General features: G+C 50.7%; 2 protein-coding genes across 4 annotated transcripts; one reads left to right on the top strand and one right to left on the bottom strand.

Moving 5' to 3' along the window:
• Positions 1-16,188: 16,188 nt before the first annotated feature.
• On the bottom strand, positions 16,189-53,804 carry KIF20B (kinesin family member 20B). 3 transcript variants are annotated; one of them, XM_078592949.1, is made up of 30 exons: positions 53,734-53,804; positions 50,839-50,989; positions 50,483-50,581; positions 50,182-50,298; positions 49,671-49,809; positions 48,545-48,729; positions 47,932-48,022; positions 47,383-47,607; positions 46,554-46,665; positions 45,824-45,895; positions 45,085-45,234; positions 44,266-44,431; positions 42,685-42,969; positions 41,380-41,516; positions 40,815-40,995; positions 39,831-39,974; positions 39,546-39,698; positions 39,219-39,327; positions 33,472-35,587; positions 32,372-32,468; positions 31,557-31,679; positions 30,528-30,611; positions 25,238-25,390; positions 24,886-25,044; positions 24,269-24,448; positions 23,482-23,625; positions 21,744-21,845; positions 19,428-19,569; positions 18,434-18,591; positions 16,189-18,106 (listed from the first exon to the last, which is right to left on the bottom strand). In XM_078592949.1, the coding sequence occupies exons 2-30, from the start codon at positions 50,974-50,976 to the stop codon at positions 18,023-18,025; spliced, it is 6,045 nt and encodes a 2,014-aa protein (XP_078449075.1). In that variant the 5' UTR covers positions 50,977-50,989; positions 53,734-53,804; the 3' UTR covers positions 16,189-18,022. The 3 variants fall into 3 exon arrangements, with proteins under 3 accessions (XP_078449075.1, XP_078449074.1, XP_078449076.1); XM_078592948.1 differs by lacking the exon at positions 53,734-53,804 and adding an exon at positions 52,560-52,733; XM_078592950.1 differs by lacking the exon at positions 53,734-53,804 and adding an exon at positions 52,560-52,733 and having other exon boundaries at positions 31,620-31,679.
• Positions 53,805-54,566: 762 nt separating this feature from the next.
• Positions 54,567-64,940, top strand: RPP30 (ribonuclease P/MRP subunit p30). Its single transcript, XM_078592947.1, has 11 exons — positions 54,567-54,776; positions 56,030-56,085; positions 56,430-56,486; positions 56,980-57,054; positions 57,451-57,513; positions 57,752-57,841; positions 59,506-59,622; positions 59,841-59,870; positions 60,870-60,907; positions 62,385-62,464; positions 63,927-64,940. Exons 1-11 carry the CDS (start codon positions 54,695-54,697, stop codon positions 64,115-64,117), a joined length of 879 nt encoding a protein of 292 aa, XP_078449073.1. The 5' UTR covers positions 54,567-54,694; the 3' UTR covers positions 64,118-64,940.
• Positions 64,941-71,313: the final 6,373 nt, after the last annotated feature.

Genomic DNA, 71,313 nt, shown 5'->3' with positions numbered 1-71,313 from the left:
ACTAACGCGGCCCCGTGCCTCGCGCGCTCCGAAAGACATCGTACGGAGGGAATGACACCCAGAGTCGGGACGCGAGGGATCTATCGCCAGATGATTGTGTCGCCGTGGCCAGCACATCGAAGCCCGCCGTCTCGATGCGTACGCGGCCGTGCGTGAACGTGTGCGCGCGTCTGTACGCGTGGTGAACTTCTTTCGCGCCGCGCGTAGCCAGCCGTGCCCATCGGAGGTGCGACATATCGTTGACGGCGATGATTCCGAATGACAAAGAAGATTTCCCTACCGATGATGTCGACGATGATGAACGGCGAATGCCTCTACCCCAGGTGCCCCCCTCCCCGCCCCGTGTTCATCATCCTGACAGAGCCGAGCGAGGAGATGGATGAGGTGGTGCTGCACTGTCCACCCTCTCTCTCCATGTGCTCTTTCTCTCTCCCTTCTCTCTCCACTATCATCTCGCTATCACCTGCGCCCCCCCCCGTCCCACTCCGCGCTCCCATGACCAACCAACGTCTCCACGCGTGGCGACTCCACCACGTGGTCCGTCTCGCGCTGGGCCGGGTCGCCCCGCCAGAGGTCACGTGGTGGAACGCGCCCGCCAGAGGTCACGCGGAGATCGAGAAACCTTTGGCCCATTGGCCTCTGAGGTGGGGGCTATAGGTTCAAGCCAGTGGTGGCGGGGAGAGGGCGGAGTGGTATTAAGCCACTGAGGTTAGGCCAATGGGTTCAAGCCCTGAGTCTGGGTGTCTATCAGAAGATGATGCAAGTGGGTGATTGAGCGTTTACCTGCGAGATTGCTTCTCATCGCACCTCCGATTGCATGCCGTCTATAATGGTGTTGCACAATGTAACCGTGCCTTGTGACAGAAGAAAACCTTTGAGATAATAGTCATGGGTTCAAGCCCTGGGTCTGGGTGTCTGCCAAAGGTGAATAATGCGCGCTGGGATACTGAGCCAGTGACATAATGGTTATGCATTCACTCCCTCGGTGTTGGCGTGACTCTCGTATGCGTGTTGGGGTATTGAGCCTGTGCCTCTGAGATAATATTGATGGGTTCAAGCACCGGGTCTGGGTGTATATCAGACGCAGATGCCACGTATTTGAGAAATTCAGCCACAAAGATAATATTGATGGGTTCAAAGCCTGCGACTCGATACATGTGTTCCTCGGAGATAATATTGATGGGTTCAGGCATTGGGAACTGTGACCCACGGAGGCTCGTAACAAGTGTTGGGATAATCACACGATGCGATTATGGTTGTTGGGTTGAAGCTCTGTCTGCAGGTGCATCCGTGAGGCTGATAACGGGCATTGGGTCGCTCACTCGGCTCCTCTCTGCCTTGGGGTGAACGCGTTCTGCGTGTGCTCGCGTGTGCATCGATGCACGTGTGCGCAAGCGTGTGAGTGCTCCTGTGTGTGTGCGTGTCTCTCGATATATATCCGTCCGTGTGGTGTGACTTTGCATGAATCTGTGTGTTTGTAGGTCTCTCTGTGCACGTGTGTTTGCACGAGTGTCATGTAGTTGTGTCATGTACGCGTGTCTCAGTGTCCGTGTGTGTTTGCACACGTGTGAGTGTGTGCTGTGCCTGTGTGGGGCAGTGGTTAGCGCACAGTGCTACGAACCCGGCGACCCGAATTCGATTCCCGCTCACGACCTGGCCTCCCCCTAGGTAGACTCAGCCTTATAAATGAGTACCTGGTGTGGTGTCTAAACATCGTCACTTGAGAGACAAAGGCGGCCGGGCCGTGGTGCTTGGCCACCCCCACCACTTCGTGTGCCGGCCTTGACACCACGTGCCCCAAACGATCAGCTGAAGGCTCAATCACAGAGGCTACTTCAATGTTCAGGAATGATTCTCCCGAGAGCTGGGAGCTGCTGCTGGGTAACGAGCACCGTGGGGGGCGGGGGGAGGGGGAGAGAGCCGGGGGGGGGGGGCAGAACGAGGGGTGGGGGGAGCGGGGGGTGGGGGGGGTCTCTTTACCATCGGTCGTGCAGCAGACGGCGCTTGTTTGGATGGTTAACACGCCCGCAGGCACTTTGACACGTCAGGCTTTCGCGACCAATGGTTATCCGTAATAGAGGTTTTGTGATTAGATCACCCGCAGTATTAACCAGGGCGGCCTGCCGGCATCGCACCGCGAAACCTCTACAACAAGCGGCCGCTGGGCCACGTGGCCGCCCCCAAAAGGAGAGACACGTGTAACGAGTTGAAGACCTCAACGCAGGCGACGGTGCTGTGTGAGACTGCATCAAATGGTCCTTGAAGTATGAATTGACCTCGTGTGGAACCACGTGAGGTTTATACACCGGAGGAGAGAGATTGCAAGAGGGGCCAGAGCCGTCTCGTTTGCAAGAGTGACCTGGTGGGTAGCGGTGGTGGTGGTGGTGGCGGCGGTGGTTACGATACGACGGTAGAAAGATGAGCGGTCCTCGGAGACCGGGTGTCGTAATGTGGCCCATCTGTTGCATCTGGCAGAAGGAAGGGAGCGATGGCCCTGAGCCATGCGTGGTCATGAGGGCCGGGAGATGTGATGCGGTGAGAAGGGAGAGAGGGCTTTGGGGGGGGGGGGGGATTCCTGCAGGTCGGATCAGATCTTCTTCAATATAGAAATAATAAATCGTGCACTTAAATAACCGGAGGCACAGCCACATGCTCTTAAGTAAATAAATAAATAGAGTGGATACATTATTAATGACTGTATGGAGGAATACTAAATATATATTTTATGTGGTTACACGTAAGCGGCCAACTTAAATGGAACCGCATTTCTTAAACACTGTCTTGGTGGATTATGAGTTGTAAAGCATCTATAGAAATGAAATGGGTAAAAACTAAAAACGCATAAACGTTAAGATGATGATGATTATCATTATCATGAGGAGGAACACGCGGATTAGAGGACAGAGACGGCGCATTGAGCGTCGAGGAAGAGCCAGCGGCCTCGGGCACGATGCGCCCACATCTGTGAAAAAGAGCTTCATAGCTCATCGGATTCCTCCAGGATAAATCAACATTCTGCTTCTGATTCTGCCGCTGGGAGAGGTGATGGGCACGGTGGTGGTGGTGGTGCTTAGCGATGGAGCGACAGCCCCAAAACAAACGATAGAACTCAACTTGACCAGGTAAGGCTCACTGAGTTATTTGGCGATTTCTTTTTCAGAAGTGACCCCGGCCACAAATGACAGCTCAGCGAAGCGGCTTATCGTCGCGTGGAAGTGTATAGCAGCCAAACACTCGAACACGCGCGTTTCTCGTTGTGGAGGGGGAAACCCTGGAGGCTCTGGAGACAAAAATCCGCGCGACCACGAGGAGAGAGACACGCAGACTCCAAATATACAGCAGCAGCAGGCGTCAAATCGGGATCGAACCCACGACCTCCTGCATACCAGGCGAGGTAGTTAGCATCTCCTAGCCACCGTGATGATGATGAGAGAGACACGCAGACTCCAAATATACAGTAGCAGCAGGCGTCAAGTCGGGATCGAACCCACGAACCTCCTGCACACCAGGCGAGGTAGTTAACATCTCCTAGCCACCGTGATGATGATGAGAGAGACACGCAGACTCCAAATATACAGCAGCAACAGGCGTCAAGTCGGGATCGAACCCACGACCTCCTGCGCACCAGGCGAGGGAGTTAACATCTCATAGCTACCGTGATGATGATGGGAGACACACGCAGACTCCAAATATACAACAGCAGCAGGCGTCAGGGTCGGGATCGAACCCACGCCCTCATGTGTACCAGGCGAGGGAGTTAACATCTCCTAGCCACCTTGATGATGATGAGAGAGACACGCAGACTCCAAATATACAGCAGCAGCAGGCGGCAAGTCGGGATCGAACCCACGACCTCCTGCGCTCCAGGCGAGGGAGTTAACATCTCATCACCTGGTGGCACCGAGGTCGGCAGAGATGGAGCGATGAAAGTCGTCCCGTGTGTTGGTGGTGATCGATGGACCCGTGACATCATCGCGGGACCGAGAGAAATGGTGACAGCTTGCTTGCAGAGCCTTTTCTATGCAGGGACAGCTGCCGTCTGGGGAGGGAGGGGAGGGGGTCCCACGATGCGCAAACTCCACCACCAGCCGGGCATTGGAATGACTGACACGAGATGGATGTGAGGCGCCTGGAGTTGCTCAAGTATGTCAGCGTCCCATTATGGGAATGCAAATCCTGACCCTCCATCATCATCATCGTCATCACCCAGCCATGGGTTGACCCTGGCTGGGCCAGCGAGTCACTGTATCCTCTTGGCCCATCGGACATCATTCCCTTGTGGCCGCGGCGCGGCCTGCACAAGCCCCATCTCACTTCACTTCGGAGTGTGGATGGTGCCATTAATTCATAATTAATTGGCCTGCATGTGCATGATCTCTAATCCACGTGCTCCTCTCTTTGCCTCGCGGTGTTCAAACATGTGTTGTGTTTAGTTTTGCTGTCCTTCCCCCACACCTCCGAATAGCGCGGTCGGCTACGTACGGTGCGAAAGAAGTTCAACATACGCGCACAATCCCAAGCATGCATCTTTCCTCCACGCTTCCGGCAATTTAACGTGTCTGTTATTCACGTGTGGGAGAAAACCTTGCGCGAGGGGGAAACGCTCTATCCCCGTCCAGAGTGAAGCAATCGGGAGATTACTCCACACGTTTGTGTATCCGCCTTCTCCCGGCGAGCCCCAGGGCACCTCCACGCCCCACACGGGAAGAGATTTGGCAACATCTGTCGTGCGGTGATCCACCATCCCTCGCCGCCTTCACAGGGCCGGGCTACAGGCCACGTGCCTAGCCAGTGCCGCACGGCCATCCAGAACGAGTGGTGGAAATTCCCCATTCCTATGGCGGGGCTGAGTCTGGCTATTGGACAACCCACCGTAGGCGTCCGTACGAGGTGGTACTTATTTTAATCAACCTCGGACCGAATTTATTTTTATTTTAAAAAATTTAAAGAGTTCGTGGGGGGGAGGGGGGGTTGGTAGCCATTCATCATCCAGCAGTGGATAGAGGAAGTGTTTCACGCGATGAGTAATGAATGTGAGTACGCGCTTTATGATGATTGTGATCGCGTGCGGCTAATATTTTAAAGCGCGCACTACATCAAAGCGGTCTTGACACGGCAATCCCCTCGGGAGAGACATTTATTTTAAAGGGAATCTAAATACTTTTTTTTTCAATTCTTTCCCTTCCCTCTCAGCTTGAATATTTCATCGGCAAAGCTGCCTCTGGGATGACACACGGCTCCCGAGTGGTCGGTTCCACTAAGCGCGACCCGGGCACTCACGCACACAAAGACCCCCCCCCCCTACCGTATAGCCTTTGCAAGCTGCTGGGGCAAGTGCCTTTACCCAGCACCTGTTAAGGAGGTCGCAACGGAACGCGAGAGAGGGAGGTGATTGGCCAACACCACGCGCCGGCCGCCTTTGTCTCCCCAAGTGTTGACGTGCTACACAACCGCACCTTGTACTCATTTTAAGGCTGAATCGACCTAGGGGAGGACTGGTTCAGATGTTGGCCGTGAACGGGAATCGGACTCGGGTTCACCGGGTGCGCAGTGCAGCGCGAACATACAAACACGCGCACGCGCACTCATCACGCACGCGCACTCATCACGCACGCGCACTCATCACGCACGCGCACTCATCACGCACGCGCACTCATCACGCACGCGCACTCATCACGCACGCGCACTCATCACGCACGCGCACTCATCACGCACGCGCACTCATCACGCACGCGCACTCATCACGCACGCGCACTCATCACGCACGCGCACTCATCACGCACGCGCACTCATCACGCACGCGCACTCATCACGCACGCGCACTCATCACGCACGCGCACTCATCACGCACGCGCACTCATCACGCACGCGCACTCATCACGCACGCGCACTCATCACGCACGCGCACTCATCACGCACGCGCACTCATCACGCACGCGCACTCATCACGCACGCGCACTCATCACGCACGCGCACTCATCACGCACACGCGCACTCATTACGCACAAAGACAAAGATCCCCCACATAGCCTGAACAGACTGTAGGGGCAAGTGCCGTTAGCGAGCACCTATGAAGGCCGGTACGGCAGACGAGGGAGTGGGTGGCCAGCACCACGCCCGACCGCCTTTGTCTCATCAGTGGCGATGTTTACACACCGTACCAGGTACTCATATACGGCTGAGTCGACCTACGAGACGCCCAGGACAGGTTCAGATAATCGTCATCGGTGAGCGGGAATCGAACTCGGGCCGCCCGGTTCGTAGCGCAGCGCGCTCACCGCCACACACTCACTCACACACACTCATCACGCACCCGTGCATACACGCACGCACACGCACGCACCTGAGTAAATTACGCATCTCTGAACCCGGCATGAACGGCTCAATGACCCGAATCAGGTGCCGATTGCACACAACGCTCATCACTCCTCATCACCCCCCTCCCACGCGCACCACCCCCCTCCTCTCCCCATCCCCTCGCTCTCTTCACCCTCCCTTAGGCTTAGCGACCCCCCCCCCCCCGTCACCTCGGCTTCTCTCCGCGCCCCCACCACGCGTTGGTTATGAATGACCTTGGCTCTAGTCCAGTGCTGCCCGCTGTGTGCACAGAGCTCACTCACTTCCAGGCCGCCGCCGCTCCGCGCGATAAGAAGCCACTTTAGTTCGCGGCTCGCAGTGCTGGTCCGGCCGGGCTTGGAGCGTGCGGGCAATCAGTGAGTCGGCGAATCTGTGAGTCGGTCAATACCGTCGGTCAATCGCGTGATCAGTGAATCAAGCCACCGGTCAGTGAGGCGGGCTTTTATAATCAGTAAATATATCAGTCAATCAGTCAATATTGTATCAGAACCTACAGCCGTACTTCTATGAGTTGGATGTTGAATAATGATGATAATGACACACCGCTTATTCAATGAAGACGACGACGAAGATGATGATGATGGTTATTCAGATGCTATTGTTAAGATATATGACAACGGCAACATTTAATACTGTCGGCCCAACGGGGAAATATGCGGCGATTGGCGTAAGGAGCGGTGATTGACAAAGAGGGTTTCTGAAATCGTTGTGCGACTTCTCGCCACAACAACAACAATCACAACAACGCCGCGAGATGGGATCGGACGCGCGGATTTGTTAGGTAAACAAGACGAGCCCCCTATCATCGGCTCCACCATTCTCATTGAGATTCATGGGGAAAGGAGAGATACCCGGAGAGGAGGCGGCGGTGGTAGTGGAGGTGGTGGAGGGGGAGAGGGGAGAGAGGTCCGCGGGGAGAGAGGAGACGGGAGATGAATGGAGGCAGTGGCGAGGAGGGCGATGCGAAAGAGATTTTGTGAGAATGCGCTCCATCGCTTTGAAAACTTTTACGATAAAAGAAGAATAACTCCGTGTGTGTTTGTTGACTGTGTGGGGAGCGGCAGCGGGTTCGTAGCGGTACGCTGCGCTACGAACCAGGCGACCCGAGTTCCATTCCCGTTCACTGCCAATATCGGTGACGAAAATATAATTTCCTGAAGTGCGTTTCTGAGAATTTCTGGAGGTGGTGGCGACGCTGCTGCTGCACGTGGCTGCTGCCTGAGATCCAGCACTGTGAAGGCAGCAGCGAGGGGTTGGTGGGTCACCGCACGAATGTTGTGGAACTCCCTTCTACCCGTGGGTGGGGCGTCCATGGGGTGTCATGCCCTGGCTCGCCAGGAGAAGGCAGTGCAGGAATAACGTGGACTCCAACCGCTCCGTCTGTTGTTTGGGTTATCAAATGTTGCCACCGCAGTGTATATGTGTTGGCCCAAAACATCTTCACATATGTAGAGGACCGCAGAGCCTGGGCAACTGTTGGTGCCAGCTCACCGCGTGGCTGCCGCTGCTGCTGCTGCCACCCCCTATCCCGTCCGTTCGTCTGTGGTTCCTCCTCGCGCCTCCGAGTCGTCCTCTCTCTCTCTTTGTTTGAGAGAGTGAGTCATGCCCTGGCTCGCCAGGAGAAGGCAGTGCAGGAATAACGTGGACTCCAACCGCTCCGTCTGTTGTTTGGGTTATCAAATGTTGCCACCGCAGTGTATATGTGTTGGCCCAAAACATCTTCACATATGTAGAGGACCGCAGAGCCTGGGCAACTGTTGGTGCCAGCTCACCGCGTGGCTGCCGCTGCTGCTGCTGCCACCCCCTATCCCGTCCGTTCGTCTGTGGTTCCTCCTCGCGCCTCCGAGTCGTCCTCTCTCTCTCTCTCTCTCTTGTTTGAGAGAGTGAGCGGTTGCCGTGCGGTGCGTTACGAGTTGAGATTATTATTATGATTATTATGCATTGTTCATGCATCAATGCATCCGGTTATTCACTCATCCCTCTAACCACGCATTCAGAGCAACATATAACTCGTGCAACCATAATTTAATTAATCCATACACGTGTCCATTCCATATTTCATCCGCCTAGAAATTAATGTGTCCATTCATCCATCCATTCATTAATGTACGTACGTACGCATTATGCCACCCAACAATCTATGCATATACACACACATAAATCAACCATCCAGCCTACGCATTCACTCATTCGTTATTTTATCCAACTATGTCCACGCAGTGTTCTACCAAAAATCTCTTGTTGTACCAACTACCTACATAACCTACCTGCGTGCCTACTTAAATATCCATTATCCATTTACAAAGGCCGGAACCCTCGCTGCATCCCACACATCACCACAATGAGCATCCCGCCTCGTCGCTTCGACGAAAGTTGCGAGAGACGAGTTGCCATCAACTATTCATGGTGACTCTCCTCCTGACCCCAAGGCGGCGTCCGCTAGCATCAGTCACCTGGGCTAAACGGAGCGTGCGGCGTGTAGAAATCCGCGGAAACTCTCTCGCGGCAGTGGCAGAAATCTGTGAAAAAAATCCTTGGTATCTGTGGAGGTAAAGAATAATAATAGTAACCTTGCCCTTTCGTATGGCGGCAATATGTTCAGGAACCAGATGCTAATGTCGAGGACTGCTAGCCACGACGAGAGAGCTTCATGAGAGAGAGTCCGCGTGGTTTTGCTGTTCCCCCTGCTCCGTTGCAGGAGCGCACACCACGATGGGTGTTCACGATATGGTCCATGGCTTGGGTTGCGTGGCCACACTCGCACGACTGTGGCTGTGTCTCTGACAACCGTGGGCGGCTGTGGACGTGGCCGGAAAACCATTGAGCTCAGAGGCGACCCGAACTGTGGAAGTTCGCCGCGCGCGTCTCTCTCCCACCGCCAACACCACCACCATCACTTCGGTGCTTGCTCCACCGCGCTCGAACGCAGCGAGGGAGAACGTGCGCTGCCCCTTCCACACGTGGACGACGATCAAAGCCATCTCGCACCTGCGAACCGCGACGGCGGTGAAAGTCCGAGCCGCCGAACAAACAAACGACGACGCATCGCCGACGCACGAACGCGCCATCCGTGCGACATCCTCGCTGCGAGCCACGCAGCGTCTCCTGCCCGCCTCCCACTCGCATTCGACTACCACACAGCCCAACGCTGTCGTTCTTCCATCCTGCCATAGGAGATGAGAACACGTGTCGTCATCATCATCATCATGATAATACTATAACCCTGGATCTGGACAAACGCCGGATCTGAAAAAAAACCACCCAACGTCGCCACGACGTCAACCGAGGGGTGGCGGGGGGGCGGTGGCGGGGGGGGGGGCTGTGGATTTGTGAGACTGACGGAGGGACGAGCGTCCCGAAGTATCGAACGGAATCGGCGAACGAATAAATGCACGAATTGGCCATCGATCCGTGGGCTGGAAGCAATAAAAGCAAGGGGCGACTCCAATATCACCCCGAGTGTCTTTATGGCTTTTAAACCGTGACGAGATTGCGCGGGCGTTCTTTGCGTGGGCGATTTGTCTTGCGAGCGCCAAGCACGTGGAGTGGCATCGCGTTGGACGGAATTCCACGCATCCAAGTTGGGTGACCGATGCTCCTCCAGTCACTCGAGTCACTCCCCTCTCCCTCGTACAGTCGCTTGCCTCTTACTCCTTCCTTGACTGCGCCTTGGCGTTTTCGGGCGTCTCATTCATGTTGTTAGTTTCTTTGTTTAAACGACGGCGACTTAGCTCGGAAGCGAAGCAAGCCTCGTTTCGAACTCTGACGAGTGACCAACTTTGGCTTGCCAGGTGCTGTAGGCGTGGGGGGCTGTGCGGTGGCTTTGCTGAGCGGTCATCCCCTCGTGTATTCGGGATTTGCTCCGGGCCCTCCCGATAGATCATCGCACGCAGGAAGCCAGTCTCTCGCGAGTGGAATTGACCAAAGATTCGAATGTTACAGGACCGTCCAGACGTAGAGGCTTGAGACTCGCGAGGCTTTACAAAGGAGTGGGGGGGGCATTATTCTACGAACGAGGAGATTGGCATGAGACGGATCACCACCGAATGTTATCTCTCGCATAGAGCTGCGCTACTCCCTCGCCGTTGTCAGAGGACGGCCCGTAGAAGGTGACATCAAGTCGGTGAATGACGAGAAGAGGCCATCACAACGGAGTAATGGTTTAAACAACGCACAGACACGTGGTGTAACACAAAGCACTCGGCCTTGATGCATGATGCAAACACCATCAGCATGTTCCCGAAGAAGTGCTCCATCCTGCCTCAGGTCGCCATCAAATTTAATTTGAGCAAATGTGGACCGATTGACAGAGGCAGCTGGGATGCAGTGAGAGACAACTGTGGACCTTTTTCACCCTTTTCAGGACTCATCAGCACTGTAGAGTCACCAAAATCTGCCTCTTTGCGTGATCCACCAACTCTCGTTGCCGCCTATAACTCAGCGCTTTGGGTTTCGGCAGCCGCGTGCAAATTCCTCGCTATGGGACCCATTCGTGTTCGCTAATTCCAATAAAATTTAATGATTTTTCTTGGAACTGCTGATGGGTTGTGTTTTGCTAAATTTCACACAGCGGCCGCGTGCTTATTACCCGTGTCTGGGGCTTGTTTGAAACGTGGCTGCCTGTTCCCCAGCGCTGAGTTATAGACAGACACGATGGTTGATGGATCACCCGCACACAGGTGTGGTGAGACTCGACGATGTGCCGGCGGTAAAGCTAAATGTGAACTTCGCCCTTCTCCGTCTTATGGGATAGAGGGTTGCCCCCTCGCGCGCGTGAGGTCCCTCCGGGTGCTTCCTCCTCTGAGTCGTTCTCTACAACTCTCTGCGAGAGCGAGCGAATTAATAAATACCCAGAGTTGGAACTTAACCAAATCAAGTTAAACCCGTACGAATTACGATAATTTCCTGTGCAGGCTATCGGTGGCAGGGCCTTGAGAAACCAATCATCAATTCGCTCTCGCTTTGAGAATCCGGTTTAACTCAGCTTGGGGCGCGAGACCCCAACACACGGATTCGAACCCAGGCTTCTCGGCTCTAGCCGGCTCCAGCCGGCTCCTCCTCGCCGGATGAATTTAAAAGTCAGCCGACGTTCCAAGTCGTACGGTAAAACGTGACAAGCCCCGTGGTGTTTTAAGCACGAATCACGAACGCGTTGGGACATTTTTCTCCCGCACAGCGTTGGGAGATTTCAGATCACTTGGCATGCACCCCGCGTGGCCCTGGTGGATTTACGAGCTGCTCCGAGCAGTTGTTTGTTTGTTGTTGTTGTTGCTGCTGCTGCCTCTGTTTTTGTCACCGCTGTTTCCCCCCCCCCCTCCCCGATTTCTCAGAGCAGAGATTTGCAACTTTTATCTCAACGAGATCCGAGTTTAATCAGCTCGCCTGGCCGCGTGATCAATCCCCCGCGTGACCACTTCATTCCAGATTGTGCAACAACAACAACAAAACAACCACCATTGTGCGTCTGAGCCGTGCCGCGAAGCCCTCTTGACAATGTCTCAAGGAGCCAATTCGAGACGTCCTCGGGTGCGGGATTATCAGGCGACTGCATCGCGAGAAAGTTAATTTGCGTGTCGGCGAGCGGGGAGGGGGCCCTTTTGTCACAGCGCTCACAGAGCGGAGCAAAACACACCCAAATATATCCCGGGGAAAGGGGGTGGGGAATGATGGCTTTAAAGCTTTGGCAGGCGAGCCTAATATTCTCGATAAGGAGGCGAGACTTAGATGATGTGTTGGCCTCGTGTTGAGAGGAAACAAAGACGTTGCAAGTACAAAGACTGTGGAGTTTAGAGACGCGAAAACTCGCACAGAGACCTGTCGACTCACACTGAAACACAGAGACTCACAAAGAGACCCATAGACTCAGGCAGAGACCCATAGACTCACATGGAGACCCACAGATTAGAGAGGCCATGGAGATGCCGACGGTGCAGGGCAGGAGTAGAGGGAGGCCGAGGGGGGCAGCGCGACCCTTCGTGTTAGAGAACGGTCCACGGAAGTGGATATCACAGAACTGCTTCTTGCGAAACCCCATGGTCTACACACATGACCCATGGTCTACACACAGTGGCGGGCAGCGCCGTCCCACGTGCTCTGCCACATGAGAGAGACGATCGTGGTGGCGTGACGGTCACACCGATACTCTGGGGACGGGAATTTTAGCGCAACAAAAACATGCGGAACCAAATGTAATGTGGTGGGGGTTTTTGTTTTGTTGAAGGGTCATTGGTCAGCGAGCTGACGACCGTCAACTTTACACGCGACCACCCGGCTTAGTCACGGGGCAGCTGATGCAAGGAGCCGAACCCAGACACTCAGCGGTGCCAGACTCCGGGGCTATGAATTATTTGACGTCCTATGCTCCGGCCCGGCCATGCGTTATTTATTGGCGAGGTTTTATTTTATTTTAACCGTGAGTGCAGCTCGCGATGCCTGGAGGGGGGCGCGCTGAAATGATAAGACGAGGGGGGGGGGGCAGCATTCGCGTCTCGCTGCCTCGCACGGCGCCCGGGATTTCGACCGCGAGTGGCCGATGGCGAGATGCGAGCCCTTGAAAGATGACGCCGTCAGGGAGCGCGCGGGCTTTGCGACGAAGGCATGGGGTGGGGGGCATGGGGCGGGGGGCGGGGGCACGGGGCGGTGGGCACGGGGCGGGGGGCACGGGGTGGGGGGCACGGAGTGGGGGGCACGGGGTGGGGGGGCACGGGGTGGGGGGCACGGGGCGGGGGGCATGGGGTGGGGGGCACGGGGTGGGGGGCACGGAGTGGGGGGCACGGGGTGGGGGGCACGGGGTGGGGAGCGGCGGCGCAGCGTTCAGCGCACTGCGCTACGAACCCGGCGACGCGCGTTCGATTCCCGCTCACGACCGACGACAGTGGCGAATATATTTGAGCCGGAACTGTGCATCCCCTATGTCGACTCGGCCGTAAATTACTAACTTGGTGCGGTGTGCGTTAAACATCAGCACTGGGGGGAGACCAACGAGTGGTGTTGCCCCCCCCCCCCCCCGTGCCGGCCTTCAAAGACACTCACAGCAATCTAGATCTGAAGTTTTCGTGACTGCAGGGATCCATATACTCTTTGGTTCTTTCGGTAAAGTCACGTAGCCACAGCAATTTGTTTCTTGCTGTGGCTGTTCCACCTGATGACGGACGCTTGTATTGCTTCCGAAACTTCGTGATTTAATTTATTTTATACCTACGTGACTCTACCGAAAGAACCAAAGAGTACACTCACAGCAGTTGCCCCAACAGTTTTTTAAAGGCTACACAAAGGGGATGGGACTTTATCTTTGGAGGCGGTGGGTGGAGAGAGGAGGGTGGAGGCTGGGCGGGTGACTGGGGAAAGGAAGATATGAAATATGTACAATGTTTTATTGGATTGGGCAGCGGGGGTGATGCACGAAGACACCCATGTCAGCCCCTCGCCTCGCGCCAACTCGCTCCGAGAAGGGTTCACAGCGCGGGACGTGACGCACGGGGGATCGTGTCAGAAAAGGAGGGAGGGGCGGGGGGGGGTAAAAGAAATCTGCGGAAGCTCCGAAGCTTTTAAACAACAGAAAACTTCCACACGCGATCAAAAAACCCATCCTCCCTGCTCTAATACACACCTCCCGCACACCGTGCGTCTCTCGAGTTCAGACATCCGTTAGGACGCGCGCTCTACCCAATTCACCATACGCGGAGTCATCGCTTCGAAATGATTAATCAGTCGTTGCGTAGAAGGCACGAGAGGGGATTCTCGTTGTGAATCCGTGGCCCCACGGGCAAGGCGGCGGCGGCTGCGGACGCGTGGAGTCCATCCAGCGCTGGTGGAGGCAACATCTATTCAAATATTCGGCACTGGTCTATTAGTTCTTACGGTAAAGTCACGTAGAAGGGAAATAATAAAAAAAATATCTGCATTTTCCATAAATATGCTAAATTCCTGTTGATATGCATATTCCTTTGTCAAGGCGCCCTCCTCCTCTAACCCAGCTTAAATATACGATGCCGAGCTTGGTGGTGTTCATTCAGACGCTGTCTTTCCGACAGCCCTGTTCTTCGCCTGAGGACGGCTGCCTGCGTTGTGGCCTAAACGTCGTGACAATTGTATTTTATTATGTTTAATTTGTTTTACTATTTCCCTTCTACGTGACTTTACCGTAAGGACCAAGAAGATGAATCCCTGCAGTCACGAAAGCTTTAAATCGAAATTTATTCGGCACTGGTTTATTGGTCCGTGAGCAGGAATCGAAGTCAGGTCGCAGGGTTCATAGCGCAGTGCGCCGACCACTACGCCACCGCTCCCCCACGCAAACTCAAGGCAGTAGCGGCTGAACGGGCGCTGTGAGCGAGCACTTAGCACGGCACAAGGGGAGATGGGTGAGCGACACCGCACCCATCCTCCTCCTTCGACTCCCCAATGTGCACACGTTTACACACCGCTCCAGGAAGTCATTTACGGCTGCATAGACCTCGGGAAAGCCCAGGACCGGTTCAGATATTGAACGAGGATCGCTGGGTTCGTAGCGCAATGTGCTAACCACTTCACTCCCGCTCACCACAACGCGTGTTCACATACACAAGGGACAGTTTTTTTTAAAGTGTTTATTAAGTGTGAAAAATACTGCTGTTGCTAATAAAAGCGGAATCATTATTTCCATTTAAACAAAAGCATACGTTCTTATTCGTCGAAATTTTGCTGAAGGTCAGACGAACCAAGCGACACAACAGCTCCCGGTGTAAAACTAACCGCGTGTTTTGCCATTCACACAAATTATTTTTCCCTGTAAAATTCCGGTCGCGAACGCCGAGTCCAAGGATACAAAACCAAAATATATATAACCACAGCATCAAGGAACGAGATAAGTAGGATCACCGAGACAAAAAGACGATCGCATACCTCCCCTCTCAGCCTGCTCTAAATCACCATCCAACACCAGTGATGATTATCCGAACCGGTCCTGGGCCTCCTTCCCGAGGTTGACTCGGTCTCAATTGAGTACCTGGTGCAGTGACAAAATAAAAACATTGCCACTAAGAAGACAAAGGCGGCTGGGCGTGGTGCTGGCCACCTACCCCCTCGTATGCCGTTCCGGCCTTCATAGGTGCTCGCTAAAAGCACTTACCAAGTCTGTTAAGGCTAAACGGGGGATTTTTGTCTTTGTGCGTGCGGCAGCGTCGCCAAATGGCTGTCCGCTTGTCAAATGTGAAACCGTGCGAAAATAAAATTAAAACTCAAAAGTGGATTTCCCCTGTGAACTCGCGTCACCGCGCGGACGGCAATTCCAGTGCGAAAACCGGTTTAGTGTTGAATGCACACACACTTGTGGACATGTATTCATGTGTGCACAGGTCTCCCGTTCGTTTCCACATCGCTACCACGTGTTGCACGCTCCCCAGCGAGCTGGAGAGCACGCGGATGACACGTCCGGGAAAACAAAACCCACATCGAAGAGCTGAACAGCACGAAGGAAAAAAAAGTCCCTACGCAGTGGTACAGATACATAAATATATATTTCTGGCAAAGTGATCGAAATGAAAGTATTAAGGCGGTTATGAGTCTTGTGGCTCACTCGGCTCGGGGACAGCTGCCAAAAAGAAAAATTAATCTGGCGCCATCTACCTTGAACGTTCACAGCGTGCAGTCGCAGGTGGGGCACGCAGGCCGCATTAGCAGACTCAAGGTCAAAGGTTTGCTGCGTGGAACCGTGACCAATCTGCCCCCTCCCAGCCTGGTGGTCCCCCATTTGTGGTTCACGATTCGGCTCTTCGACAATCGCATTACAAATGTTGGCGAATGCGGAGGCCTCCAGCAGCTGCAGCGAATCAGGTGACGCAATCACATAAAACATATCCACATTTTTTTTTTATATAATCGATTCTCACACACACATACACGAGATTCGATACATGCATCATCATCAATCCACCTGTCACAATGCTGCCACGTAGAAACCCACACGACACCTGCACACCAACCGATTTCATCACTCTCCTCGATGGACATCCCCACGAGCACAGCAATGGAAATGTAATTGATGAATAGAGGTATATTGTTACCCGCCTACATTCCACCGCCAGGCTCTTCCTGCTAAATCAAACTTCAAAAGGCCAACACCTCCTGCACGCGATGAAGCCACGCTGTCAGCTGCGTACCCCCCCCCCCCCCGTCTCCTCATACTCACGGCCGTCAGGAAACAGCGACAAGCAATATCGCTGCTGCCCTGACACCAGAATCACGACAAACTCGGCAATAAACACCCTCCCGTGCGCTTCAAACATGCCATCGCCGGCGATTCTCTGTGCTTCCCTCCCATCAGAAAGCGACATCGATGACCGCGCGTGGGGGTGGATGCAGCGTCTGTGCTCCAGCCGAGCAAAGTGACAGCAGGAAAGAAGCGACGATGATGATGATGATGTGTGGCGGCTGCTTTGAGTGGCATCGGGCCCCAATGACCTCTTTGCTTTGACGTAAAAAAGGTTGTACACGTTACGAATCATAAGGGCGACGGAGCAAGTGCAACGCCGGCATAGCTATTGGCAGCACGCCGCGCCACAAAGCCAGCAACCCACCATCCTCCCCCCTATTTCACCAACCTGCACTGACCAGAATGGTGAAGTATGTTTAAAAATAAAAACCCCAGGGCATGGAAAGGCCTTCGTCCATTGGTGACTTGAGAATGGCTGAATGTTTGTTGTTGTATGCAGACTGTAACGATGACAAACGTCAGCGGCCGAGGCTCCAGCTCTCTACTCGGACAGCCGGAGCGTTAAGCAAATCTCACAATCTAACCCAAACCACTAACCCGGGCGGCCGCTAACATTGACCCTGGGCTTCGAAACTTATCTCGAAGCCCTGTCAGAAAGTAATGCACGGTTGGCAAGACAACGCATGCACCAGAGTGCGGGCAATAAGTCAAACTGAAAGAGGCCCAGCGCCATAAACTCTCCGCATGTCACACACTCAGGAAGGAGGAGGATAAGAGCCGGTTGTAAATTCGACACGCTCGTAACGTTCCAAGTTCACCTTTTTTGTTCGTGGAAAATGAAAACAACTTTGCCTTCATTCGGCTCGCGCTTTAAAACTTTCCCCATCGGCGTTCGCTCAAATTGTTCCCCGCCGCTCGCTAAAAGTCATGCGCGCTTTTTTTCTTAAACTCACGCACGTGCTGCTCATTCACAAAAGTGGCATGTGCTGCCATTTCCGCTGAATCACCTAAAACAACTATTCTGCTCCCCAGCGAGAGGTCCCTGGCTGGGTCTGTCGTTCGTTAAGGAACTAAATCAAGTCGGTGCTTAATCACGTCAGAGCTCAAATCTCCTCTCGTCAATAAGGACGCAACGACTCGCCCCTCTCCACGATTAGATTAACCATCTCCTATTCAATTTGCCAATAGATTTTCTTCTCTTTCGCGGCTGCAGGGGGTTTCCGTGAGCCGATCGTGTACACAAATCAGAAACAATCGATTCTTGACATGATGCAAGCGGGCTCACGTCATCGTGAGCCCGAGGAGCCATTAGGCTCGTCGAACAGTTCCATCGCCACCCCGCTCAGCAATTACAAACCCGCTCGCATCGTTCCCTGGTGGATGCGACTCGTGAGGTTGAGACCGGGATACATTTCTCTTCGCTGCCGACTCCAGACTCTCGAGCGCGAGAAGTGCCAGCGACGCGTCTCCCCGTCACTGCTTGCGCCTACGCAGCTGCCGCATGATGGTGCTGTGGTCGCTCTCCTTCTCCACGTTCTGCTGCTTGTTGTCCACAAACTGCGCACGCACACAAAGATCCCCCGCGTAGCCTTTAACGTACTGTTGGGCCGAGTGCTGTTAGTGAGCACCTATTAAGGCCGTCACGGTGCGCTCGGCCGACTTTGTATCCCCAGTGCCGATGTGTGCACACCACGCCAGGTGCTCTGAAGCATCCCAGGGGAGGCCAGGGAACTCGTTCATATATTCGCCACGAGTGTTGGCCGTGAGCGGAAATCGTACTCGGGTTGCCAGATTTGTAGCGCAGTGCGCCAACCCCGCTCCACCACCGCCCCCCACCAACGCGGCATACACGCGCACGCGCGGGGCAAGGGTGGCCCGTCTCACCGTGTGCGACGAGAAGTCCATGGGAGAGGAGATCTCCAGCTTCAGCAGCTTGCGCTTGCACTTCCTCTTGCCGAGCGGCGGCGGCGTCTTGGCAGCAGCATCGGCGGCGGCGGCGTTCACCGCCTCCGCGGACTTGAAGGTGCTCGCGATCTGCTTGGCTGCGCAGACAAAAAAGAGGCACGGCGTGGGTGCAGGCGCCGGGCGTCAGCACCGACGGCGCCCTGCGCTCTCCTCTGGCAGCAGTGACGTCACCGGAAAGGCCCCGAGCACGGCAGGGGCCAAGCGTACGCAGTTGCCGGCGAACGTCACCGGAAACTCGCCGTCCTTGTTGTTGTTAGCAGTTTAACACGTAGGCTTTCGCGACCAATATTATTCATCATGAAGGTTTGTTTTCAGTAAGATCGTTTGTTCACGTGACAAACCTGTTGGGTGGTGGTGAGTTAACGAAAAATTTATATTTACGCGACCCAACCCAAAACGAACTTTGTTGTGAGTTGTTGGTAGCAGTCCACGTGACTGTCGGTCATCACGGTCACTGCTTTTTGTTGTTCGACACAATTATAAGGAAATATGGGTTTGCATAGCATCACAAAACAACATCCTTCATCTGACAAAGCCGTTGTCAGCAGTCATTGCCGCCAAGTCATCTGCGAGTGATAATTGTTAATTACTGTAGTTGTTCCAAGGCGTTGTCAGTAAGTCACGGCCGCTGCAGTACAATGATGTGTAGTGTCTTAATGATACTGCTGTTAGCAGACGCAGCTGTTTGAGCAGCCCTTGTTAGCAGTCACTGCTGTTGTTCACGGTCAATGCCAGAATACATTCTCATTGTTAGTCATCACTTGTGAGGTTAGTTGTTATGAGCACTCATTGCAACGTTAGTATTGGCACTGTTCGGAGTCACAGTTAGTTCCCACTGCTGCCTACGGCCCTTGTTAGCGTCCACTGTCATTGCCCGTCGTCTAGAGCAGCCGCAGCGGCCGCGATCAGTTACCGCAGCTCTTGAGGCGCGTGGGGGAGCTCTGCAGGAAGTCTCCGATGCGCTGCATGGGTCCCGTCGCACCGGTGTCCCCGCCACCCTTCCCCGCTCCGAGCCTCATGCCGGCGCTCGCCGTCTCCCCCGACGCGCCGCCATCCTGGTTCGGGGGGATGGGGCGGGAATCACGTGGGTAAAACTAAACAAATTTATTTTACCAGGTAAGGCCCACTGAGCTATGTACAGCTCTTTTTCAGAAGCGATCTGGCCATCACAAATGATAGCTCAACGAAGCGGCTTATCATGTGGACATCGATCAATAAAAATTTTTAATTCGTAATTGGGATTTGCGTTCGGACCACGTAATGCATGCCCGTACATTTTAGTGTTTGTCGTGTAACCCTCCACCACCCGACACAGCCAAACTAATTTCACCGTCACGTGGTGGGCAAATCGTCTTAACAACACGCCAATTTCGATTGTTTCATCTCACATCACCGGTAAAGTGACGAACGATTCTCAGAACCAAAACTTAAGCAGGACAGAAAACAGGAATTCATTCTGACTTAACGAAACATAATATTGGCTGCGAAAAAAAAACCCTGCGCTTTCAGTGAACAACATTTTTATTTATAACGAGGCGGAGAGCACGTTATGGCTTAAGGTCTCTTCTTTTATTTTTCTAAAGGGAGATCACGAACACACGAGATTCTGTGCGTGCGATCGCCGTGGTTGAGAGGAGACGCAGGTGCGCGTGCGTTATTGCACAGCCGCACGGAAGAAATCGCGTGAGCGAGCTTGTGCAGGGGAGCACGCAACAGGGATAGAGCGCCTGCGTGATGCAACGTGATGGTTCAGTCCCAACGGGTGACATTGGATTAATCATTAACGAATGCGGAGTCATCTTAGAATGAGCGCGCTTAATAAATTTATGAAGTATAATTACAGAATGAGGGCTTCGCTAACTGCTAAATCAGCAGGGCTATGATGTTTAAAGTAGGTAGCAGTACAGCAAGTGTTTTTTTTTTACTCCTTCTCTAGAGGTTTGAGTGCATGCATGGCAGTGTTTTTCCAGGTTTTCCAGCCTCCTTCCACGTGACACCAAACATGCCTACAACACGACATCGATGAAAACATCCCAACGTTAGCAAGAACCCCCCCAAAAACGAGCCTCCTGGGTCAATAAAGGGCATTGTTATTATTTTACAGCAAGGACTTAATGTATGTGCTTCAAACTAGGCACGTAATGATTTCGCGCCACCCCGGCCGTGTGATAAATTGCCGTGATGCACGGCCGCAAATCCATTCGAGAATCAATCCTGTATCGGCCGGGGCTTGCCGCCTTGTTTGCATTGTCTCCCGTTTATACCCGCCTTGTTTGTGCACTCGTGTCGAGTCAATTACCCTAAACGTAACATTAGCATATCGATAATTCAACGCACGCCGTAAACGGACACATCCTCCACGTTCAATTCCACGCACGACCCAAGGGTTGCCTACATTCAGTCTCATCTGCATGACTTGTTCTGCCCCTTCGTTCCATTCAGTCGAAAGTGTAACGCTCCATTCTGAACGCGCGACATTCAACGCACGCGTCGCGAGCCTAAGAGTTGATCTTAATTGTTGCTCGCCTAATCATGACACCGCAGAAGCCGGATTTGAGCACTCCCCTTGGGAGCAAGGGCAGCTGCGCTCACGTACAAAGTCACATGCTCGTATCAGCAATTTACCTTTGACTTCCCCCCCCACCAGTGTAACGTACGAATGTGTTTCTTACGTCAGAATTGTGCTTATATAGGGTGCGCTTATACACAGCATTCTGAGACTTAAGCCGCGACCCTGTGATTTGCTTCCCATCGCTTATCGTTAATAGCGGAGTGGAGGCCGACAGTGGGCAGAGGAAGACAGCCGAAGAGATGGCAGCGGCGAGAAGGCGTCTCGAGGTACAGAGGCCATGACTGGAGAGGAGCAACTGAGGAAAGGAAGGATATGGAAAGAAACGGGAGGGAAAGGCATTTGCGCAGAGCAGTGGGATGTTCCAGGCCGACTCGCACAGAGACCCATAGATCCATATAGACCCAATTATCAATATAGACCCGTAGATTCGCACAGAGACCCATAGACATATCACAGAGGAAAACAGCGGAAGAGCTGGCAAAGAGGGTTGGGAGGCTATGGATGAACCGGAACGACTACAGACAGGAAGGAGCGGAAAAAATGTGGGAGGCCTTTTCTTTTCTGCAGTCGGAAGGTAGAGGCTGACAGCAGCACAAGCAGCAACTTGTCGTTAGACCTGCAAGGTTGGCCGCTTCGTTCTCGCCGCGTGTCACTCACCTGCTCACAGCTGCCCTTCAGCTGAGCTTTGCTCCTCAGCTTCATCAACCGGCTGCCGCTCCGGCCCTCATCGCTGGCTTTCTGGCGAGAGGGAACCTTGGCCTGCGACAAGAAGATGTGCACATGGCTGTTTGGGATGGTGTTCCCCCTTTGCCCCACCACAGTGCTCCACCGATTGTCACAATTCGAGGCCAAGGACTCGATTCGACAAGAGTTTTGTGTTGCGTCTCTTCTGCGCTGTCCGTCTCGTCTGTACTCTCCATGTGGTTCGTAACGTCTATCGTTGTTTTATTGAACAGTCGGTTGTCAAAACCATAATCACGAGGCTTTGTACTTGCGTGATCTAACCAAGAGAGCAGTTGTGAATGACCGACTAACGTGTTTGTATTGTCCATCGCATGTCCTGTTTATATTGAGTCTTGTTAATTCCAGTATCGTGAAGGTAAGACTAACATTTTATATGCATGTATTGCAAATAATTGATATGAACGTCATTCATTGCACGTGCTGTGTTAGGCTTATACCGATTCGGCCACCCGGCAATTAATTAAATGGTCATAATCCCGGGTCGCGATTGGATTCGAAAATCGATTCTTTTCACCTCATATTCAATTTCCTGTTTAAATTTGTTCCTCGTGTTTCCATCTTGGAAGTTTTGCTCGCCTCAAACGTAAGAGCGGCAGAAATCACGATTCTAAAAGGCACTACGTTCTACGCAGCTCAGGCTCGGTGTCTCCGACACGGCCATTACAAACCCCCCGGGACACCCACCCCAACTTGCAAACCCGGTTTTATTAACGGGCGGCTGAAACCCAGACTCGAATCCCAGGACCTCAGCGGTGGCACCTTTGACCTCTGAGCCAGCCGGCCGCCTCCAAATGTAAGAATCGATGTCGGTCGATCAATCTACACGCCCGGCAAGTTACGCACAAAAGGGGAGCACGGCAGGCGGAAATATGACAAGGCTCGCAGTGCTATTTCACATTCCTTCATGGCCATTGATCAGCCCGGGGTCTGCAGGTCTCCGCCACTGCCAGGACCCCCTCCACAAAATGAGACGCGACATCTCATTTCCGTTCTAATATTAAAACGTCCACGTGCAGCGGGGACTGTATTATATAAAATTATAAATTCCGCTTTGGGGACGGAGAGAGTGCGGAGTGGCGGGGGCTGCGTCGCGCGAGCACGTTTGACAGTGAGCGAAGTTGACAGCGAAAGCCACTATGCCGTCGTCTGCCCCCACTCATCTGCATGCACACCAAAGTAGCCCTGCGCCACGGAGGCTTCCGCGAGCCCGCTTACGGAAAGCTCGCCCGAGCACTTAGCTGAAACGCGTGGCAGGACATCGGGAGGAGGACTGGGGACTGCCAGCGTCGTCTTGCACTGAAGCACGGTGGGGGTGTGCGATTCGCAAGGTGGCAGATGGGGAATTTTCAGCCCCGGTATAAATGTCCTCCGTGCGCATTTCCGAATTATCCGGCAGGTTTTCTGTGAGATGGCCTTGGCTAACGTGTACTCGATATCTTTGTGCTGGTGAAAACAAGCATCGCTGACTGATGACGGCATCCCGATCATCTCCTCCCGCGATACGACTCAACAGTCACGTTCTTTCAAGTCTCGTTTTGTATCGTTCGTCTCGTCTGTACCGGCCGTTTTGTTTGTAGCATCGGGGGAAGAAACGATTGCGTGCATGGTTCTCGCGCAAACAAACACGGGCGGCCGGAGCACCGGCGCTCACCGACGACTTCAGCAGCTGGTGCTGTTTGAGCGGGGTGAGGTGGATGGCGAGCTGAGAGGGTGGGAAGCGTGGAACGTGGCCTCCTCCGTCCACCGACACGTCCGAGCGGTCGAGCACCACGGTGTCGAAGTCACCGGGACACGCCTGCAGGGGGGGGGGGGGTGGTGGAGACGGCGCAGTGAAGACGGCGCGATGGAGATGGGGGCGAGCTCGTTAGCGCCCGTTACTGCCCGTTAGCGCTCGTTAACTCGATGCTTGTCATCGGGACGTGAAAATTATGTTTGGACTAAAATCGTCACCATTATCATCATCTGCTGTATTAAGGGCTCCCCAGTCCCCACCCCCCCACCATCGCCATCGTTCACCGTCCTGCAATACCACAATCCACTCGCGTTTATTTGGCTGCCATTCCATCATCAATCTCGTCCATTGGCCATGCCAAACAAGGTGGTGACCATAATGCTGCGAGACCGGCTGATCCTGCTCCTAATGCTGCACCCGCTGATCTTGATAATCATATGTCCAGTGGCCTGTATTTGCATTTTAACAGCCATTAAACGGTGAAAATATAACTGATAATTATTATGATATATGATGACAAATGTTGACGGTCATGTCGATGCTGACTGATGGATGAGGATAGCGATGAGAATGATGATTGATGGATGATGATAATAATAATTCATTGAATTGGAAAGAATAATGATGATGATCAGTGACCCACATCATTTCACCGTCCGATCCAGGTATAAAGTCGTGCGGTATCTCCCGCGGCGCTGGTGCTCACCAGTCGCGGCTGCTTGCTGTTGCGTCCGCGCCGTGACTCTAGCGACTTGTCCTCCTCCCCCTCCTCCACCTCCTCCTCGCGACGCCTGCGGACGGCGCTCGTCCGTCGAGGCGGCAACTCCGTGGTGCGGCACGGCGCTCCCTCCGGCTCCGCGGTGCTCCCCTCTGTCTCGCCGGGCGCCTGCGTCCCAGCGAGAGGTTAGGCCTCGACAGCGCCGACGCCTCACAGCGATGACATCCCCGACGCCAGCTCTACCACTTGGATACTATCTCCGACTCCAACCTCACGCCTCCCAACAGCAATAGCTCGGCCACCATCGACCCTAATCCTGAATCCAGCCCCACAGCTATAGCTATCTCTACCGCCAAAATGATAGCACAAACCGCTTAGCCTTACTGTCTTAACTCTATCCCTAACACCATCCTTACAATCCAAATCATAACTAGCCCTTACCCCGAGCCTTAGCACTAACCTTTAGCAAACGCTATCCCTGCAGACCTAACTCTAGCTCTCTCGCCAACCATACTACCCAATCACTCTCATTCATCAGAGCCCTAACGCCGGTCGTCCTAACAAGCGCGAGCCCCCAAATATGACCTCGTGCTCCGGTCGCTCACCTTGGCGGCGGCGTTGGCCGCGACGACGGCGTTCAGACAGCTGATCTCTGCATCGCGCTCGGCGAGCGCCGTGCGCAGGGAGTCGAACTCGGAGGCCAGGCCCGTGGCGAGGAGGTCGCGCTCCTCACGCCACGCGCGCAACTCCTGCTCCTTCTTGCTCTGCAGACCGTGACGATCCCGGAAAAAAACAAGGAAGAACAACCGTGCAAACGCACCTACTGGATACCTTTCCACCTCCAACTGTTCATACTTGGCACTGTACACGTATGACAGTGCGCAAAGCTTTTGAGAGATTTTTGCGCGCAGGTTTCTGAGCGTCCGTGTGCCGAGTCCGAGGGGGCAGGACCCTCACCTCCACCTCCTGGATTTGCTTCTGCAGCTTCTCGCGCTCCGCCGCCCACCGCTTCACCTCCACGTTGCGCCGAAGCTCGGCCTCCTTCAGCTGCGACGTCAGTTCCCGCTGCGCTTCTTTCCAGCGACTGTCCACCGGTGTCACAACCGGCTCCTGTTGGGGTACACACAAAGATAAAGATCCCGCCGTATAGCCTTTAACAACAAACCATCGGTATGAGTGCCGTTAGCGAGCACCTACTAAGGCCAGCACAGCACACACGAGAGGCTGGGTGGCCAGCACCACACTTGGCCGCCTTTGTCTCCCCCAGTGCTGACGTTTACACAATGCACCAGTGTGAAAACTATCGCTCCCCACACACACACACATGCTGACACGCACACACACATGCTCACACGCACATGCTCACACGCACACGTGCAAAGGTCACGTTAAACGGTGCAGCTCTGCTACAAGTAAATTTGTTGTGCGACACCGCAAGCTCGGTGCTTTTGTTTTGCCACGCGATTGCGGATGCAATGCTACCGAGCCGTTAAACTCTAACGCCACCCTCATTTATCCAGAATGTGTGGTCCGTGGACTACAGGTGCTCCGCAAGGTCATGGAAAGCGGTTTGCGGAACTGTTACTAATACTACAATTTCGAGTAGTTAAATTTTTTTTAAACACGTTCATTCCTTATCGCAAAGCTGTTTACCCATGAAAGCCTCACCGAGTCTAACGGTTTTTTTTCAGGCGGGTCCTTTCAAGTTTGCACTGTAGGTGGCCATGGTTGCTGTTGAGTAATTTTGCAGTGTAATTTTTCAAATTTGACTAACTTGGGACCATGACGCTGGCACACAATGGCCTGCCTCGGTTTCAAATGACGTCACGGGATCCCTTTAGCGTCCGCCGCGAATCAGCCGGCACTTCCTGGTGTACGGCGAGCACACCCGCGGCAATAACCAGGGTGGACCGCTGGATTCGGACCGTGAAGCTCTGCGACGAGGGGCGATTACGCCGCCGCCGGGGTCACTGCCCCGTCACGGCGATCCGCGACAAGAGCAAGAGGGTTGACAGATTCCCGCGGGTTCAGAAAGAACTGGGAACCACCGAGCTTGAGCCGCACACGTTAACCGCAATGTTTCTCTGAAAACCACGATACAGAAATGTGGCCTTACAATAAAAACTAAATAAAGGAAGTCAGCAGAGTGTAGTTAGCTGTGCACATAACCGAATGCCCCAACAAAAATCCGTTTTCTTTCCCGCCAAGCAAAACCCATGCAATGCAGTAAATTAAGTCGACTTATTATGTACGCGGTAACTTTAAATGTCATCTCCAATTCATGTTTTTAATGCGTAAAACGGCCGGTACATAGTTTATCTGGAGTGGTGGCGTCACGCATGGCGACCGATAAACAAACCCAGGTCGCCGAGTTCGTAGCATGTTCTATAAATCCCTGCAGTACCGTTCCGTACACGCACACACAAATATAAATATTAGTCACACAGACATTAGCGGCGAATGCTGTTGGCGAGCATCTTTGAAGGCTGTCACGGTGCACAATGGGGTGGTGTGGCCAGCACCGAACCCAGCCACCTTTGTCTTCCCCATTGTACATCCCCAACACGTTGCCCCAGATATTCATTAAAAGGCTGAGTGGACCTAAGGGAGGACCGTGACACATTCCGATATTTCTTGCCAATGATGTCGTGCGTCACGGTTGGTAATTGAACCCAGGTTGCGGCATTCATATTCCAGTGAACGAAACCAATGCCTTACCACTCATCACACACACAACAACTACAACCGCCATTCGCCACTAAGTGCCGGTGACGTCACCACGGCGCTTGTGCCAAGCTATGTGCACGTTAAGGCCACGCACGCACGTGCCTGGCACAAGACGCAGGCATCCCAGTTGATAATTCCGTACCGAGTTTGACGACTCCAACCAGCAGCCCAAAGGAGGTTCGTTGGAAATATCTGCCCGCTTAAGGTGGAAAGGCGGCTCAGAGGTAAGAGTACAAAGCTTGCACCCTGGACATCTTGGCTTCCAATCCAGGACCCGTGAATTGAACCGGGCTCTCAAGTGCAGTCAGTGGATGTACCCGGCACGGTTAGAGAAGCCGGGCGTCTCTGTGTACCCGTCCCCGGGCCGTAATTCGCGCATGCAAATGTAATTGCGCAGCGCTTTAACAGATACCGCATGGGTAATGAGAACCGTCGGCACATTTGTATTTGGCTGTTGATAAAAAAGAATGTGTACATAATTTCAATTTCAAACACTCACATGCGCCCTTGAAACTCGTTTTGCTTGTCTGGCAATTTGATTTAACTGTCCAAACTAATTTGGTTTTCCACTCTCTGATTTGATGAACATGCGTTCAAGATATAGAAATTTTAAAAAATGCTGGACAAAAAAAACGACAAAACGAAATAACGCCTTGAACGCGAAACAACAGACCAAACAGATGCAATGTACATTCCCACACACGCACGCACGCTGTCATCCAGTGCTACGATGATAACGATTGGTGGTGAACGTGGAGAATGAGGAGACTTCCAAACAGCATGAGCCATGAGGCAGCACAGCAAGTGGGTCAATGAATCCATTTGTCCAGCGATTTGAGCGTTATCCCCCTTGCACATGCGGTGGTGTTTCTCCCGGCCATCTCCCACACAAACCAAAGTACTAGTTTAAGCAAGAGCAGGGCCAACATCCACATGCAGGACCCTCCTGAAAAATTAGTTGAGACTCAGTGGGGCTTTGCTGCTTCCTTAAACCACTCATCCTTTGCTCCACTGTGCTATCGATCAATCTTTCTACACCCGTAGACCAGCATCACGCCTTGAATAACTTCCATGCCAATCATGCAGTGGGGGTCCCCTGTCTCCAGGATGGGAACCACTGCTCTCCATAATATTCTGTCCAGAAGTAAACTCCTCTTCCCCCCATCCCCGTTCTGCTGTAGAGAATCCACACAATGTCAACACGATCTGTCCGCGCATCCAGATAAGAGCGAAAAACAATTTCCCGTTCTTGAATGTCTCCAGTTTGTTTTTACGATGCTTTGTCCACAAAAACTCAGCAGCAGCAGCAGCAGCAGCGACTGAGCATGGCCGGCGATAAACACTCCCCCGCACTCGCTCGGGGAAATTAACGCCTCCGGCAGTAACGGCGAAGCAGTCGTTGGTTCCACCACGGGGATAATCCACCGCGGCGATAGACAGTGGTGCCGATAATAGGATCGCCGGGCTCACGTGCTTCCCCATCGACTGGGTAACGTGACGATTCGCCCCGCTCACGATTCCGATTCCAGAATCAAAAGGTTATTTTTTTTTATTCCAGCGAATGAGGTGCCTCCTAGTGGCTGCAGGGGGACATGCAAACCAATGATATACGACGTATAAATTCACAGCACTTTAGAAATCCACTGCTGGATGACGAAGGCCTCCCCAACGCCGTGTTCGTTTGTTTTATTGTACTTCAACACGCTGGTCAGTGCTGTTTGGCGATGGTTGGTATCAGGCACCCTAGGATCGGTGCTGATACGACTCTTGTCCTGGTCAGAAACACAACTCAGATTGCCAGGTACAGACAGCACAGTGAGCCAACCACTTCGCTAGCTACGCAAAGAAGGACGACCAGGAGCGGTGCAGATGTCACTCGCGACCGACGCTAGCCGTGGCTGGGAATCGAACACGGGTCGCCGGGTTCGTAGTGCAGTGTGCTGATCGCTGCGCCACTGTTCGAAGCCACATCCAGATTAGCCACTTAGAATGTAGATGTGTGGTGGCCAAAGATGACGCTAAGCCGTGCGGAACATTATGGCGATGCGTAAAAATGCAATTTGCTTGATAGTTGCGGATGAACATTAATCTCTATAAATATTTAAACTGATGTCTTCTGATTATTTGTGAGACATTTTAACAGAAACCTGATTTGCCCCCATTCAAACCGCATAATGATGGACTGACTGACATTAAACAGATCCTCATGCACACGATAGACGCGTCAAATCGTGCACGTGAAATTCAATTATTTACGTGTACAAATTATGCGCGAGTGATATGCTCATGTTACATTTATGAATGAGGATACAAAGGAGGCGGTAATAACGCCATAAACATTGAGTGTCGGATCGTCAACTTGAATCGTGGCAACTGAGGCGCGTCCTGGAAAACTTGCAAACCCACACTGTTCCTATTCTCAAGATAACTCATGCTGGCTTACGAAAACACTGCAATCCACTCGTGATAGATGGTCGCACAATGAACTCAATAATTCATTTGTTCCATTTGTTGCATCCACTTACATCTGCCTTCTCTACCTACTTAAAAAAAATGAGATTTCATGGGTTATCGAGTTTATTTTGCTCCCCCACCAGGGAGCGGGGCGGGGGAGGGGCGGGATGTAGAGTGGGGGCACAGCGGTTCGAGCACTTGTGCCATGAACACGACAACCGGAGTTAAATTTCCCAGCCACGGCTAACCGATATATACAAACCGGTACTGGGTCCCCCCCCCCACATCCACCACCCCACCATCACCAACCTGCACTGACCAGCGTGGTGAAGTATGGTTAAAAACGGCCATAAAAGACATGGCGTGTGGAGGCCTTCGCCCAGCGATGGATTTACAACGGGGCTGGCAATTATTACGGGCCGAAGTAGTTTATACATAGCCTTGTGATCATTTTGACAGATTTAGGTCTACCTAATACAGTGGTGGTTCTCAACACCTTTCGGTACGGCTATACCCAATCAAGAACAACTGTTCCCACGCCCACGTGCACCGCTAACACGCGCCTCAACACGTGAACCGCATGCGACGTCGGCGGCACGGCTCGGCTTCTGCAGCGGCAAAGCCCACCTCCCGGTATGGCGGTGAAAGAGTGACGTCTGCGTGATTTGTCAACAGCAACGCGCTGCCTCCGCTGACATCGCACACTCACGTTCGTCTCACCGCAGCCCAAGGGCCCCCCCCCCCCCCTCATGAAAGGCTTGAGTGAACCCACTGATCTACTGACATCTAAACTAAACTAACTATTCATATATGTTAGCAGGTAAGGCCCACTGAGCTATATAAATTTTTTTTCAGAAGCGACCTGGCTATCACAAATGATAGCTCAACGAAGTGGCTCATCATTCATCATCACGCGGAAATGCATGGCAGCCAAATAATCTAACGTGTGATCTTCTCAGTTTGGTTTGGTAACTTTTTTCCCTTGAGGAGTTGGTGGCATTGCTGGCAATGAGGGGAGTGGTGAGGACGCTAAGGTCAGGAATGCTGCTGGCACGTGGGTTCTCACCGAGTCGTCGCGTTTCTCGACACGGGCGGCGACGGTGGCGGCGGCTTGGGGAGAAGGGCTCTTCTCCCGCTCCTGCTGCAGTTCCTGCCATGATGACAACAAAACATGCTGTTTACCCTATCAGCAGCACCTATCCTGGCACCTATGCAGCCTAGATGCACTTATCCAGCACCCATGCCCCGATATGTACTTAGCATGTCCCCAGCCCCCGGACACATTCTGGCATGTACCTAGCCTGGCACCACATTCTGGTGTGCACCTAGCCTGGTACAACATATCCTGGCATGTATACAGCCTAAAGACACATAACCTGGCATATTCAATAATACAATTCCCTGTACCATGCCTGGTTCCAAATACCCAAGTAGGTACCTAGTCTGGTCCCACATGTACTGGATCTCATACAATGGTGTGCACATCTAGTTTAATATCAAATACCATTTCATATTCCTGGCCTGGAGATACACGCAGAGTCTGGGTTGTAATCATTCGAGCACAATGTACCCTGGCATGGATGTAAACGAGGGATGTTCATCGTTTGGAGTTTATACATTTAAACTTTGGCTAATTCTTAAACAATAAATGTGTTTACGTGCTAAATGGTGACAGCAACCCTGTCAAAACTGTGCAGCCTCCATCGCCACCTAGAGCACGTGGCTTGCAGTGCACACGCGACGCGGCCCGCGTGCTTTGTCAGGACGTTGGCCACAGTTGAAATCGGCATCGCCTAAGCTCGCGAAACTTTAGGCCGATTTTATTTACACGGCCAATGACTCGATACCTCTGCTGCTCTGTTCATAGTTATTTACAGACAGATGAAAATAAATAAAAGCATTTTCTCTGAATGTTCATGTTTTTACTGACTAGCACTGGCCATGCATTTCCATGGTATTCGGGGGGGTGGGGGGGGCAGCACAAAACACGAACCCGAGTCAACGCTATAGGACGTGGGTTGACATCATTTAAATATTTTTATCAATTTAATGGCATCTAGCACCCCTGACGTGAACCTAGCCTGGCACCGCTTACCCGGCGCAGCACCTGCAGCTGCCGATCCCTGCCGGCCATGCACTGCGCCCCCTGTGCGCGCACCTTCTCAAGCTCCTGTTCCAGGCGGGCGGATCGCTCCTTCTCCGCACGGGCCATCTCCATCTGTACACGCGCCGTGGGGGTTACAGCGGACATGCGTGACGGCGCCGATGTGAACGCGTGTGGGCGTGCAGGTGTGCGAGAGAGTGTGTGGGTGTACGATTGCGCGGGTGTGAGAGTGCTCTGGAAGGTGGCCAGGTGGCACAGAAGTTGGAGCGCTACTTGGCACCACTGACAATTCTGGAGCCGCCTGTGATTGAAACCGCGTAGCGAGCCGATGCTTCTCAGCCCGGTCAACTAGGACTGCACACTAAAAAAAAACATCACATTACATTTGGTTCTGTGCTTATTTTGGCTAAATTCTGGCTCTCGAAATTAACAATACCAGTTTGACCGTCACGTGATGAACATTACTCTCGGTGGCAGGGTGGGTGGGAAAGCGCTGCCCCCTTGTGTGTGGACTCAGAATTCGAACAATTCATTGAATCTTGCACTTTGCGGTTCAGGTGAAATATCTGTGGACTTCTCAGTCCATGGACGAGATCCAAATATATTAATTGGTGGTACAACCTGAGATGGCAACATGCGAGTTGTATCAACATCTTTAAAAATCGCAAATGAATGTCAATAATGCAATAATCTAGTTATAGTCAGCACGTTCTCACATTGCCCACTTAAATTTGACACATACGGAAACTGGCATCACTAAATATTTGCCACCCTTAGGCGGTACCAAATTTTGCCCAAGCCGTTACCTCCTTCTCGACGTGCTGCATCTGCCTCCGCACGTCCGACAGCTTCTCTCGGAGATCGTCGCTCTCCTCCGCTGCCACACGCAGTTTGGCACGCACGCTGCCAAGGGGTAGCAGCAGTCGGCAATCGAGAGGAAAAATACACACGAGCTGAAAGTCAAATCCCTTAAGGGAGCCTCTGATTAAATCCTGGCTTCAAATCCAAGTATCAGCCAACTGCCTGCGATTAAACCAAGTGTAGTGGGTTGATGGTCTCAGCCCCGGGTTCTGATAACTTGAACATACACCCATCGACTTGGAGAAACCCAGTCTTCCCAATGTGATGCCTCAACACTTTCTTGGCCCCCAGATTTCTGTCGCCCCCAAGCTAAGATCAGGCCGACCAAAACCCCTCCTTAACACTCACACCTGTGCTATTGTTAATAAAATTACACCACTACTTTTAGTCACCCCCTTCTTCATCTCAAACCACTATATTACGTAAAATTATTATCGCTGTAAAGCGCCCTGGGAAATGGCGCTATTATAAGATAAAGACCCGGACTCACATAGACTGAGCTGTGACTAAACCGGGTGTAATGAGTTGATCAACACAGCCCAATCACCAATGGCTGCACACAAAAGCCACCACACTAAATATGGTTCTACACTGAATTTTGCTAAATTCAAGCTCTGAGAATTTAAATGTTCACTTTATTGTTATGCAGAATGATTGGGAACTATTTGCGCTCAACTGTGTGGACTAGAAGTCGCTGAAAGAGATCTCAGAGTTATATGATATCCGCTTCCTTGGGCTATTAACATATGGTTGTTACTGCTCTGCAAGACATGCAAATGTATTCCTCGTCTCATGACGTGAAGCCACTAACCTAAATCGGGATACAATTGGGGGGATATCAAAGAGCCGTAGCCACCACACCTAGTTTATGTTCTCCCCTTGAGTCCACTCATCCCATGCAGTTGCCTTAAATGGAATTTTTAAAGTCTATTCGTCACCAACGAAGCTTCAGGGACAGCCAAGGTGTGTGCAGCTATAAGGTCAACGCTGGTCGTCTTCCTAGTGCAGCGCGCATCTCCGTGTAGGCGGTACGGCGCGTACAAACCTCGCAAGCTCCTCCTCCAGCTCCGCCTTCTCGGCGCGTGCACGCTCCGCCCGCCTCTCCGCCGTCTCCTCCGCGCCCAGCCGGCTCTCCAGTGTCCTCATCGTTTCTTCGCACACCTGCAGCTCCTGGCACAGGACGCCGTTCGCCTCCCTCAGAGCAGACAGGTCGAAGGACAACTTCTCTTTCTCCACTGTGAGTTCGGCCACAGTCGCCTCCAAGCGCTCCACGTCCGCCGCCCGGGTAGCTTCGGACGCGCCGATCAGCTCGCGGTATCGACCGTCGGTCCCCGCAACTGGCGCCGACGCTTCCTCCCCCGCCGGGACGGCGCGCACTTGACCCTCAGCCTCCTTCTCGGCTGCACCTCGCTCGAGCGCCGCGATCTCGGCCAGCGCCACCGACTCCGGCTCCTCCTTCTCCGCCAGCGTTCGCTCTGGCGCGCACCGGCGGTCGGCCCCGTCCTGCCCGCTCGCCGTCGCCACATTCGCCTTCGACTCGGCCAGCTTGGCCTCCCACTCTCCCATGAGGCGGTTTGCGGCCTTGAGCGCGTCCTGTGCCATGCGCGCCTCACGCCGCAGCCGGCTCTCACGAGCCTTCGCCTCGGCGCTCGCCGTCTCGTGCTCGGCGAGCAGCTCCCGCAGACGCTTGACCTCCCGCACGGGCGCCTCGGCCCGCGGCGTCCCCACACCGCTCTCCGACTCGTCGGACTGACCAGCCATCCGCTCACACCGCTCTTCCAGTGCTGCCATCGTGCGGTGGAAGTTTCCGGCGCCGGAGCCGCTGTTGGCACGCGCCCTCACATCGGCCAGTTCTTTCTGGGCCTCTTCATACTTCCTGGTTGCTCTCTCCAGCTCCTGCCTTGTCTCAGTCAACTTACTCCTGGTCTCCTCCAGTTCAACCCCAGCCTTCGCCTGTGCGGCCTTCAAGTCATTATCCTCCGTCCTCTCGTCGGCCTCCCCTCTCTCGTCTCGCAGCACCTTGAGACATTGCTCAAGCTCCTTCCTAAGGTTCTCGCAGTCTTCCGTAACCTCCTTGAGGGTGTCCGCTTGATGCATCGACTTGTTAAAGAGTTCTTCGTTCTGGGTCTTGAGCTGCCCCAGTTCTGCGAGCCGCACCCGCGCCTCTTCCAGCTCGGCGATTTTCTCCGCCGCCTCCCGTCTGGCTTCTCCAAGTTGCGCGAGGAGGTTGGCGAGCTCCGCCTTGACCTCCGCGAGGTCCCTCCTCGACGACGCCTCCCGCTCGGCCGCGTCACGTGCCACCTCCAGCCGGTCCCTCTCCTCGCGCAGCTCCCGCCGCAACTCCGCCAGCTCGGCCTGCAAACCAGCGACGGCGCCCTCGGTGGCACTCAGAGTCGCCGCCTTCTCGCGCAGCTCGGCGCAGCTCCCCTCCAGCCTGCGGTCCAACACAACCAGCGCCTGCGCCTGCTCGCACAGAGTGGCCGCCTGCAGCGCGCACTCGGCCGCCAGCTGCCCGTTCTGCGCTTTGAGGACGCCAACCTCCTCCAGGTCGGCTTGCGCCGCGTCCAGCTCCTTGTTCTTGCTCGACAGGGTACGCATCACCTCCAGTAGCTCGCGCTTAGTGCGGTGCAGCTCTTGGCTCGCCCGGGCGCCGGCGGGGTTTGTCTTCGCCTCGACATCAGAGAGCCTCTCTTCCCCGCCGCGCTCCCCCAGCGTCTCTCTCAGTGCGGCGAGGTCGCTCTCCAGCCGCTGCTTGTGCTCCTCCTGTTGCCCGCACCGCGCTAGCAGCTCCGAATTCTCAGCACGCAGACGAGACGCTTTCTCCAACGCCTCTCGCAGGTCCGCGCGTGCCCGTTCCGCGTCACCAAGCACTTCGCTCAGGCGAACGTCGTCACAGCCCGCAGGCTCAGAACCTGGAGCTCCGCCTCTCTTGTTGCCGCTCTGTAGCTGAACCTCGCGTAGTAATTGCACCAACCGCGGACTGACGTTTTGGGTATTTTCCAAGGCGCTCCCACATTGGTGCCGATTTCCGTGAGAGCGCTGGGCGAGCGGGCGGATCGCCGGGAGGGATTTTGGGATGTGCGTGCGGTTCGTGGAAAGATCTCCCTGCCACTGGGGTTTCGACGGCGTGGCCTGCGCTTGTGTTTTCCCAAATGCTGGCCCTACGCAGAGACATGGGCAGAAATGGCAGTCCAAGTCAACGTTGCGTTTGAGAAATGAAGATGCATTTTTTTTACAAATAAAAGTCAGGCTATAATGCCAAATAGTGGAGGGCCAGCAAAAATGGGAAAACATAAGTTCGTCTACGGATATATCTCCCCAATACTGCACGTCAACCTGATGCTAGAGTATACTTTTAAAGATACACCGATTCATTAATTCAGATAGATTCTTAGGCTCACAGCACACATCAAATTGTTCATATAAGAATTGTATTTTCAATCTGTATATTTTGTACGTAATGACCTCTGAATACACGATAGACCGTTACATTGACAATGTTCATCAATTCTTTAATCGAATTGTTACCCCCTCCAAATCGGGATATTTCGCCCAAGTGCAAGAGGGAATGAAACGTTATATGCCTACAAAGTGTCGCTCACCTAATGCTTGGCAGCAACTTCTAAAAATAGAGTGCACTGACAAAATCCACACAAAATTTTGTCAACCAAGCACCAGACTTTAATGTTTATTCAAATATACACAAAATGCGAAAAGCGGTATAAAAGTTGAAGTGAAGGTGGTGCGCCATTTTGATTTTTTTTTACGATAACTTTTGTAATGCTACATTTCCAAGATTGCCCTACCCTCCATGAAATAACCAACCATGCAATCAACCAGCCATACGATTAATTGTACAATAAAAAAAACACCAATCAACCATACAACAATCATAAACATACAACCAACCCATGCAATAAACCAAGCAAATCATAAAAAAAACTTAACAACCACCAACCAACCAGCCACAAGACCAACCAAACCATCCTACCATCCAACCAATCATACAACCCACCAGGGATAAATACAAAACTAAATAGATGTTTGGTTTGCTACAGGAGTGATGGTAAGGGCAGGGCTTTTGCAAAAACTAAGAGTGAATCTTATTATTTGGTTCTTTCGGTAAAGTCACGTAGATAGAAAAGATTTTAAAAAAGTAAATAAAATAAAAACTACGACTTGTTATTTTTTTCGATCTATCTACGTGACTTTACCGAAAGAACCAAAGAATATGAATTCCTGCAGTCGCGAAAGTATTAAGTAAAAATTTAAGAGTGAATCTGTCAAGACCTTGGAACATTAAGACACACAATGTCTGCATTAGCAGGCGGAAGGGTGATTGCCTGGCTGCCGTTCAGGAAAACATCAAGACGCCTCTTACTTGGATCAAGGCGTGAGCTGTATACTGTTAGGACCTTGATAAAGTACTCAAATGAAAGGGGCAAACCAAAGAACAAACAACCTTAATCTTATAGATAAGTACTTTGGCAGTTGTGTCTCAGACTTTCTAAAACTGGTTTCAAGCTTCCATGAATTAAATACTTTTTTTTAGGTTATGGACAAGTACATCATCATTATAGGGCATGCGATGCCACGAGCTTTTTGTTAATAAGAGAAATAACTGAGCGTATGCAAATCAATGTGCGTATAAGTTAACTACCTAATCATTTTCCAAATCTGTATGAAGTATCCTTAAGAGAAAAAAAAAGTTGCCATTGTCTTCTGTGATCCATGCATTTGATTGACAATAGCATCCTGGTTATAACTGATCGGAAGAAATGTACCGATTGTAGCGTATTCACTGCAGCTTAATGCATTTATTCAACCAAACATAAATTGTTACCCTGATCACGAGCCGGGCAATTTTTTGGGAGGGACGTATACATTGTTATTCTGCCTGTCAGTTTAAAAATGTGTAATCAAATAAATTGGCATTCCCATTAAAATCATAGATTGAAAAATCCAATACCTGTAACATCACTCTGGTAGAGATTACTTAGTCAATGCATTGAATGCCATCACAATGTGAGGATGATGCTCCTGAAAGTCACTATTTCTCATTACCAAAGCTTCAAACATATGTTGGACAGCCTCCAGGACACACAACCTAACGGGGCAAGGGGAGGATGGTTTGTGACTAAAAGATAACAGCTGTTTTTATTTTCGCAGACTACTGCCTGCAGCACAGAAAATATTCTTCTGGCTGCAAAATGCTACACATCATGTGTGCTGGTATTCTAAGGAATTCCGTGCACCTTGTAATACCCCCCTAACGTCATCACAGTCGTATACAGTGCTGCTCATCCAAGTAATATTCAAAGCACCATTCCCAGATGCAAGCCCAGGATGAAAAGCCAGGTTTTATTAGTGTAACAGTATTCCTTTGACATAAAATAACCCCAAATTGGTTAACAACACTGACCCGGCTTAAAACGCAATTTTGTTTCCATCTTTGAAATTCTACTAACAATATAGCAACACTAAATAATACAATGCTCTGCGCATTTTATAGCTTAAGACATTATACACACGAGGCATGTAACAATATTATAAAATGTAATGATTATACGCACACGAAGCAGGCATCGAAGTGAGCGTGAATAAATCGATTGTGATATTTTAAGTAATACGCTGAGGCTAACAGAGCAAACCTCTTTTTTTTACTGAAAATAAAGCGAGTATTGAAATAAAATCATGACCCCAAATTCTAACAACTGATCAAATGACTGTAGAATCGTTACGATGCTAACACGGCATTTCACACTGTGCACGCAAAAAAATTGCCTAAAAACAACATCAGCCTGGAATGAATAATCTCTAACTATCCGTCCTATCCACACCTTGATGGCAAGATAGCGCAAAACAACTCAAGGTCAGCAACTGTAAAACTCTCCTTAACCACCATGGATTCGAACCCTGGGTTCAAATCCAGGTCTCAGCTGTCTGTGATTAAAACAAGGTGAGTTAAATGTCCCAGCATGGTCACCGATGATTGCACAACAAAAAGAAAACTAAATAATAAAATTAATTTCAATTCTCAGAGAATTCCAAATATTGGTTTGACTGAAATATGACAAATGTATATTTCGCAGGGCATATGGGATGGTGCAGCATCCCTGTGCTGTGAATAAAAGAGTTCATTCGAAGGAATCTCAGTCATTCTGTGAAATTTTCCGTGAGATCTCCTTTCGTGGGCTGTTCTCTGACATGGGGTTGTGTGCTGCTGTGAACACCTCTGAACGAATTTGACAGCACAAATCGGGTTAAATCAGAACGGGCACAAAAATGAAATAAGTTAAAGACTCCACTGAAGACCAGCAGCAATTCAATTCTATTGGTGAAAGTGCCTCGACCCAAACGGTCAAACGATTCGCAAAGCACAGCCACATAACCACCAGCAGCAACGGCGGCGGTGGCGGCAGCGGGCAGGATCTGCCGCAGCAGCAGCCAGATGGTGCGTTCACACCCAATTTGGTCGTGCCGTTGTGCCGTCAGCGTTCTTCTTTGTGCGCGATCGCAGTATACGGGCGTACGCATTGTCCGTGATCGCATGCGCTGCCTGAGAACGCAACCGAACCAGGCTGCGAGGCATCTTCGCAGTCGGCGCTGTCGGCGCCATCAACGCCGACCCTTTCGCCGCCGGGCCGATGGCCAGTGATGTCGCCTTGGCGAGCGACGCGGCAGTGCCTCCGCTAGCCGCCGTGTTACCTCTCTTAGCTGGTGGCTGTGAGCATTCTGAGGCAAGGCCCTGCATGCAGTTGGATGAGCGTTTCATGGCTCGCGTGAGCTCACCCCTCAGCTGCTCCGTGGTGGCCTTCAACGACACTAGCTCAGAGAGCTTGCAGCTCAGCTGCTTGTCCCTGCTGGCCAGCGACACGCGTAGCTCCTCGATCAGAAGGTTCTGGGTCAGGGGGTGAGGACAATGGGAAAACCAAACCGTCACAATTCAGCACAAGGAATTTTAGCCAATGCATGAGAAGCAGCTAATGTAAAAATATTAATAGATTTTTCCAAAAACAGAAAAATCCACAGCCTGGATAATCCACCCACAGATAATGGAGTGATCTGTACAAATGATGGAAAACCCAATGGAGAGCGGCAGAGCCATGCTCCCTCTACCTTTGTGGAAAGCTCCTCTTCTAGCTTCCCGCTGCGCTGCTTCAAACTCTTAATCTCCTTGCGGTTCTTTTCAAAGGTCTCCTCGGCCTCCTCCAGGGTCACCTTGAGCTCACGGTTGGCCTCTTTCAGTGTCCCAAGGTCCATTGTCTGTGCCTTGAACACCGGTGCGAGCGTGTGCGGGCGAGGCAAGCATGCCCAATTATACACAATACAAAATTCATATCATCAGGAAGCCGCATAATCTTATAATCAGGAGAACAGAGTAGCACCAATGTTACACCTCACCGGAGAATCGGGCAGCAGCTCCAGCTGGCGGCGCGATTCCTCGACCGTCTCCCGCAGGGCCCTCACGTCCCGCTGTAGGCCCGCCAGGGTCCCCTCCAGCTCTAGGATTCGCTTCGCCTGCTGCTCGGCGAGCTCCGCCTTCTCCTGCAGTGCCGAGGAGAAGGGTGAAGGGTGAGAGGCGCGTGGGTTTGATATTGAGTCACGAGGCAAGAAGGGCTGGCCATGTGAATGGGGTGGTTTGGAATCTATGGATTGTGAAGATACAGGAAATCCTCATTTGATTGAATGAGATTCTTTGACAGCTGAAGAACCATCTACAGCAGAGGTCCTTAAACTTGTGGCCTACGTGCCACATCATACTTAAAAAAAACCCGCCAAGAGATGTAGAGTAGTGAGATGAAAGGGAGACAAACAAGAAACAGATATGAGAGAGATGTAGACAAGATATAAGGTTTAGTGAGATGAAAGCAAGTCAAATGACAGATAAGAAACGTTGTGACGTCACGACACCACACGAGCGCGCATGCCGGTCGCCCCACTGAGGGAGCAGACGAGGGCTGAGCAGCGCCACCGCCTCAAGGTAATCAACGTGTGTATGTGTATGTACGCTGAACTTCTTTCACACCATACATAGCCAACCATGCTAGTCGGAGGTGGGAGAGGGATAACAAACACAAAAAGCACTTCTAAAGAAATTAGTTAAGAGGAAATGTAAGTGGGCTTGGACAAGACACGACGCTCAGACGTACGATGTTCTGGGTGGTCGAGACCAATGACAGAGCGGAAGTCAATGGAGGGAACGTCCACCAGAAAGAAACCTTCATCCAGCCGTAGACAGATTAAAGCACGCGATGACGACTACGAGGCGTAAGATTAAACTCGTTTATCCGACCCCTCGCTGAAAGCCTCTCTGAGGAAAGTTCGGCGAGCATCCCCTCACGGCAGAAAGACGGTCGTCGCCATTGCCTGCTCCAATGTGCTCACCCTCAGCTTCTCTGTCTCGGCCTCCAGCCGCTCTATCGGCACCAGGTCCTTGTCAGCCTCGAACGTCTCCTGCAGTTCGCGCATCTCCCTCTCGTGGAACTGCTTCCACTTCTCCTCCAGCAGCTTGATCCGCCGCTCCCAGATATCCTCCATGTGCTCATGCGTGCGCTCGTCGTTCTTCCTGCCAGTGCACGCACGCGTAAACGCACGGGTTGGCGGAGTCAAACGTCCGTAATTCCTGTTGATTTTGGGAAGCTTTTGCGGCTAGGCTTGTGACAATGGAGTGATTCAGCAGAGGTTTTCGCAGCCACTTACACTGTACGTGCAAGTGTGACTTTCTGGGTTTGAAAAATGAAAAAAATTCAATGCAACTCATAAAGATGCCTGGATGGATCAATTGTTTATGATTTGTGCAACATATCTGCTAAATATTTGCTTTGGAAAAAAATTACACCGAGCATACAAGGCAAAAAAATGGTCTCATAGTCAACCCAAAGTGGTGATAATTTATCACATCTCTTGGGCGAGGAGTAAACGTATCGTCGCATGCCTATTAAGAGCAAACCTCTGTTGTTCATCCAGGTTGGCCAGGTACTGGAGGTGACCGGAGATCTCCCCACGAATCTTCCACTCGTCCAGTTTCCTGTCCTCACGTTCCTTCCTCAACTCTTCTTTCAGCCGCTCCACCTCCATCTCCCGATCCTGCCACGGTAAGAAAACACATATACAGGTATATTCTTAGGGTTTTTCGGTAAAGTCACGTAGGTACCTCGTACGCAGCAGCGTACGAGGTACGATACTGTATGTTGGGACGCTGTCGGGATGTACTGTACGCATCTCCCGCCTTGTGTGATGCCTCACTCTCACCAGCGGTCGACGGAGTTAAGTTGTCACGGTGTTAGCGCGTGTATTTTTTTCAGTTTTTTGTTTGACGGCTCGACTGTAATGATTCCAAACATGGAAAAAACCGGTATGCTGTAGTGCCATTTTCATACTGATGTCGACTAAAATATGTATATAATTGAATGATTTTTAGACGGACATATAAAACAGTGTGGGGATGTCATGTGATATACATGACATGGTGTCTAAGGGTGTGTTTGCTGCTCAATAGCTGTTAATGGAAAATATTGTTCCCATCTCATTTATTAAAAAGTGTTTGCATCAAATGTTCTTGTTCAAAATAGGGCACAACAGTGTACAATGAGATCTACAAATGTGAGTCAGTCGATATCTCTCTACTCTGGAGACAGGCCATTGGCTGATGGTTAAGCTTCAAATCTAGAATGATGGTTAAGAATTCACCATGTACACAGACATATATTATAATATCAAGAAAAGTGAAAACATTACAAAATACTAACAACCTATGGCAGGGCACGCCTGTAATCCACCACCGTGGAGGCGAGGGTTGATGGATCACACAAATGTCGTGAAACTCCCTTCCCGTGAGTGTCGAGGTTGGCATACCCTGGCTTGCCAGGAGATGGCAGTGCAACAAGTGATGACTAATCTCCATCTATTCCATCTGCACAAGTGCATTTCCCATTCACTCGTGTGAGTTTTGTCCAGGTGCTCTGGTTTCCTCCGACATGTACAGCAACGTTAATTGCCCGATGACACCTTCAAATATAGGAGCACATAGTCTGGGGGGTGAATCTGGCACCGACTCGCCACCCGATCAGCAGTTACTCACGCCTGCAAGTCATTCGCTCTCTTCGGAAGCGAGCGAACACCGTGCACGCTACAAGCGAATAATGAAAATTCATCCAATGGTTGGATAGAGGGTGGGCTAAACATTCCTAATTGTTATAATTTTCTACAAATCGCTTACATAAAATCTTCAACGTGATGAGTGTTGTCAACGTACATTCTCATTCAAATCGACTTCACTGCAGTTTTCATCGATGTCGCCGTCGATTCCTTCTCCCTCGCCGCCAGCCTCCTGGATGGGCTTCACGGCCGCTTTAGCGGTGGCGGCACTGGCGGCCGCCACTAGTTTGGCAATGGTGGCACGAGCGCACGCAACTGACGCCGTGCTATTGGCGCCCGCCCTGACCCGCTTCTCGGGGACAACGCCATCAGCTGAAACGATCATACTGGAGAAATCGGCTTGTGTGCGTTTCCCCAGACGATCCGGAAAGTGCGTCAGCACCTGCGGGAGGGAATGAGAGAGTAAATTCACACCACAGGAACAAGCAGGACGTTAATTGAAGGCCGTTAATGCCTTCCTGCGCCAAATTGAAGCCCACTGGGTTGTTATAGCTGTTGTACACCTGTGTCATCCGGCGCTTGAAGCAGACGGTTTGTGGTTCGCACGCAGATGTGAAATCCCTAATCTTGCTGGCCAGGAGCTGGCAAAATATTTATATTATTATTTCTATTATTTTTATTATTCATTTTTACCTACGTGACTTTACCGAAAAAACCTAAGAGTATGAATCCTTGCAGTCACGAAAGCTCAAATCTAGAAAAGCCAGTGGGTTCATGAAAAAACATACGCGCGGAATTTTAATCGTTAACCTTTTATGTGCGAGGTGGGTAATCTCCAAATTCTTCCAGGTTGCACACATAATGATCCTTCAAAAATAATAAGCCAAACATCCCAAAGCAGGGCCCTTTTGAAAAAAAAGAGAATTGAGACTCGGGAGGCTTTCCGGGGTAAATAAATCACATGCTAAATTCAGGAACCAGCAAGGAATTCAGGTCAGCCAGCAATTCGTCACACTGCATCCTAATGAGATGGATATTGCTTTTAGTTGGGATACGGATATGGAGGAGGTCACAGCTGTTTCCGATGGAAACACATCAAGTTTCGTCATTATCTTCTGTCTACACCAGGTGCGAGGCCAACGAGACAAAAATGTTTGGGTGCCAGCTGCACCTAAGCTTTGTCATGAACTACAGATGCCACTGCACATAATACATATATTATTCGCATGAGTAATATACATCATTTTTCAAGGAAGACTTGGGTCACAAAACAATTAACATGCAAACAAATCGTTGAAACATCTAACATTGCACATCTGATAGACAGAAACATTAAGCAATGACCATTAAACATTATCAATAAATTGACAATAAACAATAAATTAATGATAAACAACAACACTGTATGAGTGTAAAAACTATCCAAAGTACCATGAATATACATTTTTGCCACAGAATACGATATAGTACAAAAGCAACTGCATCAATAATGATCAAGGAATTAATCCAATAAAAAAAAAATTCAGAATGTTGTGTCTGTAAGTGAGTGAATGTGGGCACATGTGCGAACGCATGCGTGTAATTATCTGCATGGACTTGTGTCTGTATATGGGCACGCACGTGCCTATGTCTATGCGTGCGTGCCTGTATGTGTGCGTGTACGCGTGCGGGCATGTACAACCGTGTGCATGCGTGCTCATAAGTGTGCATGCGTGTGCAAGCCGCGGTGCGACTTCACCTGTTTTGCGATTGCGGAAAAGCGCAGCACGTTGAGGTTCTCCGTGTACCAGGAGGTGCTGGGGTTGATGTTGACCACCATGCATGTTTTGCCCCTGCCCAAGAAGTAGACTTGGAAGAGCCGTGTAAGTTTGCTCTCCCTGAACGGCACCACACGGCTGTTCAGCCTGCGTTCGCACAATGCACGCAACATGCACGGCATTAGTCTGTGCATCTGTGTATCTCTCTGTTCGACAAAAAATTTGTTCAACACAAATTGTAAGTTTCGATTGTTAAGAAACAAATCGTGCACACACATGGATTATGTAACGCTTGTCAACATGTTTGTCTTCGGAAGTAATTAGCAGTATGGAAGCCAAAAAGAAAAATGCACTAATTTGTACATTTTATTTTTGTTCTGCTATTTTATCACCTAATAGCAATGCAACTTTAGACTACAGATTTGTTACGAAAGTCATCAGGTGATGCACTGTTTCCTGACAGAGTTCTGAATAGGAATGTCATTGTCTCGTAAATAACACCAATGGCACAATACTATCATTGGGAGACCATTGTATTTCGTTCTTGGTGGAATACCAATCTGCAGCTAGGAACCACAATATGAAATGCATATTAGTAGTTTTTAATAACAAAATAAAGTCTCAATGTGCTGCACTGCCTCTGATAAATTTCATTTTATTTTCATAAATAAACCCGTATTCATTGAAACTGGTGAAGCAGTCTTCAGGAGTTCAACGGACAAAGATAGATACACATACAAATAAAATAAGCACACAACCCACAGCAGCTTTATTAGACGTGGGGCGTGTGCAGAGCTCACCTGTTGGCCTGTTGGTTGAAGCGCAACGCGGTGATGCACTTGCCGAGCGCGAGCAGCGACGTGTTGATGTTGCACGCCTCCTGCAGCCGGTCGGCAACGTTATGCGTGCGGCTTGACCGCTCCGAGCCAGCCAGATCGCAGATCGAGAACCTGCGGCATTTCATGCTCGCCGTTAGCATGCCAACGTCACTTTTTTATACGAAGGTAAAGTGTACATTTACATCCAGAGACAGAGTGAACACATGCATACGGGGAACACAGGCTAAATACGTAACAAACTGTTTAGAACAGAAGGTGAGCTTGGGAAGGACGCATCGCTTTAACAGATGACGGTTGATGGTCAGGAATAATGATGGGAGTGACAGCCAAGAATGGGATGCCTCCGAGAGGACATCCTCCAAGAACTCAACGACCCAGGTATGGCTATAACATCAGGGGCAAGTGCCCCCTCCCCCCTTGACTAAATTGCATTGACAATAATTTTTTAGTAAAACAACCCTCATTACCAAGAACACATGGGAGGCCGTCATACAGCAGTGGACTTATAAAGGGCTTAAATTATTAGTTTTTTATTATTACACAATTGCTAAATACACAAAAAAAGCTGGACCCTTTAAGGGACGAATATAACCTAGAAAACAATTGCAGCAAGAATGCTTATTTGCAATGCAATGTAATTTTTCATCATTGCTACCCTCACCTTCATTGAACATTTTTCCCTGTATCAATCAACACTCACTCGTTTATTGCGGTGACCTCCGGCTTAGCTCCCTTCTCGAGCCGAATGAGTCGGATAGTGAAGATGCTGTGGCTGTAAAGAAAACGTGGAAATACAAAGAATCGCCCGTTAACATATGACCCCACACGGGCGTTTCGTTGCCCACTCAGCTATCAAACTAGTTCAGAAATTCCCCCATGACAATGGTCCACTTCATAAATGCATTCACACGCGACCGACACAACTTGAAACAAACTACAGGGTAGGCCTCCAAATCATCCTCAATGCATTTCATGTTGTCGCATCTCAGAAGATAAACAGGACGAGCCTGGTTTGTACTTGAATGGGAGATTACAAAAGCGCTATATAAAATCCTAGATAAGATTACCTGGGATTCAAGATCAAAATCAGAATCTGTATTCATACTTGAGGAATCCGATGAGCTATGAAGCTCTTTTTCACTTATGTCCAGTAGAATACCAGGTACTGTAGCCTTGGGCTAAAAGCTAGCCAGGAGATAGCAGAACAGCAATCGATATTAAATGTGTAGAGCTTGGAGAAGATACCCCCTCATACGTGTTGGTTTTCCCCAGGATCTTTAGTTTCCTCCTTCAAAGTCAAACTCCCATTCGTCTATCTGGCCATCACAACAAAATAACCCTCCTGAAAGAGTCTTGAGACTCAATAATCTAAGAAAAACGATTGAGTATTATTTTTCTTTTTCACCCTCCCACAGAATTACACACAGTACCTCCGGCTAGAGTTGAGGTTGAGCTTGGTGGAGGCGAAACTCTGGTTCTTCCGGCCAGCATTTAGAAGGGTCAGCACCTCAATGACATTGTGCACTTGAACCCACTTGATATCTGCAGATGCACACACCACCGGTAATACATTATGAGCAACTCGTTTTCTCAGTCTCATACGTGCAATCTCATTTGTAGTCTTAGCTGCCCGTCTCATATTTCGTTTATACCGTTATCTCATCTGGTACGTTTCATCCGTTGCAATCATGAGCCTAATGGAAAACATTGCAATAGAAAAATGATTGATTCTTCCATGCACAATTCGATGCGTGTATTGCAAGCCTCGCGACCAATTTTAACTCGACGAAAAATTGTACAGCTACCAACCTCACACGCTGCCAACAATTCCACTCACCGCACCACCTCCACACCTCCTCACAATTTTGTTTTTATCCCAAACTTTTATCCCATGGAAGCGGATATCACAGGCGTACAGTACTTCAAAGATTCCGTTAAGTGAATTCTGGTCCACACATTATGGGTGAGCACTTTCCCACCCACCCTGCCAGAGATTAATGTCTGTTTCATGAGTCATAGCAATATATAAATTCCTAAAGTTGGAATTTAGCCATGTTAAGTGTAGAACCAAGTTAATGCAATTCGTTTTTTATGCAGCCATCGGTGTGACGAGGCTGAGGCCGTTGACTCGCTATTCTTTGGGAACCCGGTTTAATCACAGACTGCTGAAACGTACATTCCATCTGAGACTCTCAGCTGTGCCGGCTGAGCGCTTTGACCTTTGAGCCACCCGGCTGCCACCTCTCCCCATTCCTGTACCTTTTATGAAGGGGCCCTTGTGCTGATCCTCTGCCATGTGCAAGATGTGGCGCTGGGCCAGGCGTGTGGCCGGCGTAAAGTCAAGAAGGTCGTAAATCAGCTCATTGTAGATCTCGTAGAATGCCACCCACACAGAGTAGCTGCGCTCCTTTTCCGACGGCTCAAGGCTAACGCAGTCGCTGATGGCTTTGCGACCCTCCAGTTCGCTTAAGGACTGTGACGGTCCTGCAATAGACACATGAGCAGACACTTTTAGCAGGATGGTATTAGCAGACACTTTGATTGATACCTACACATTCCTCCTGAAAGCAGGCACTTTCTGGTAGAGCGTTTTACAGTAATAATTATTCAAATACATCCCTCTAAAAACCGTGCACTTTTAGCAATTACAGTAATTAAACTGTAACGTATTTATTCATAAAAGCTTCTCTGAGCGCGACGTTTTTTTGCCAATTTTACTCCAATCACACTCACTTCAATCAGCCGAATCGTTTGCACTTTTCCTCCACTGCCATGTTCACAGTGAGAGTATAGGCATGGGTGACTTACCCCCACACATGATGGATTCCTGCAATGTCCCATCGGTGGACGTCAAAGATTTCCCATTGGTTTTGTCCAAGTCTAAAAGGCTGCGGTTTGCCTGCAAATGAAGGTACAAGCAACTGAAAATTATAACAAAGATGCAAACCAAAAAAGACAGATTTTATATTTTAGCTACCTGTACTGTGTGTCCCAAGCTGTCCTACACAGGTTTGAAGCTTTGTTAATTAAAGTGGCAAGTGATATTTGAACCGGTCCTATGGCCCTCATTCACCAACCAACACTGATCAGGGAGGTTTATGGTCATTTCCATGACCAATACAGCATGAGAAAGGACCCCAGTTTGCAGTGGAATGACAAAGGGCTGTAAACTAATATTATATTTTCTTATTGTATGCAACTGATTCACATGAGCCCTGCAGCTATTAGATAGGATACCATTTAGCGCCTCGATAAACATTTTGATTCTTCAATCAAACAGAAATTTATCACATAGGTGGTTTAGCTTGAATTTTTCCACTCCTAATCAGGCTGTAGATTGATATAAATTTACCCGGACAGCATCTAACAAGCAACATTTGACCTTTGTGCTTTCAAGGACCCTTCTCCCTCGGGTTCCTACCTTCTTAGCGAGCGCGAGGAGCGCGCTCTGCGCCGCCTGTTCCTCCACTATTGTACGCGGGTCCAGGTGCAGCACCTCGGAGCTCCGGTACGGTTTATACTCAGGCACTGAGCACACATGACCCTGCAAGCTGTTGAAGAGGAGGTCCAGGGTGCGGGGCAGAAGGCCCCCGTCCTTAACCGTGCCTGCCAGCGGACAGCAGAGGAACACAGTCAGGTGGTGTCAACTAACACTTTCTAAGTTTCAACATGTATCTGAATCACCTCTCCAGCGCTGGTGCAGTGAGTAGCACACAATGCTATGATCCTGATAACCTGGTTTTGATTTCTGGCAACAACTCGAATTAGTTACAAGAAATAATCTGAGCCAGATAATAACATGGGAGGAGGGGAGCACAATAACACTGATACAATAGGAACTTTTTCTTACTTGCTTTCCTTTTCCTTATATTCTCTTTGTCCTTCTATTCTCATTTAATTACATCTGTGCCATCAGAACCATACGATGAGACAATGTGCCCATTCGGAAGTCGCGCACAGCAATGCATAGTTCCGAATGTTCAAAAATGGAGAAAGAGAAGGAAATCACTAAACTAATCCTGAATTCTCTTTCACGTCACCTTTTCTATCCACACACTAGAATGTGTTTTTCAACATGCACTGATAAAGACAGAAAAGTTCAACACAGTCGAATTATCCTTTTTTCAGAGCTAGAAAAAGCTGAATAATGTGAAAAACTAAATTTTACATGATGGATCTTCTTTGTGGAGTCATTGACCAGGTGGATGCATTCAAATTTACTCCACTTGAGAAGCCGTTTAATCACAGGTGGCTGAGAGCAAGATTTTAACACAAAATGTCAAGTGTCAGCTGAGTACTCTGATAAAGTATTAACGCCCTGAGCCACCAATACACTATGGTGGTCTTCGAAAGCCCTGAAATTATTAGTCCATTCCAAGCTGATACAATGATGGGCTATATAAAAATCAAGAGGCTTAGCATACAGTACACTCAGCACTAATGCAGCTTACGCAGAACCAATAACATGATAAGCAACGTTGGCTATGTACGGTGCAAAAAAACTTTAACATACATACACGATATCCACCATCTCTGCCACTGTGTACCTTGCACGGTGTAGGTCTTGCCAGAGTTAGTTACGCCATAGGTGAACACGAGGCAGTTGTTTCCCAGGAGGAATTCTTTCACGAGTGGCTTGACGGTGTTATCAAACACCTCTTTCTGGCTCACCTCTGGCCCATATACCTGATGTGCAAAATAAAAACAACATGATAATCACTGGGGCAACCCTTGGAAACATGCCTAAGGTTAAGGGGTAAACACGGAAGAGACACGCACCGTCAAAGGCATCTCGCGCTAAGTTCAAATTCGGTGCCATGTTTTTGTTTAACAAGCCACTGCAAAACATTTCTTATATATATTGAAACAAATATTTACTGGGTAGATCGTGTGACCTGGCTGATTTTTTTTTCATCAATCGCTTCCCGTTGGTTGTTTTTGGACTTCATGGAAAGACACAGAAAATGCTTGAATCGGTTTTAGAAAGTTGGTGGAAACGTGGGGTTCAAGTAACCTCTCTTGTGCATGTCTACCAAACTGCTGGCGGGGGGCACTCACGTGTGTGAAGCTGTATCGTTGTATTGTCTGTTCGATCCGATCCCCCTGCTTCAGGGAGAGGTTTTTATTCGGAACGTGCAGCAGGAGGCTTCCATCCCCTTCCACAACCACGCACGACTGCAACAGCACACAATGTGTGAAACAATGCATTAAGAACACAATTGTCAACAATTTAAAGGTGGAGTACAACAAAGCGATCACTGTGAAACCTTGTTAAGAAGTCCCCATTGCTTGTGTTTTCCACATCCATCATCTCATTTTGTAATAGGTAACACAAACATCTAGGAAACCTTTGACCAACCTCTTCCACAGCCTCGCTGCTGTTGCCGGAAACTCGCTTGATCCTGGCGTACACGCGCAGGTGCTCCCTAGTGTCCACATCTTCTGGCGGCGTATTCTCCTGTAGCGTATGCAGTCAAGCGTCAAACACCACAGGGTGTGAAACCAATGCTTTACCACCCAAAAGTGCCTTTTTTAATGACCTTGTGAAACAGAGAATACTGTATGATTGTTATATATTTTTCCCAATATTAATCCAATCTTTTGTAAGTATGGTGTAAATTAGACACAGGACAGCAATTGTCGTGCAGTCACTGGTCTAGTAGTCGCGTGTGAAGCGACTGAAACTCTCATGAGCTACACAGCGTGTACACACACCGATGGGGAGATGACGGAGAACTCCGGGAAAAGGCGCCTGCGTTCGGGGAGGTATTCTATATCTGTTGTGGACTCCAAGACATTGTCAATGTCCTTGTAGGGCGACTCGACATAGCGGAAGGTCGAAGGGTTCGCCATCTCACTCAACAACCTTGAGGAAAGTTGAGCAAAAGCCAAAAGGGGAAAAGCACATTAATAAGTGATCACCAGCAGCATCATAATCATCATCGCAAACCCACTTAAATGTTTGCTTTTTAATGTAAGCCAGTCCTCGGCCATCATCATTAAAGCAAGCCTGATTGTGATGAGATGATCATCATGGCCACCAACACCATCACTCCCACCACATCATAAGGATTACCAGAGCATCACCACCAAATCATTATCCAATAATTATCTTCATCAATATTATCACATACTTGCTCAATGCTATTCGAACATTGTTCTTAAAACCTCTGATCCTATTGAAATGATAACTGATGCCCGAGAATGAGTCGCGAGTAGAAAATGAGTTTTCTTCAACAAGATACGACACTACATAATTTTACTTCTAATATAATGTATTTGTATTTAGTCATACATTTTGATTCAAGGGGTTGTCTTAATTTGTACTAAAAGGTAAACTATTAATACGGAAATTTATATCAATTGATCATGAAACGTTAAAAAATGAAATTATTCTCTGGACAACTGTTGGTTACTACATCTGTTGTTGTTTGACTTGCATCCCACTGGAATTTTTGCACACAGCGTTGGTAATACGGTGCTTTTACTGGAAGTTTTTGCAGTTTTTTTCCTGGATTTTTCTGCTTGCGCGTAGTCACTTTAAGATGTTTTCTTGTTCATGTTTTTTTTTGGTTTGTTGCGGTTGCACACGATTCAAGAGCCGAATGGCTCACAGGGCTATACCAAATAAATGAAACTGAAAACTGAATGAATCTCTTGGTCTCTCTGTGTATGTTATGACGAACGGCCAACAGTCACCTCACGTGTTCCTTCGAAGGCAGCGTTATTGACCGATGTTGAGGGGTTTGTTTTATTTACAATCAAGTGAGATAGATTAAAACAATAACAGGGGCACTATCAGCTGAAATTACACATGTACAGACGATCGCCCGCGGTACTTACTCAACATAATTTAGAATCCCGAGATTAAACGTCTCTGTGCAAGGGTTGTCCACTCTCTCAATTGACGCACACATAGCAAACACGTAATGACGCGTATAGAAATATACAACATTTAACCTACACAGTATGCATTTGTATATTGAACAGCGGAATAGCAATGCCAACACAACCGCGACTGCCACTCGTGTTATTTTTTTAAAATCGCGGCTGCGAAGAGATCTTCACCCAGCAGTGGATAAAGGCCGGTAATCTGTACATCCCTTTGTCAATCGACTGCTAAATTAAATGTCCCCTCCTGAGGAGATTGTTTGAACAACTATACTTCACCACGCTGGACATTAGTGATTATAATCGATTATTGTATTAGCAGTCACAGCGAATACAGCGCCTTTCATTCATTTTCGAAGTATAAATACAATTGTTTCTCATGACAATAATGATTTTAATTGTGATTTATAAGCCGTTAAACCCGCTGGGGCCTTATCACAGAACCACGCTCTCCAGAAAGTAAAGTTTAGAACTTCGCCTCAGAACACAACAAAATCCCAACATTTTGTCAGCAAAATCTCACGATCGCACACTCATCCTCTTACCGCTTGGTGACGATCACTTTTTTTGTTTTCGTAAAATGTACACGACGTTAATATACTTTGCTTATCTCGATTAAAAAGGAATACATTTAAACCGAGGCGCCCTTTTCGCGCTCGTCCTGCTCGCGACTCCCGCGGGGCGAAGCGGGGCGGTGGAGCCGTTGGGCCTCAGCCGTTAGGTCGAGCAGCCAATCACAAGAGCGGAAGGGCGATGCTACTCGCCTCTGATTGGTCCTCGACGCAATGTCACGAAATTCAAAATAAATAAAAGAAGATGAATCCCTGCAGTCACGAAAGCTTTAAATCGAAATTTAAATAAATTAACGCCTGTGGGAGGGCGGGGCTCCGGGGGTGGGAGGGGCTCCGCGGTGGGAGGGGGTCCGGGGTGGGCGGGGCTCCGAGGGTGGGAGGGGCTCCGCGGGTGGGAGGGGCCGCGAGGTTAAAGGCGCAGCCCTGAAATTTCTTACTCGTGCCGCTGCTGGGTGGACGGGCTCGCTAACTCGGGGAGCGGTGGTGCAGCGGTGAGCGCGCTGCGCCACCGGACCCCGGCGACTCGAGTTCGATTCCGGCTCACGGCCAACACCAGTGACGATTATTTGAACCGGTCATGGGAGTCCACTAGGTCGACTCAGCCTCAAATGAGTACCTGGCGCGGTGTGTAAACATCGCCACTGTGGAGACAAAGGCGGCCGGGCGTGGTGTTGGCCCTCGTGTGCTGTGCCGATCTAGGTGCTACTCTCTAACAGCATTTGCACCAACAGTCCACACACAGTAATGTGACAGACATCAACAAGGATGACAACGCAAAAAGTTGGACTTTAGTTTGAAAATAAAGGCAGGAAGGCGTCAGAATCATTCTTGTTTAAAATCACAGCGCTGGAAACTGAGAATCCAGAACCAAAGAAGTGCAGTAGCCTGTGCGTGTGCGCTCAGCGTGGACGGGTCATCATTTGATGAAAGCGACCACCAAGCCAGCGGTGGAGGTTATACGTTCAGTTCTAGATTTGAAGCTTCCGTGACTGCAAGGATTCATACTCTTAGGTTTCTTCGGTAAAGTCATGTTGGTAAAAATAAATAATAAACATAATAGAAATAATAATAGAAATTAAATAATAAATAACAATTACTTTTTTCTATAATTATTTTTTTATTATTTATGTTTATAAGTTCAGCTCACCAGTATAGAAGACGTATAAAAGGGACTCAATAGTGAATGAGTTGGTAGCCTCTAGTCCTGTACCGTAGTCGTCCACGCAATATTTGGGTGTCGTTTGGAGGCGCCACGCCTCGTCGAGCCCAACTCGCGTCGTGATTGGTTCATTTGAACCGTCACTTGTTGAAACCACGTGATTGCGCACGTTGCCCCTATTAAATGTAATATTTATATATTTGTTATTAGCGGTCTTGTCCAATGCTGTGCGATGCAGTTGTGCATGAACGACGCTACATGCGTGACAAAAAGAGCTTTAAAGCTCATGGGATTCCTCCGCTGGAAATAAATATTCTGATGTTTAACACGTAAGAGGCTTTTGCGATCAATGTCATGCATAATATAGATTTTTTTGGGGGGGGGGGGGGGGGGGATTAGATCGCGTAAATATTATTGTGTCGTTAAACCCGCCAACCACCCGACATAGCCAATTAATAAGGTTTGTCACGTAAACAACATGCCGACACACCGGTGTGCTGTACTAGTAACGAATCGGCATGTTCTGTTCACGTGACAACCCTTACTAATTGGCTGTGGCAGGTTTAACAACACATTTTATATTTCCGCGATCAAACCCAAAAAAAAACTTGTGTAAAATATTCTGATAAATATAATTTTCAAAACGCGACCAACGGAATTCGCGGAAACCTCCTACGGCGAGCCACACGCGTGACGTGCTGACCCTGCGTCGGACATCTTACGTCGGGGAGCGGCAAAGAATGCCATTGGTCGAGACGAGCAGTGGCGTCACAGACGCCGCCCCGCCCTTCCCCCGCAGCAACAACGCGACGAGCATGCTCCCTACCTAAGATGGCCGCTTGAGGAGGCACGCGCGGCGAGAACAACACAAGAACCACCACGACGGGGTCGCGATTCAAGACGCCAAAGCCGGCACGCTCGAAGCAACGGCGCGCGCGATATCACGGCAATGTCTGCCGAGCTGAACCTGACGGGGGGCGCCAACGCTAAGCCGCAGCACCTGCAGAGCGTCGTGGAGGCGGCAGCGAGGCGTAAGTGCGGCCCGGGACATGCGCCGGAGGCCACGCCGCACACGCGTGCCGAGCACACACGTGTATGTACAGTGCACTGTACAGTAAACAGAGTGGGTCAATGTTGTTTCTTTTAGAACTTCAATTCTCGCGACCTACCACGGTACACCCCACTCCCCCCCCTAGGGTTTATCCCCCACGTGTTCATCAACGCAACGCTAAAGTTGTTAGGCTTGTGAGTGAATTCCTCGCAAATTGGATAGCACCACTACGCTCTGAACCCACTAAGCACAGCGGGGTAAAGTTTGGCCAAACAACCCCCCGTGACCGACACGGCGTGGGGAAGGCCTTCATCCAGCAGTGCATCGTAGATCGGTGTCGTCGTTTCCGCCGCACGTGTTGTACAGTGGGTGACTTGCGACACGTGCGCGAGTGTGAATAAATGTGTTCGCCAACCGTCAGTCATGTGTGGCGTGTAATTGACTTGATGCGCATTTGAAAGGGGAAGGCAGATTACGGTGAGATAAATACGTTAGTTACCCATACATGTAATTGTCCGTCGTATTAAAACAAGCTAAATTATAGCATTGCTTGTAATGAAACCGACCACGGGAGGGGGGGGGGGCATATGCCCCTGAATAACAGTACACACTACACGATATCGTCCCAGTGTGTGCCCCAAACCTTTCAGAGGCACTCAGATTCAAATGAAAGAGGTCATCACGGCCGAGTGTCGTCCATGTCAACCACACCGCTGCCGTGTGCCAGATGCCAACAGTTGCACGGTCGAAATCGGTGCCAAATTGCATCGTTCCTGCCCGAGAAACTGCACGCAACCGTCGTGTATTGTTCATCTCGCCCCGTGCAGCAGGCATCTCCAAATAGTTTGATGCAAACACAAACCTCGGTCACCCCCCCGACACACACTTTGTCACCTATCACTGCACCCCCCTCCCCCACCTGTCTGGAGACCCAGAACATCGGTGTTTTATTGATCCTTAGCAGAGAAAATACATTGAATGGTTTTTATCGTTATTAATGTAGGACGCTAGTTAAATATCTTGACATTTTTGCATCTTACCACCCCCCGCTCCCCCCTTGGGAGGTTTCTAAATCTTCCTCTGGCCACGTGTGGCCACGGACCTCATGGAATGAGGTCACGGACCGTACAGAATGGGGTCACGCGCAATGGGTTCCGCACCGCGCATTTAAGGAAACATTTTGTCTTTGTTTCATGTGTTTTGTATTTGCTGTGGTTTTACATTTTTTCCCAGTGGGATATTCAACCGTGGCCATCACAACCGTGGTGGATTTGAGTGCGAAGGGCCAGGTGGGTACGTCGCGGTGACGCGCGCCATGGCGGGCGCACGCGGCTTGAGATTTCGTTGGCACACGACACAAGGAAAATCACGACAACACCTACGATACTTTTTTTATTCTGGCTTTTCGGCAATTTTTTCCAAATTTGTGGTCTCGGTGCCCTGTCGCGAGATGAAGAAGCCATTCGGGGTGGGTGGAGGGGGGAGTGGAGGTAACGACTGTGCCCCTTTGGCCTCACACCGCGTGTGTGCGTGCCTCTGTCCTCCGTGACGGCGTGTACTGAAATTCCAGGCGAGTAGCGCGCCACAACGTTTTTCCCCTGTGTGAAAGCTCTGCTCTTGCGGTTCTGCACAGGAAATCAAGCGACCGCAGATCCCGCAGTTCCTCCTGGAGAATCCTCCAAAAGTACAGGTCCGTGATGGCACTCGCACGCGCCCACCGTCCCGGTGTAGCGGGGGTAACCACACCTGAGCAATCGGTTGCAAAACTTGGTTGCATGCAACTGAATGGTTTATATGTTGACGTTGTTGTGACCGGTCGCGAGCAGCTGTGCGACTGCTCGACCCTTCTCAGCGATCTGCGGCGACGTATATCATCGCTTGCGAGTATGATTGGTGGTGACGGTTCTGAGTGCGCTCTTTCATTTCCTCGTTGCACAACCACTCGCTCAGACGCGGACAATGCAGTTGCAGGCGATTGCATTGCGTGATTTGGGGAAAGATTTGGTTGTGCAGCTTATCGCTCAAGTGTGTACCTGGCGTGAATGTGAAATGAGCTACCTGCTGGCCTAGCAACACGATGCTAACTATCTTGGTTTTTGTCTGTAATTAGCCTTGCGCTCCCTTTGGCTGTGTTGTTGTTGGTGGAGGTGGTGGTGGGAACTAACTCATGCGATGTTTTTCAGGGCTCAGGAAAACCCTTGAAGATCCTGACGCGGCTGACAGCTATCATCACAGACCCGTCCCATGGGAACAAAATGGTAAATGTGTTTTTGTTCGTACAATTTTTCATGAATTGTGATATCGGTTTGCAGGCTCTTTATAAATGGTAGGGCTCATGTGGCTACAGGGCATATAAAATTAAGTTGTGGCTGCCAACCGGTGGTTTAAGTTTTAGGGTTATGGCCAGCATTACTATGGGAGTTATGGTTTAAAATTTAGCTTTTAAGGTTTAGGGATTAGAGTTTAAGGTTAACCTGCTGGAGATTTATTTTGCGGACGCCTCTTATAAAAAATGTTAAATCAGAAGCTGCATTTGGCCGACGGCCCATCGGTTCCCCAGCCCTGTTGTCGACGGCGTGCGTTGTTTACGGCCGATGGCTCGGCAGAATCACGAGAGCTCCGTGCTGACGAGCGCGCCCGTCTGTGTTGTGCAGCGCACAGGTCTGGAATGCTACGACATCATTGCCGTGATGCCCAAGTCGGAGAAAGTGTTTCACGTGAGTGTGTTTGTTAGTGGTGCTCATTAAAAACGCTCGGGCGAGAGCTTGCGGAAATATTTATTCCGCTACATCTCTCTCGCTTCTCTTGTATGTCTCTCTAATCTGTATCTATTTATCTCGGTGGGCCAATATCTCTCGGGGGACCACTCCGAGACCTGGCTCACGGTGGTGTGGGTGGCCGCCAGTTAAAACAAACCTGTTTCTCCAACGCGCGTGTTTCCGTGGCGAACACCAGATGGCGTGCATGGATCTCGACGTGGACATCATCGTCATCGACGGCACGGAGCGCCAGCCGTTTTACTTTCGCCACCCGTCCGTCCGAGGGGTGAGGACGGACGCGGATGTTCTCTCGCTCTCTGATTGGTCGCTGTTGCTGCTGCTGCTGCCTTCAACGGGATCCAAAGATCGCTCCAAAATTAGAGATTTTAATTTTTTTTACAAAGCAACAACAGAAAAATTGTTGCCACGACAGTCGCTCACGCTTTCCCTCTTGAGAGCCAACATAAGCAGAAATCTCTTGTGCGCCTCTGCGTGTAAATGAAAATATTTTTAGTCCATCATCCTGTTGGCTTTCTTTGGGCGAGAATCAATCTGTTGTTGATCTGAAAACGTTGCATCGGGTAGCGGTGAAAACGGGCGGCTCGGCAGACTCACAATTGTCGCGTCAAAAACACTTGCGCTAGCGAGGCGGAGAGCGTGGGATTGAGACCTGGTTTCATCCACCAGCGATTGCGCCGAAATTCTCGAATGTCGCATGACACGTGAACCTCTGCGTCACCGTTCAATACCATGAGATATTGAGCATCTGTACCTAAATGGTGGTGCACGCCTGATCCACTGTGGCAAGATGTTGACGACCTCGCCTGGTATGGAGGAGGTTGTTGGTTCGATCCCGACCCTGACGCCTGCTGTATATTTGGAGTTTGCATGTTCTCCCCTTGGACGCAAGGCAAGTGTTTTTGACACGTCCTCTGGCTTTTCCCTCCACATTTAGAAACATGCGTTTACATTTGCATGTAATAGGCCAGGTCGCATTTGAAAAAGAGCTATATAGCTCAGTGGGCCTCACTTGGTAAAATAAGAATACTTTAGTCATCCAGCACTTTGGAGGCGAGGGTGGGTGGTTCACGTCGATGTTTGTCAAACTCACAAACCTGCTGGGCTTTGAGAAAGCCAGGAGATGCCAGTAGAGCAAGGGTTTTGAATGATATCTGTGTGGAGCTTTGTTATCCCTTCACACACTTGGTGGGTTTTCTCCAGATGCTTTCATTCATTTCCGCATGAAGCCAAACGCTCCTTATTTAAAAAGGAATTGACCAACAATCTAAAATGTAGCAGGAACCTCCCAAATGCGAGTCTTGAGGCATTGTTACTAACATCCTGTCTTGGCTTACGAGTCGGTGGTGCTGGTGGTGGTGGTGATGGTGGTTGTGTTGCTGCTGGTGGTGGTGATAAGTTGCTTGCATTTTGTTCTGATTGTTTTACTTCGTTGACAATATAGAAATTGTTTCTTTAATTTTGGTGACCCAAATCACTCTTGCAAACGAGAATTTCTCCCGGCCTCTTGAGTTCTCACCTGGTTAAATAAAACTCGCAACTGTTGTACCTGTGGCACACCACAGGAAAGGAAGTAGAGTCAAGGATGTTTTATTTATATTTATTTTAAAAAGGAGCTGCAAAGACAAGAGAAAAAATGGGAAATTATAGGGAAAGGATGGAAAAGGAACGGAGAAACAGGAGCAAATGTTCAGGAGAGATGAGGATTGGGAGCAAGATGCTACATGAGGACCTCGACGCTGCTGCATGGAAGAGGAGCAGTATCTGTCTTCACAGAGGGGTGGGTGGGGTGGGCAGGAGAAGGGAGGGGTTCAGAGTAGATGGGCGGGGGGGGGGCCCACACAGAAGTCACGTGATTTAAGGGAGGCTCGAACTGATGTCGAGAGTCGAGCTTGAAACCGGCAACCCGCGCGTCGCCCCATCGGAGTGCAGGCCATCGCGCGCGGCGTGTTCTTCGAGCTGTCGTACTCGCCCGCCGTTCGCGACGCCGCCGCACGGCGGAGCACCATCTCCAACGCGCTCAGCCTCACGCTGGTCTGCAAGGGCAAGGTGAGCGAGCTGAGGGTACCCACATTTCACCCCGCCGTGGCTTGAAATCATTGTTTTGTGACATGGGGCAAAGACACGAAGTGAAATGCATGTTTGAGCCTTTGTCATGTATGTTGCTCGCTGCTGGGGAGCGTGGCTTTGGGGAGAAAGAGAGATAATGAGCTTGATTGGTGTTGAGGAGGGCCACGGGATGTTACAGAGCTCTGTTTGTTTTTCAGAATGTCATCATCTCCAGCGGCACCGACAACGTAAGTCATCACTTCCATGCGTTTGTCTTACGTTTGATTTATTTAAAGGCAGACGAAAGCCAAAACACACAGCTCTTACCTTGGACATACACAACACACCCATCACACCCCGTCCCTGCGGACCGCAACGTCACATTATTTATGATTACAGCTTGACGTAGTTTATAGAATTATTAAAAGTCACTTAGTGAAATGACCTTTGCGTTATTATGCATTATTAACGCGTGGTGACATCACCTTCACAGCCGTAAATTGCGACCGGAATTCAACTTTGTAACGTCTCCATTATATGGATGAGTGATGACATCGTTGGCAAAAAAACTGACGTGACATTGTTTGATCACAGCTGAAATTTAGACAAATTAATCACAAAATGAAATGTGATGCGATGGGGTTTTTGTTTTGTGCGTTCATTGGTGATCAGGATAGCATCATCGGCGCACTACGCTTGGCAAGCCTCTTGAACAACAGGCAACTGAAATCCAGATTTGATCCCAGGATCTCAGCGGTGCTGGCTCAGTGTCTCTGACCTCTGACCTCCGAGCCATCTGGTGACCTCAACCAACGAGCTTTTGCTCTTTAATTTAGTGAGCTGCAGAATAGCATGGCCTGCGGTTTAGTCATCGGTCGTTGGATGCGAGAGTACGGAATGAAGGAAGAATTCACCTCCCCACCCTGGCAATTCCTTGAATTTTTACGATCGTCATGAGACTGACAGTACAAGATGGACAATTCAGACGAGGTGGAACCACGAAGACAACACGAGACGGACAATACTAGCGAGATGAGACGTCGCAAATGAGACGTTTGAAATTAAGCAAAAAAATATTATCCACTTGAATCGAATCGTGACCTCGAATCGTGCACGCATGTCTAATTGTGACATTGCAGAGGGGCTGAGTCGATGGGAGCCTGTTCAGTGAGAGATTTGTGGCATCATGCGTGAGTTACTGCCGTCTTTGTCGCTCACTGTGTTTTTGTGCCCCTCTTGTGAAACAGCCGCTCTATCTACGAGGACCCTATGATGTCGCCAACCTGTATCCTTTCGCACAGACGCTGTTTATACCCCCCCTCCCCCATATCCTTAATTGGATTTTGAGGCACTCGCTGTTAAAGAGCATAGATTGAGGTTAGAATGGGGGTGGTGTGTGCCTGCAATTGCCCACGCCAGGCCGCTTTTCCCCAGTGCCGATGTTTACACCCCCGCACCAGGAACTAATGTAAGGCTGGTCCGGCCTACGAGGACACTCAGTATATTGGCAGCTATCTCCGTCTACTGACGTTAAACGCTGGACAGAAACCAAACTCGGCTCGCCGGGTTCGTGACGCAGTGCGGTCACCAGCGCTCTGCCCCAGTGTGAGGAAGCAAGGAGGCAAAACAACGCGCTTGTCCCGAGCGCAAGGCTTTTTAATCGAGGAGGAGTTTTTTTTCTTATCTGCAAGATCAGAAGCTCCGGGGCAGGGGGGGCTTTCCCACCTTAAGAGACAACTGTCGCCACGTGCTGTTATCTGCGGAGATAACAACACGCGTATGTGTGTGTATACACAGCGTTTGTGGAGCGCATTTGCCCCCCTCGGGCTGTTTATGACTCAGACGCGTGATTTGTTTTATTCAGAGCTCTCCCCGCCGTTCCGAAATAGAGATGCCGGCTGTGTGTGGAAGCACGAGTTTTGAGAGCGACGTTCCAATTCCTGTGGAATCTGGTCTTCGTGCGTAGGAGTCAGTGCTGGAACAAAGCGTGCCCCTCTCCCCACCCCCGTCCCCGCCAACACCTCCACGCTTCTCCGCACAGACAAAAACGCTCGGGACAGACTCAGGATGAAAGCACACAGCGATGACATTATCAAAGGAGCTCGTGCATGTGTAGCGTTGAAACCACCACGTGAATGGACAGCAGGCGTGCAACAAATCTCCAATTCACACCACCATTCCCTAAGTCTCCCCCAATGCCTCCCAGGGGCGGAGTTTGAACCAGGCCCCGGCTCCAGCTCCTCCCGCTGCTGTTGTGCGAGCAGCCACCGTAACGACGATTCAGCCCGGCACCTCCCCAAGTGCGAGCCGCGGCTCGAAGCCCGGATCCCGACGGTGCTCGCCCAGTGCCTCGAACTGCTGAGCCACCCGGCCAGGGTCTGAACAAGTCCTCCCGTGCTGTGAGCTACGGATTAGCGTGGCCTGTGGTTTTTTTTCTTCGAATGAATGAGATTTGGTAAAGGGAGCAATTCTTGCCTGGCAGAGATTTCGATTAATTTGGTGGGGTGGTCAGAATTAGATTTGTGAATCCTTTTTCCTCTGTTTTTTGACATCGTTTTGCGCAGTTTTGTATGCGTCGTTACGTCAAGCGTAACGGTAGCGTACCGCGTGATTTATTGATGGGATCGTCATAATCATGATAGCGACGATGTTGACTCATGATCGATAATAGCAAATATATAATGACGGTGATGACGTCCTGTCGGTTCTGCTGCTCGTCCGCACGCCCTTGGCCTTTGACCTTGCACCCCTGTGATGGCTAGCGCCCTGCTGTTCGGCCTGTCGGAGAGCGAGGGGAAGAACGCCGTCTCCTCCAACTGCCGTGCAGTCATCATCCACGCAAGTTCGTACTGCCTCTCCCACCCTCAGAAACCTCACCGCCTGCCCTCAAAAACCTTATCACCCACCCTCAGAAACCCCATTGCTCCGCCCTCAAAAACCTCATCACCCACCCTCAGAAACCCCATTGCTCCGCCCTCAAAAACCTCATCACCCACCCTCAGAAACCCCATTGCTCCGCCCTCAAAAACCTCATCGCTCGCTTTCAAAAACCTCATCCTTGACTTCCGTCTGTCCTCTTCATCACCATCACTGATTAATGATGGCACAGCCAACTCGAGATTCCCTGCGGTAGTGCGGGGGAGGGGCGGCCCGGACCTCACGACAACACGGATTACACAGCGAGCACAGGGTCGGCCTAGAGAAGCACACGCATCACTCCGCTGTGTTCCATGGGCGTGAAGACGTAGATTGGTCTCGCCTGTGCCTTTGTGATGGTTCAATTTGAGAAAAGTAGATCTTGACTTAAAGCTTTCGTGACTGCAGGAATTCATATTCTTGGGTCTTTCGGTAAAGTGACTTTACTAAAAGACCTAAGAATTTGAGAAAAGTATTGATGTTTAATTGCTACCGTAAGGCTCACGGTTATTGTCATTTCTAAAGAGTCAACAAACGAGACTAGACACAGCAAAGGGGACGGAGCGAGCGAAACGACGCAGCCGACTCGGGACAGTCAAACAGGCACGACAGACTGACGATTAGCTGGCACGGTTGGCTACGTAGGGCGCGAAAGAAGTTCTACGTACGTACAAACGAGACGCAAAGACGGAACAAGCGAGAGACGGTGCCGCACCTGTGAAGAAGAACGTACTGTTCACACGACGCTAACCGGACAAACGAAACAGACGACCAAATGCACCGCCAGGACAGTACGATGAGACGAACACAACCCGACAGATTTTTCCATCAAATAAGAGCCCAATTTCTCATCACAAGCGTTCACCGATTTGCCAGGTTTGAAGTCGTCGCGCGTTTTAACGATAGGCGGCGGTAAAGCTGCAGCCCTGCAACTGCCCGCTGTCGCTGACAGAGAGGGCCTCCGCTCACACAGGGGCCTAGGCGTGTTGGGGCAAGCGGGAGTTACCCACACTTTACTCCACCGCGTGCGCCCTGCCGATTGACCGCGGTTGAACCCATTCACACCGCTGGGTGGACAGACGGTGTGGGGGTGGGGATTTAGGCAACTTTGTGGACGTCTGTGAAAGGGAGCCAAATAGCTCATCGGGTTCTTCCAGTCTTAACGGAGATTCTGATTCTGAACTTCCGCCGTTGTTTCAACTGCCGCGCCTGGAGATGGTAATCAAACTGGCGATCTCTACTCTGCAAGTCAAGCGCTGCTGACCTCTGCCCTGCTGAAGCAGCATGTTTAATAATAATAAACGTTTTTTTTTATTTATGCCGCTACGTTTCCTCCTGACGTAGAGCTCCTGATTTATTGCTTTGTGGTTTTGTTTTTTTATTCCAAGAAACGAGGAAGATGGCCAAGGGCGTCATCCTGACGGAGAGACTCGGTGACCCCGGCGGAGGGGAGAAGGACGCCAAGTCGACCGTGGAGGCGAAGAGAGGGGCGGACGAGGTGGAGGAGGTAGCAGCCGCGGTGGCAAAAGACGAGGGGGTGGAGGAAGGACCTGCAAAAAAGAAATCTCGGAAAAAGTGACGAGTTTGGAGCCATTTCGCCACGTCAATCGCGTGACGCGAGAAGAGGCGACCCAAACAAAGTGTTCTGTTTATGACTAAACAATGACCGATGGTACAGCGGAAGATTTTTTTTTATTAAATACATTATTTTGTACTTCTTCCCCTCATTTATTTTAGTTTTGTACCAGTCGTGCCATCGGCGTTGCGTCGTCACGAAGCGTGGTCTCAGAAATCTCACACAGCGGCCCCCGTTGGTGTTGTTTCGTGGGTGGCCCGCAGAAGCGGGTATCTCGGAGCTACTGCTAAGATCCCCTTTTTCAAGCGACCACCGGTCCACACGCGGACACCGTCCCACTCGCTGTGCGTACGAGAGTGACGTTTGTTGCGCGGCAAGTCGTCATATCCGCATTTTGTTATTGTCCGAGCTGTCCAAATTAGGTGCGGAACCAAAATTGAATGTCCCGTCGCTGATCGCCGGGCTGAGGCCATCGGGTCACTACAGAGCGACAGTTTTAAAACTTCTGTAAATATGAAACTACAGGTTTTCACCTTTCAATCCCCTCGGGTCTTATCCAAATAGCGAATTCCTACGTCGGCACTTCGAGCCGTGACGTGTCCGTGGTGCTCTCCAAGAGCTCTCTAGAACCCCCCCCCCCACGTCTCGCAGAGGCTCTCCCGCCAGTAGAGCGCTCCCCTGCAGGGTGTTTAGGCCTACTCTTTCACACCGGTCGTGACGTCCTGGAAGTGTAAATACAAAATAAGCTGCTTGATTTTGTGTGTGTATTTCGAGGGTTGAGTGTTTCCTTCATTAAATAACGGCTGTGTGTACAGTTCCTTCCCGACGTGGTTTCCGCTCTCATCTTTAAAGCGACGTTTGTTGTTGTCAACTTCAATCCGTGCGGATTTGTTCTGTTGCCGGGGGAGCCGATGGCAACCCTAGGCACCGGTCGGAGGCGTGGCGAATACCCGGCCGCCTTTGTCTCCCTTGTGTAAACATTTACACTGCGCCGGGTACTCGTTTGAGGCTGAGTTAACCTAGGGGAGGCACCTCCGATTAGCACGTTTGGCTACGTACGGTGGGAAAAAAGTTGAACTCGGGTCAGCGGGGTTCGTGGCGCAGCGTGGCGCTAACCACCACCCCTCCACCGGACGAATGAACAACACGGCAATATATTTCACTCGTGAACAAATGTCGAAATCGGTTAATGACACAACAGGCGTCTGAACATTTCTGCATTTAGGGGGGGGGGACTGCGCCCCCCCCCTCCATGCCCTCCCCGTCCTGCCCGGGCTTCTCCCGGCCTGGTGTCTGAGAAAGTCTGGACCTGAGCATCCTCGCGGGAGATCTCCTGCGTGGAGCGCGCCGTCTCCCGCGCTCCAATCACGCCACGGTTTATTTGTACAATCATTACTGTCGCCGATTCAGCAGCAGCAGCAGGAATTGAGTGGACAACACCCAACTAACAAAACAAAGCGTTACAACAAAATCACTCGCGAATGGCTCTGCCGGCTTTCCCACCAAACGGTTTCATTAACCCAACGAGAGAATATTCTCGGGGTTTAGTCTCGGCGCAGTTTTGATTATTTTGAGTTGTGCGCGTGAATGGCGAATTCAAGCAAATTGAAGAGGCGACTCAATGGACGGCAAAGCCACTCGGGCTGTCTGTGTGTGCGCGCGTTATACAGAAACCATTAACAGGTCTTGAACAACTGCGTACACGGTTATCTTGTCTTAACATCAAAATACATTCGAGCAAATGTGTGGCCCGCTGACAGGCGGAAGTGACACGGGAGTGACGGCCGTGGATCGGGTTTCGTCCTCGTTAGTACTCGTCAGCACGGTTTAGCCGCCAACTCTCGATGCTTCAGTGTGTGCATCTGGGAACCCATCGATGCCGACTCGCCACTTCCACGCTTACAGGTCCCATTGGCTGAGCTAATGGCGACAAGAATCACGTCTGGAAATGACGAGAGAGACCTATCGCAACAGAAACGCGTGGTTGTACCGGCCTGATCGTGGTTGTGGCGGTGGTGACCATTGCCATGATTCTGATGATGACTGATGCTGTTGATATGATATACGTAACAATGTGTACGTGAGACCGCATCTTACAAACGCTGTAGAAACCGGCTATAGTTCTTGTGTAGAGTAGAGGAAGCCAGTCCAGAGATCGAGGAGTCTCGAGTCTAGACTTGGACAGGGTAGTAGGGGGGGTCGACAGCACGGATGACTGGGGGGAAGGAGTATCAGACCACGGCGTGGGGAAGCAGATGTTGATGATGGCGTTGGTCAGCTCCCAAGTCGGATTTGGGTCAAGCCCTCTGACACATCACAGCACAGCTGCGTTAGATCATGAGTATTGTAGTTGTTGCCGCCTGTGTTGTTATTCATATGCGGCTACGTGGCGAGACGGATTCCCACCAAGGAGAACTCACCCCTGCCATGGGAACGTGGACATTCACCACAACAGCAGCACACAGAGATGAGTGGCACCGGGATGATTAGTGGTCGGTTATGGAGGTGGTGGTGAGTGGGGTTGTGAGGATCAGGGTGGTGAGTGGTGGTGAGTGTTGGGTTGTGAATTTTGAGATGGTGGTGAGTGGGGTTGTGAGGATCAGGGTGGTGAGTGGTGGTGAGTGTTGGGTTGTGAATATTGAGGTGGTGGTGGTGAGTGTTGGGTTGTGAGGATCAGGGTGGTGAGTGGTGGTGAGTGTTGGGTTGTGAATATTGAGGTGGTGGTGGTGGTGAGTGTTGGGTTGTGAGGATCAGGGTGGTGAGTGGTGGTGAGTGTTGGGTTGTGAATATTGAGGTGGTGGTGGTGAGTGTTGGGTTATGAGGATCAGGGTGGTGGGTGGTGGTGAGTCTTGGGTTATGAGTATTGATGTGGTGGTGAGTGTTGGGTTGTGAGTATTGTGGTGGTGGTGAGTGTTGGGTTATGGGGATCAGGGTGGTGATGGTGAGTGTTGGGTTATGAATATTGAGGTGGTGGTGAGTGTTGGGTTATGGGGATCAGAGTGGTGAGTGTTGGTGAGTGTGGGGTTGTGAATATTGAGGTGGTGGTAGTGAGTGTTGGGTTATGAGGATCAGGGTGGTGAGTGTTGGGTTGTGGGTATCGGGGTGGTGATATTAGGATGGTGGTGAGTGTTGTGTTATAAGGACCGGGGTGGTAGTGAGTGTTGGGTTGTGAGGATCAGGGTGGTGAGTGTTGGGTTATGAGGATCAGGGTGGGGAGTGGTTGTGAGTGTTCGGTTGTGAGTATCGGGATGGTGGTGAGTGTTGGTGAGTGTGTGAAACAGGACTTGCGTTTGTTAGGGGCACTGCCACCGTGAGTCAGGGTGGAGGGGGCAGCAGCAGCTGAGAGGAAGTGTGAGTGGCGAGAGGAAGCTGCGGACTTCACAATTCCACCACAACTTAAATAGGAAACTGATTCATTGATTCATTCATGTTTTTTATATATACATACAAATAACTTCATGTCGCCCCGCAATATAGCTGAAGAGGTAACTGACTAATCCCAGGAGACACCTATCTGTTTGGCCTCGCGTTCTACCTGCGTCACTTGGATTGTCCCTCGTTTCTCGCGGCCCGTGTCCAGAAGCAGCAGGAGCAGCTGCGAGTCCAAAGTAGAAAGAGCGGTTATCTCGCCCCTCGCTTTGCACGCATCATGAACAATAATTAATCGGCTCGGCATGGCACGAATCGACGGGCGATGCATTGCGAACGCCCACATCGATATTTTTCAATCAAATTGCCTCGCAACGCGCACGTCATTTTGTAGTTGACCGTCGCGTCCAGCCGTTCAGCCAGCCCTGCCATCCCATCCATCCCAGTCTACCCACCCAGTTAGCCAGCTTAGCCAGTTCAGCCAACCAGCCCAGTAAGCCAGCCCTGCCAGCCGAGCCTGCCTAACCCAGCTGGCCAGCCGGCCCAGCCAGCCCAGGCTGCCACAACCCTGATGTGCCTCTCTCTTTCCACCTCTTCACCGTGCCAAACGGGAGTTCTCTCGTGTCTGGCGAGGGAGTGAGAGATGTGCGGTTAGTGCGCGGAGGGATGAATGGGCATCGTTAACGGGAAACCGCGCCAAACTCAGCGGAATAACTGGGTCATCAGACGGACCGCTTTCAGCTTCCTTCCCGTGGTGGGTGTTTGTCAATGTCCGCGAATTCACGGGTCGGCTACGTGCGTCGCTCCGGTTGCGGAAGGACAGATGTTGGGGAGCGGTGACGCAGTGGTTAGAGAACATCTCGCGCACGGCGCGGCGAACCGAGTTCGATTCCCGACGACGACTGTCATCGCTGGCGAGTGAGATCTGACACACTTTGGGGAGTCGTTTGAGAGTGGATTCTGGGAGTGAGCGGTGGCGACGGTGGTTGAGAGTGGATTCTGGGAGTGACCGTGGTGGTGGTGGTTTATTGTGGATTCTGGGAGTGGCCGTGGTGGTGGTTGAGAGTGGATTCTGGGAGTGACCGTGGTGGTGGTGGTGGTGGTTGAGAGTGGATTCTGGGAGTGAGCGGTGGTGACGGTGGTTGAGAGTGGATTCTGGGAGTGACCGTGGTGGTGGTGGTTGTTGATTGTGGATTCTGGGAGTGACCGTGGTGCTGGTGGTGGTGGTTGAGAGTGGATTCTGGGAGTGAGTGGTGGTGGTGGTTGAGAGTGGATTATGTGAGTGAGCGGTGGTGGTGGTTGAGAGTGGATTCTGGGAGTGAGTGGTGGTGGTGGTGGTTGAGAGTGGATTCTGGGAGTGAGCGGTGGTGGTGGTGGTTGAGAGTGGATTCTGGGAGTGAGTGGTGGTGGTGGTGGTTGAGAGTGGATTCTGGGAGTGAGTGGTGGTGGTGGTGGTTGAGAGTGGATTTTGGGAGTGACCGTGGTGGTGGTGGTGGTTGAGAGTGGATTCTGGGAGTGACCGTGGTGGTGGTGGTTGAGAGTGGATTCTGGGAGTGACCGTGGTGGTGGTGGTGGTTGAGAGTGGATTCTGGGAGTGAGCGGCGGTGGTGGTGGTGGTTGAGAGTGGATTCTGGGAGTGACCGTGGTGGTGGTGGTGGTGGTGGTTGAGAGTGGATTCTGGGAGTGAGCGGCGGTGGTGGTGGTGGTGGTTGAGAGTGGATTCTGGGAGTGAGCGGCGGTGGTGGTGGTGGTTGAGAGTGGATTCTGGGAGTGAGCGGCGGTGGTGGTGGTGGTTGAGAGTGGATTCTGGGAGTGACCGTGGTGGTGGTGGTGGTGGTGGTGGTTGAGAGTGGATTCTGGGAGTGAGTGGTGGTGGTGGTGGTTGAGAGTGGATTCTGGGAGTGAGCGGCGGTGGTGGTGGTGGTGGTTGAGAGTGGATTCTGGGAGTGAGCGGCGGTGGTGGTGGTGGTGGTGGTTGAGAGTGGATTCTGGGAGTGAGCGGCGGTGGTGGTGGTGGTTGAGAGTGGATTCTGGGAGTGAGCGGCGGTGGTGGTGGTGGTGGTGGTTGAGAGTGGATTCTGGGAGTGAGCGGCGGTGGTGGTGGTGGTTGAGAGTGGATTCTGGGAGTGAGTGGTGGTGGTGGTTGAGAGTGTATTCTGGGAGTGAGCGGCGGTGGAGGTGGCTGATTGTGGATTCTGGGAGCGAGCGGTGGTGGTGGTGGTTGAGAGTGGATTCTAGGAAACCACGATCAGCTCTCTTTATTCCCGCCCCGCTGCTCTTTGTAATTCGTGGCGCGCGTCCCGGCAGAGTGCACTTAGCGGCCGCCCGCGGATGACGCGAGCCCATCTCCTAATTGAATCTCCATGACGGATGAGGGATTGATAGCCCGCGTGTGCTGAGCACACGCGGCCGCTATTGCTGTCACGCGGGGACACCGATACAATTACAAGTTACGATGTGGATTGATGCACAAGTGATTTTTTGTTGTTGCTTCTTTTGGGTCGGATCGCGTCAGTGAAATGTGTTTCGTACGCTCTCCTCCACTCGACGCAGCCCATTAATAACGTTATCACGCGATGGACGCGCATTGCCAGTGTGTGTATGTGCGGTGGACTTCTTTCGCGCCGTACGTAGCCGACCGTGCTCATCGGAGGTGCGGGGGAAGGACAACAAACTGAACACAGAAAGCGGTCCTGAAGAAGTGAGTCGTCAATGTAGATGTGTGGATATGGAACAGGGGCAGGGGGTCCACAGCACGAATGACGGCACAGTGATTCATCCAGCAGTAGATTGACAAATTCGGCTGGCGTACAGGAGGTAGGAGGATCATACTCTTAGGTGTTTTCGGTAAAGTCGCGTAGGTAAAAAATAAAATTAAAATTAATAAAAGTAATAATATTTATATTATTACTTTTATTAATTTTATTTTACAAACTGCACACAGAAAGCGGTCCTGAAAAGTGAGTCGTCAATGTAGATGTGTAGAAATATTATTACTTTTATTAATTGTAATTTTATTTTTTACCTACGTGACTTTACCGAAAAAACCTAAGAGGATGATTCCTTGCAGTCACGAAAGCTTCAAATCTAGGTAGGAGGATCGTTCAATCGAACCCCGGGTCTCTTCTTTTTTAAATCCTTTATATTAAGTTCGCTTGCTTGCTTGCTTAGGACCGTGCAAATCTTTCGCTCGTTTTTTTAACCCACTTCCCGTGATCCAATCGAGCTGACATTTTCCACACACACTCGTTGTGCGAGACAATTAATGTTCGTGAAAAATTTTTTCAAAAATGTTACACTTTTTAGACAAAAAAAAAATATTTTACATTTATTCAAATACAACTCATTCATAGCTTTGGCTGAACATCACAGTGTAGGAGCCCAGAGCGTAACCCCTCCACAGGCCGTGGCGGAGTAGCGCAGTTGGTAGCGCCCTCGCTTCCCATGCCAAAGGTCGCGGGATCGATCCCCGCGTCCTCCACAGGCGAATATATTTTTTAATCCTTTATATTAAGTTCACTTGCTTGCTTAGGACCGTGCAAATCTTTCGCTCGTTTTTTAACCCACTTCCCGTGATCCAATCGAGCTGATATTTTCCACACAGACTCGTTGTGTGGGACAATTAATTTTCGTGAAAAATGTTTTCCTAAATTTTACACTGTTTAGGGAAAACAAATTAAATATTTAATTACCAATTGCTTAATACTGGCAGACAATCATCTGACCCATAGGTGGCAGCCATCTCAAGCCAGAGGACGAGAAGACTCTATCCGCGACGCATATAAAGGATTTATAGTGAAAAACTTTGTTTATACGGGTTTACTTGTTCT

This window comes from Lampetra planeri, chromosome 4 (genome assembly GCF_965212315.1).
Source record: "Lampetra planeri chromosome 4, kcLamPlan1.2.h2, whole genome shotgun sequence".
NCBI lineage: Eukaryota > Metazoa > Chordata > Hyperoartia > Petromyzontiformes > Petromyzontidae > Lampetra > Lampetra planeri.
The sequence above is the reverse complement of the archived record's forward strand: the minus strand, read 5'-3'. Positions and strand labels throughout refer to the sequence as shown.

Coding starts and splice junctions, on each gene's coding strand:
- KIF20B (XM_078592949.1), bottom strand. CDS start 50,976: ATGGCGAACCCTTCGACCTTCCGCTATGTCGAGTCGCCCTACAAGGAC. Junction 48,023..48,544: donor TCCTCGCGCTCGCTAAGAAG/GTAGGAACCCGA, acceptor CTTCATTTGCAG/GCAAACCGCAGCCTTTTAGA. Junction 46,666..47,382: donor CAAGGGCCCCTTCATAAAAG/GTACAGGAATGG, acceptor GTGCATCTGCAG/ATATCAAGTGGGTTCAAGTG.
- RPP30 (XM_078592947.1), top strand. CDS start 54,695: ATGTCTGCCGAGCTGAACCTGACGGGGGGCGCCAACGCTAAGCCGCAG. Junction 56,086..56,429: donor ATTTGAGTGCGAAGGGCCAG/GTGGGTACGTCG, acceptor GGTTCTGCACAG/GAAATCAAGCGACCGCAGAT. Junction 60,908..62,384: donor CCCTATGATGTCGCCAACCT/GTATCCTTTCGC, acceptor TGTGATGGCTAG/CGCCCTGCTGTTCGGCCTGT.